General features: G+C 43.9%; 5 protein-coding genes across 10 annotated transcripts in view; 3 read left to right on the top strand and 2 right to left on the bottom strand.

The window, feature by feature from the left end:
• Positions 1–1091: 1091 nt before the first annotated feature.
• LOC115376717 (nectin-4-like) lies at positions 1092–24309 on the bottom strand. Of its 3 annotated transcripts, none has more exons than XR_003929831.1 (5): positions 24096–24268; positions 22101–22183; positions 18772–19131; positions 16761–17563; positions 1092–1130 (listed from the first exon to the last, which is right to left on the bottom strand). XR_003929831.1 is itself a non-coding variant. In XM_030076482.1 (5 exons), the coding sequence occupies exons 3-5, from the start codon at positions 22165–22167 to the stop codon at positions 17343–17345; spliced, it is 648 nt and encodes a 215-aa protein (XP_029932342.1). In that variant the 5' UTR covers positions 22168–22183; positions 24096–24202; positions 24285–24309; the 3' UTR covers positions 16175–17342. The 3 variants fall into 3 exon arrangements, 2 of the variants coding, with proteins under 2 accessions (XP_029932342.1, XP_029932343.1); XM_030076482.1 differs by lacking the exon at positions 1092–1130 and adding an exon at positions 24285–24309 and having other exon boundaries at positions 16175–17563; positions 24096–24202; XM_030076483.1 differs by lacking the exon at positions 1092–1130 and having other exon boundaries at positions 16175–17563; positions 22101–22180.
• On the top strand, positions 2726–7388 carry LOC115376666 (zinc finger protein 239-like). Its single transcript, XM_030076402.1, has 3 exons — positions 2726–3029; positions 5144–5227; positions 6076–7388. Exons 2-3 carry the CDS (start codon positions 5210–5212, stop codon positions 7048–7050), a joined length of 993 nt encoding a protein of 330 aa, XP_029932262.1. The 5' UTR covers positions 2726–3029; positions 5144–5209; the 3' UTR covers positions 7051–7388.
• Positions 24310–28230: 3921 nt separating the features above from the next.
• Positions 28231–36010, top strand: LOC115376662 (low affinity immunoglobulin gamma Fc region receptor II-c-like). The gene is made up of 8 exons (XM_030076399.1): positions 28231–29002; positions 29603–29638; positions 31106–31363; positions 31515–31757; positions 32101–32256; positions 32767–32853; positions 35015–35095; positions 35521–36010. The coding sequence occupies exons 1-8, from the start codon at positions 28915–28917 to the stop codon at positions 35595–35597; spliced, it is 1026 nt and encodes a 341-aa protein (XP_029932259.1). The 5' UTR covers positions 28231–28914; the 3' UTR covers positions 35598–36010.
• Positions 36011–52964: 16954 nt separating this feature from the next.
• Positions 52965–58810, bottom strand: LOC115376721 (selection and upkeep of intraepithelial T-cells protein 7-like). Of its 4 annotated transcripts, XM_030076491.1 has the most exons (4): positions 58682–58810; positions 56984–57355; positions 53979–54046; positions 52965–53739 (listed from the first exon to the last, which is right to left on the bottom strand). In XM_030076491.1, the coding sequence occupies exons 1-4, from the start codon at positions 58779–58781 to the stop codon at positions 53719–53721; spliced, it is 561 nt and encodes a 186-aa protein (XP_029932351.1). In that variant the 5' UTR covers positions 58782–58810; the 3' UTR covers positions 52965–53718. The 4 variants fall into 4 exon arrangements, with proteins under 4 accessions (XP_029932351.1, XP_029932349.1, XP_029932352.1 ...); XM_030076489.1 differs by having other exon boundaries at positions 52965–54046; XM_030076492.1 differs by lacking the exons at positions 52965–53739; positions 53979–54046 and adding an exon at positions 54085–54682.
• Positions 58811–64572: 5762 nt separating this feature from the next.
• The window catches only part of LOC115376961 (high affinity immunoglobulin gamma Fc receptor I-like), a 54189-nt gene continuing 47856 nt past the window's right edge, over positions 64573–70905 (top strand). Inside the window, exons 1-3 of the mRNA XM_030076814.1 lie at positions 64573–64633; positions 65533–65790; positions 65891–66133. Coding sequence (XP_029932674.1) covers positions 64573–64633; positions 65533–65790; positions 65891–66133 — 562 coding nt within the window. The remainder of the gene's footprint in view (positions 64634–65532; positions 65791–65890; positions 66134–70905) is intronic.

Genomic DNA, 70905 nt, shown 5'->3' on the forward strand with positions numbered 1-70905 from the left:
TTTTTTTTTTTTTTTTTTTTTTTTGGGGGGGGCTGAGAAGCAAAAGTTTGGCAGGTTTTGAAATGTTGATTTGTTTGTGTGTTTGTGTGTGTCCAGCTCGTCTCTCTCTGTCCAGTCCTGAGCTGCTGTCCGAGCTGAAAGAGTCCAGGGCACACCCCCTGCGACACGTCCCCCCCCACAACGGAATGACCACCGTCTTCTCCGGCCGAGGGAGAGGAGGACAGGTGAGAGAAGATTTTGTTTCTAGATTGAAGGCTCTATCAGCGCAGAGAACATGCAGAGCTTCCCATCGAACCTCAGGACTGTAGAAAAACACCTCAAAGCTCCACTGATAATCTGATCTGTCCAATCAGAGGTGTGAGAACAGTCAGATCACATGACTCGGAGACCCTGTGAGCTGCATTCATTATCATGACAGCTGTCACAGACATCATGTGATTCATTTAATGTTCCTCATCTTTCTCTCTAGAGCGTCCGCCACGCCCCTTCCTCAGGACCAGCCAACCAGAGGACAGCGTCAGCCAGGACAGCCAACCGGGAAGTAGAGACGGGCCAGAGATTAACCAATGGGACGCATCGTTAGAATCATCTCCCAGTGCGTTCGATGTAACAGTTCCTAGTAAAAAACGGAAAAAAAATGGAAAAACTCAGGGAAGGAACGTCTTGCCTCCTTGTAGAGACACGGGACGCCACCTGGCCACACGAGGGCGCTCTCACCTGCTCACAGTGTAATTAATTTCTCAATGAATAAATAAACGTGTGCCCGCGCTCGTGGTTTGTGTTTGTGAAATCACAGCAGAGGTGATGAGGAGAAGAAAGACAGGAACGTAACAGCGCCCTCTACTGGCGCCAGCCGCTCATTAACAGTTCCCTAGACCATATCCACATGGCGGCCATCTTGCTCTGATGTCACGCTCAGGGCTGGAGGCTGTGAGCAAAATCATAAAACTGGTCATATTTCAAAGTAAAACAACATATTTGATCACCGGTCAGACAACAGCTAACGCTAGCATGCGGCCACTTCCTAGTCATTTAATTTTTAAATATCAATTAAACATCTTGGACACATTTGTGTCCAAGACTGGATGTGCCAGCCTTCATCACACACACACACACACACACACACACTGCTGAGCTTGGATCACTTCAGTGTTGATGTAATTTGTAGGAACGTCAAGTGGCTGAATGCTAATGTTAGCTGCTGTAGCTAACAGCAGATCAAATCTGTAGTTTTATTTTGAAATCTGAGTCCCTCTGGAGTTTCTCTCTCTGTTGTCTCTTCAGGTGTTCCTCAGTCAAAATCCAGACATTTTCTTTAATAAATAAAAAAATGCTTGTCTTTTCAGGAAAACCCTCCAAGATTCTTTGTAGTGAATACAGCAAAGCAAGTCAATTTCACTTTTTTAAAAATAATAATTTCTGTCAAATTCCTGTGCATACTAAAAGACATTTCTCTATATATTCATTTAGTTTGTGTGTGAAATTATTTAGTCGGATGTTTTTTTCTTCATTTTAATTTCCTCAGTGAACCTTTTATTATATATATATTTTTTTCCATTTTAGGATGTATGCTTTTGTTTTTGTCTGAACTGATGACATTCTGCGTCTTATCATATCCACAACATTGTGTTCCCAACTTTAGATTATTCCCAGTCAATGAGATTTTTTTTTTTTTTTATGAATTTTATCCCAGACTAAAGGTATTTTAAAAACAAAGTAATTGTCTTTCTTCATTTGGAATTCGTGCACACACACACACACACACACACACACACACATGTCTCTTGTGTAAAAAGTGCAGATTTGATAAATAAACAAAAAAACATAAAAAGTGGCGTTACATTTGAACACAGAATATTATAAAATGATTATGAACAAATCATAAATAAATGATAATGAGCATGCAGCAAGAAGATTTCCCATGTCATACTGGTCCTGTCCACTAGGAGTCGGATTTGAGTGCATTCTCCCAGGGGAGATCACTGCTGATCCGTGTGTGTGTGTGTGTGTGTGTGTGTGTGTGTGTGTGTGTGTGTGTGTGTGTGTGAGTGTAATGCTCAGGTTTGGTGTTTAGCCTAAATTTTAAGGTGCCAGGCTCGCTCGGAGGGATTGGTTGCCATGGTAACCACGGGGCTCAGGATTATCCGGTCAGCTGCCGTGGCTCGCCTTCCTCCGTCCTCCTTCCTCTTCCTCTTCATTTTTTCTAATATATCGGCTGAAAATAATCTTGCACGTTTTTAGATTTTTATTTTAACTATCATTTTAAATTTGCATTTTTAAAAACTGAGCTCGTGGTCACAGTAAAGGAGAAAAATAATAATAATAATAAAAAAACATACACACACACTTATATGATAACGATAAATATGTAAGTCATATAAATATAAATACATATAAAACGATGCAATGATTTTTATTTTTATTTTAAAACAGTCTTCTCAATGTGGAAAAAAATGAGTGATTAAAAACTCAGTGAATGAATAAAGTGTGTAAAGGAGAAAACACACACACACACACACACACACACACACACACACACACACGCACACACTTATATATTAAACAGATAAATATGTTTAAATGGATATAAAAATGATGCTCTTCCAAGTTTTAGATTTTTATTTTAATTTTTATTTTAAAATATCAGCTTGTGTAAGTGTGTAAAGGGTTAACAAGCATAACGGCTCAGGGAAGAGAGAGTCACGTGACGTTTTGGACCAATCAGAGGCCGTCACACAGCAGCTGGGCTCAAACTGCTGCTGCTTCACCGCGTCGCCTCTTTCCTGCTTTCAGCTCCGTCCTTCTCTGTTTCTGTGGACCAACCGGCTGCAGCTGGTCTCTGAAACAAGTCCAGGGCTGCCTCACCGAGAGGAAGAGGAGGAGGAAGAGGAAGGAGAAGAAGGAGAAGGAGGAGAAGGAGGAGGAGGAGAGGCCTGTCCGGAGCAACATGGCGGCTGAAACCGAACAAAAGCATCAGAGCTGACTCCAGACCCTCCTCTTCCTCTGATGAAGAGGCAGCTCAGCTTCAGGTAGGACACACACACACACACACACACACACACACACACACACACACACACACACACACACACACACACACACACACACACACACACACACACACACACACACACACACACACCGCTCTCTGCTCACGGTGCCTTCAAGTGCTCCTCGGACACGTCGGAGCTGATTCGCTGTGTTTACAAATGCACGCACGCGTGATCGCTACCTCGAACTCACAGTGACCAATAGGAAACTGAGCGGTGACGTTTCTATGACAACGGGAACGGCGGCTGCTCATGCGCAGTCTGTGCTCTTTTTTCTGGGTCAATCAATCAATCAATCAATCAATCAGTCAATAAAAATAAAAACAGGAAGTGAGGAAACTCGGTGTGAAATCTCATCAGGTTGCAGGAGGTTAACCAGACCAACAAGAAACAGATGGAACTCAAAATATCAAAATAAAAGTAGTAATAAAATGAATAATGTCTGAAAAAGGGAATAAACAGATAAAAACAGAAACTTCCAACTGCAGTTGAAAAAGAAATGAATCAATAAGTGTGCACAATAAAATGTTAAAATACTAAAATACTCTGTATGGAATGCGTAGAAGTGAGTAAAACCAGAAAATAAAAAGGTAGGGTGTTAAAACAAAAATAATTGAGAAAATAAAACCGTGACCAAAACAAACAAACAAACAAACAAAAAAAACAACAGAGGGCCTTATTCATGTGGCTTCCTGGAATAACCCCAGTATACACAATTTAAAACAAGAGAAAACCATTAAAAATACAAATATGCATAAATATATGTACACATCTAAATAAATTAATTAATGATAAAGTTTTGTTCTGTTTGTTTAAAACAGTTAATATTAAATATTTAATATTTTATTAAAAAAAAGAAAATTAAAAATTTAACAAAACTAGACTGTTGTGGTTAGAAAAGTAACAGTAGGTTTTTTTTGGACAGATGAATGAGGCGGGTACGATGCTTGACTGTGTGAAGTTGATTCTTGTGTTGTCAGTCGCCATGGTAACCACTCGCTGAAACAAAATAACCTTTAAAACTTAGCAACTCATTTTAAGAATGTGATTAATTTATCAAATAAAAATTTAAAAGTCAGTCACTTGACCTGCATTCTTCTTCTGTTTTTTATGTGCACGTCTGATTCTCTTGTGTACATTTTAAGATGATTTATTTATTAGAAATGAATGGGCCAAATTTTGCAACACAGCGCATCGCACAGATTTTGTGCTATGTAAACCATGTAGGCCCGTCTGTATCATCTAGCAAACGCTTAAAATCCCCCTAGCAACCACCTTGAACTCCCTAGCAACCACCTTGAACTCCCTAGCAACTGTCTTGCAACTCCCTAGCAACCATCAGGAACACCATAGCAGCTGACTTGCAACTCTCTAGCATCCCTCAGGAAATCCATAGCAACTGCTTAGCAACACCCCAGCAACCATCAGGAGCACCATAACAACTCCCTAGTGATGACCTGGAAACCACCCAGACACCCATAGCAACCACCTGAGACACCATAGCAACCTCCTAGCAACCCCTTAGCAACCACATGGAACACCATATCAGCCATCTAACAATGACATAGCAACCACCCAGCAACCACTCACAACACAATAGCAACTACCCAGCAACCACATGGAACATCATAGCAACCGTCTAGCAATGCCATAGCAACCACCCAGCAACCACTCAGAAAACAATAGCAACCACCCTGCAACCACTCACAACACAATAGCAACCACCCAGCAACCACACGGAACATCATAGCAACCGTCTAGCAATGCCATAGCAACCACTCACAAAACAATAGCAACCACCCAGCAACCACTCACAACACAATAGCAACAACCCAGCAACCACATGGAACATCATAGCAACCATCTAGCAATACCATAGCAACCACTCACAACACAATAGCAACCACCCAGCAACCACTCAGAACATCATAGCAACCATCTAGCAGAACCCTAGCAACCACCCAGAACCCCATAGCAACAATTTAGACTAGCACATTTTATGTTTCTTCAGTAACTCAAGCCAATTATAGTGATTAATATTGTTGTCATTGTTGATGCTACATCTTAGCGATTGTTTCTCTTTGATGTCACAGCTGTTTGGACGGAAGAGAAACATCTGGCGGAGGAGAGGAGCTGTGCTGAAGAGCTGATGCAGCAAAATGAGTTCTGCACAAGAGGTGAGAAGAAGATCCCTGTTGTGACGCTGCTGTTGATCTGTTGCTAACATTAGCCTGTTAGCCTGTGTATTTCTAACTAAGCGGTGTAATATCTGACGATATTCTGGACTGATGCTGATGTTTCAAAACAATTAGGCTGATATGCAACACCGATATGATATTTGTTGAAACTGAAGTCTTTTAGGTCTTCATTACACAGTCTTTGAATGAGCACAAATTCGGTTGTAGGGATTTCTGGAATTATATTTAATATAACATTATCTGATATGAATAAAATTCTTTTTATGAAAACTAAAGCTTTACAACCACCCAAAACACCATAGCAGCTGCTCGGCAAACACCTTGAAATCCCTAGAAACCACTCCGAACACTTCAGCAACAGCCTTGCAACGCCCTAGCAACCTACAGGAACACCATCGCAACCGCCTAGCAACACCATAGCAACCACCTGAAGCACCACAGCAACTCCCTAGCAACCACTCAGAACATCATAGTAACCGTCTAGCAACCAAGTCTCGAGCCCTGGACAAAAATGGATGGATAAATATTGGGCACTATCATCGGCGTATGTGATTTTATTTGCAGATCAGTAGATATTCTCTGATGCCGTTGTAAAGCACTTAGTGATGTATGTCTGTGAAAAGCCCTATACAAATAAGTTTTATTAGTAGTAGTAGTAGTATTACCTGTAAATCCGTGCATCACTACTGTTGTTGACTCTTCAGCCCAGATCATCAGCTCCTGCCATTGTCCAGGTCTCAATGAAATAATGTCATAATATCACAGACTACATGCTCTGTTGAATGACGTGGGACGTGTCTCCTGCTGTCTTCTTCTTTTTGTAACAGAAAAACAAAAGCCGGCCTCACCGCTGTCAGCAGTGTGACAAATCCTTCACAACAAAACAGCAGTTACAGCATCATGAGAGGATTCACACTGGGGAGAAACCTTACGTCTGTCAGGAGTGCGGGAACGCCTTCAGCGTGTTGTCCACCTTAAAGATCCACAAGCGCATCCATGACGACGAGAAGCCGTACTCCTGCGGCTACTGCGACATGAGCTTCAGGTCGTCGTCCGCCAAGACAACGCACGAGCGCATTCACACCGGAGAGAGACCGTACCGCTGCGACGACTGCGGCAAGAGCTTCATCCGGCGGAATTCGTTCCAGGTGCATCGGCGGATCCACACGGGAGAGAAACCACACCACTGCGAGGAGTGTGGAAAGAGCTTCAGAGACCCGCGGCTACTGCAGATACACAAGCGGGATCACACCGGAGAGAAACCGTACTACTGCGACCAGTGCGGCATGAGTTTCAAGTCTCTGCCGTCGAAATGGACTCATGAACGCATTCATACCGGGAAGAGACCGCACCACTGCGAGGAATGCGGGAAGAGTTTCTCCCGACCCTTCTCGCTACAGATTCACATGCGAATCCACACCGGGGAGAAAGCGCACTGCTGCGACTACTGCGGCAAGAGCTTCAGGCTGCTGACGTCAAAGCTGACGCACGAGCGCATTCACACGGGGGAGAGGCCGTACTGCTGCGAGGACTGTGGCAAGAGTTTCAACCAGAGATGCTCACTGCAGGCGCACAAGCGCGTCCACACCGGAGAGAAACCCTACTGGTGTGACCAGTGTAAGACGAACTTCACCTGGGCGTACCAGCTGAAGAAACACCGGTGTGTTCAAACTGTGCAGAGCTCCTCCATGGCCTGTGAGGAGGAAGAGGAAGAGGAAGAGGAAGAGGAAGAGGAAGGAGAAGAAGAAGAAGAAGAAGAAACCTCTGTCTGTCCAGCCACCCCAGGAAGCTCAAATGTGTAGCATTCATGGAGGTCATTTTATCTTGGCCTTCTCCACTCGCGTTCCAGCTGATAACATTACCCAGGACCTTTAAAGGGATATTTCACCTGTAATTTTGTATCAGATACTTGCCGTGTGCTGCCTTCAACTTAATTCATATTCCCAAAACACCAGCTGTCTCTGGTCTAGTGGAAAACTAAATTGGGTCTGCAGTTTTATGATTTTACAAAAGCAAAACTCTATCAAAAAGTCCAGTCTCATTGTGTATACTTATGTACACTACCAGTCAAAAATTTGGACACACCTTCTCATTCAGTGTTTTTTCTTTATTTTTACTACTTCCTACATTGTAGATACTGAAGACATCAAATACATGAAGCAAGACATATGGAATTATGTAGCAAAGAAAAACTTTAGAATAAGAATAAGAATAACTCTAAATATGTTTTATATTTCAGATTCCTCAAAGTAGCCACCCTTTGCTTTGTTGACAGCGCTGCAAACCCTTGGCCTTCTCTCAATGAGCTTCATGATGTAGTCACCTGAAATGGTTTTCACTTCACAGGTGTGCCTTGTCAGGGTTCATTTGTCATTTCTTGCCTTCTTAATGGGGTTTGGACCATCAGTTGTGTTGTGCAGAAGTCAGGGTGGTACACAGCTGACAGCCCTGTTTGACAACTGTTAGAATTCATATTATGGCAAGAACCAATCAGCTAAGTAAAGAGAAACGACAGTCCATCATTACTTTAAGAACTGAAGGTCAGACAGGCTGCAAAATTGCTAAAACTTTGAATGGTCAAATAGATGCTAAGAAACCACTACTAAGGAAAAGCAACAAGCAGAAGAGATTTGTTTGGGCCAAAAAACACAAGGAATGTCCTTTTCTTGTGTTTCTTGGCCCAACCAAAGTGCAAGTCTGTGCTTTGGTCTGATGAGTCCAAATTTGAGATCTTTGGTTCCACCTGTTTTGTGTCTTTGTGCGACGCAGAAAAGGTGAACGGATGGATTCCACATACCTGGTTCCCACTGTGAAGCATAGAGACACTGTTGGGGATTTATTCAAAATTGAAGGCACACTGAACCAGCATGGCTACCACAGCATCCTGCAGCGACATGCCATCCCATCCGGTTTGCGTTTAGTTGGACGATCATTTATTTTTCAACAGGACAATGAGCCCAAACACACCTCCAGGCTGTGTAAGGGCTATTTGACCAAGAAGGAGAGTGATGGAGTTTCTGCTCCAGATGACCTGGCCTCCACAGTTAGAAAACCATTTCAGGTGACGACCTCATGAAGCTCATCGAGAGAATGCCAAGAGTGTGCAAAGCAGTAATCAAAGCAAAGGGTGGCTATTTTGAAGAAACTCGAATATAAAACATGTTTTGAGTTATTTCACACTTTTTTGTTTACTACATGATTCCATATGTGGTCATTCATAGTTTTGATGCCTCCAGTGAGCATCTACAATGAAAATAAAGAAAAAACATTAAATGAGAAGGTGTGTCCAAACTTTTGACTGGTAGTTTATACACAATGAGAGTGTATAATTTAAATCTCTGGCATCCAGTCTTATGATCAGGACCTCACAAACACGCAGATTTTCACTCAAATCTTTGCTGAAAAGAAAACTTTAAAGACAGCTCATCCAGTCAAGCGGACATGTTGCTGCTGTTTTTAAAATTGTAAAACTATGGACTCAAATTTTTTTCCATGGTGTTTTTGGAATATGAGTAAGGCTTGTGAATAAAACCTGATTCATTGGGAACTGAAGGCAGCACATGGTGAGTGTGTTACACAAAAATTATATGTCATGGGTGAACTATCCCTTTAAGACTAAACCCATCCTGTGTCGCTAAAAGGCAACGTTCCTCAGGGTCCAAACGGTGTGGGACTTTCTGTCCAGCCTTTCCAGAAAGACTCAGAAAAGCATGAAAGAATGGAAATTGAATTGTGTATTAATCTGTTTGTCATGTTCAGCTGTAGAGGAACTGATGTGGAAACTGTGTGGAACAGATCTCACGCCTCATTGGATAAAGTGTTTGATTATCATCTGATATGATAAATTATAACTGTTTTAATAAAACCCCCTCCATCCTGTTACAGACGGGACTAGTCTGTCTAAATCCCCCCAGATTGGTGCCTTGTTGATGAGATGAGCCTGTTGGAGAACCTTTATCTGGTCTGGGACGAGGGTTACAAAGGGGCGGAAAATTTCTGGTGAATTTCTGGAAACTTTCCATGGGAAGTTCAGCTGGGGAATTTGGGAAATTTTGTTTCGTCATAAGCAGACATGCGGGCAAACTAATGGCATTTTTGACTTTGACTTATTTTGAGTAGATTTTTTTCTCAGTCCTTCAAGACTGATGGTGGATAAATGAATAGAAATAGGCTCAATGAACAGATGAACACTCGTCAGTCAGCAGCTGAATCAAACTATAACCTACATTCTTATATGAAAACCGGTCAGCAGAAGAACCAGCATCACAGTTGAGCTCGCTGGCACCATGACAGATTAAATAGCTACTAAACACAGTTTGACTTATTTTTTCCTGTTAAACTTTAATACCACAGGTCAAATATATTTACAGCAGTCATATAATCAAGACCTTCCTGACTGGACGTCGTCCGTGGGCTCAGACGGAGGCCGAGTTGTTTGGCCTCAGTCGTCCTGCTGCCGTGTGCAGGACTCTAGAAATGATCTGTGCAGACACTTAGCTGAATTTGCATTAAATCTGGTTGTTTTAATCAGGATTATGCTGCAAGATGGTTTTTTGTCAACTACATTAAGTTTCCTGCTTATAGGCTAACCTGTAATTTTGCAAATTTCCAAGTTATTCCTGTAAATTCCTGTTAATTCCCATATATTCCCATTAATTCACATGGCAAAGTTTCCAACTTTGAAAAATTCCCAGAATTGTGCAACCCTATCCGGGACCTCTCTCTGTTTACTAAACCACTTTGACTGGTTTTAGAAATGCAGTCCATTTACCATCTCAGCGTTCTTTCCATGACTGATGGCTGGGTTGATTGTGGCTGCTGAGTCAAATTTAAGGACTTTATTTTACTTTATTTTCAAGTCACCGCTGCTGCAGGCGCCTGCTTCAAAAGGCTTGTCTTGAGTCTCTTCATTAGTCATGGCTGTGTTTTGGGGCGTAACATGCAGGAAACCAATCAGAATGTAGGCCACCATCACTCTCTGGGTAATGAGCTTCAGACCTCAGAGCTGCTGTTTGCTGCTCAGTCACTTTCAGCAGCGCAGCAACACTGCAGCTGAGCCCACGGAGCTCAGAGGGACACAAGACACTGGACGGGGAAATGACAACTGAGCCGCTGGGAAAGACCCCTGCTTCATGCTTGGGTGAGAGAAACAGCCGTAAAACATTTCAATCAGCATCGCTTTTCTTTCGGTTAATCAAAATGGGTGTGTGCTGCACTGCAGGCCGGTCCATCAGAACAGCATCAGGGATTTATTTCAGTGAGTTTGATCAAAACACTGAATGACGAGGAGCATCCACAACAAGAGGAGAGCTTTAAAATGAACACAGAGAATAGATGAGCTGAGAATAGATGCTCTCACTGTGAATTTATGAGGAACTAAACATGTTTACAGAATTTCCCTTGTTGTTTTGGTCTTAACGGGTGAGCGGGTTTTTACAGGCCGGTGAGCACCAGGCTTTACAGAGATGTGTACATACAGTGGTGGAAAAACGTTTTGGGACACCCCATGCATTTGTGAAATATTGCATTAACAAATCACTCTTAGGTCTTCAAGTGCAATTTCTTTTAGTCCAGTCACAGCCAAAATACTAAACAAATCCTAAAAAAGCCATTCAAAACTTCAAATTGATTGGTTCCATAAAAATACAGAAGAAATTTAGAGTATTGGCTCATTTTGGTGCCAGTGATGAAGGCCGTTCTTTTTATTAAAAGACCCAATTTTTGTTGCCAAGCTTGGTGTCTATATAAAGCCAGCACATTTGAAAGTTTGGTTAGTTTTTCTTGTAAACAATAAACAAACAAATATCATTTGTATTTGTTTGTATCTGTCTAATGCAGCCACACCTTTTGAAACACAAGATTTTCCCACAAATATTTCATGATAATATTTGAGATTGTGTAAAATTTTAAGGGTGTCCCAAAACTTTTTTCCACTACTGTGTGTATACACACAAACACACACACACACACACACACACACACGGTGCATTATGATTGATTGAATGATTCTAACTCTAAATCCAGGAGAAAAGCTCTAACTGGGCCGTTCAGACGCCACACGACTGAGGTTTTTCACTGAGGTCACAGATTTGAGTCTCGGCTGCTCGTTTGGTTTATTTTAACGTTTGTTTGTTCCAGAAAATCAATTACTAGAGTAGGGGTGTACAGCCATTGCACTATTTGTATTCGGATTCGGATTCGGATTCGGGCTTCCGGGAAGAAACCGGAAGTGGGCGCACTAGAGACTTCCGCCAAGGTAGCCGGCTAACTTCCGGTTTAGCTCTCCGCTAACTAGAACGGGAATAAAATACCATATTCATCTGAATATAAGACGATATTTTTCCATTGAAAATGCCCTGAAAAAAAAAACGCCCTCGTCTAATATTGGGGGTCTAAGCAAACACACCTGTATTGTACTTGCATATGTAAACCAGTAGGTAGGCTCACCTGATGCCGCGATTACCGGCGAATGGCTGCATTGTGCAGTCAGTAATCAACCATGTTGTCTGTGTCATTGTGCTGCTGCAGCCGTGTATGAACAAAAGTTGATTTATAATGAAAGGTATATATGGCAGTCTGTGTGCGCCGCTCACCTGTCAGATCCGGCAGACCTGACCGGGTGGGTGTGGTACCGGCCGGTGGAGCGGCCGTCCCGCCTGATGCCGACCGCGGTGCCGGTCGGCAGTCGTTTTGCAGGGGTTGTGACACTCAAAAAAATGTATAGACCGTTTTATGGCCGCTTCTTTTCCCGTTATTGTCTATGACAAAATGCTTGTTGTGTTGCTGCAGTGCTGCCTGCTCATGTTCTGTGCTGCTGCTCCTCTGTGATGACGGACGGGACTGAGCACCAAAACCAAAGAGTGGCAGTGTCTCAGGTGGATGTGATTGACTGAAAACACGCACCAACATGTTTTTTGTTATGTTTTGTTTTAATCTCTTGTAACTGCCTCAAAATTATGCTCAAAACACGCATCCAAACTTTTTTTTTTCCTGAATAATGAGGAGAAACTTCGGACAGAAAAACTATTCGGGATCAAAGCATTATTTGTGTACTTCCGAATAACGTATTCGGGTTCGGGTACATCCCTATACTAGAGTTTATCACTTTAGCACTGAGCAAACCTGTCTGTCTGTCTAAATTTATCTATAATAGAAAATGAAGTCAGCCCAGTGTTTCAAAGAAATGAAATGAGCTGCTGTTTCTGTAATAACGAAAGTGATAGAGAGAACTTCCTGGAGGGGGAAGTTGTGGTGCAACACTTATAGATCCAGAGACAGACAGATGCTGCACGCTCTAGGCGAGGACTAATGAGAGTCACTCAGAGTGAAGAAGAGTCAGCTAATGAAGCAGCGTCCCATGCTCTGGGGTTTTGTGAAGAACTGTTCCTCTGTTGGTGTCGCACTTCTCAAATGAAAGACACACAGAGGGTGACTTGGAAAGTTAAAAAGAGCCAAGTGTCAGTGTGGTGGGCAGGAAAATGTGTCATTTAAACTTTACCTGTTTAAAGTGAAGCTGTCAGTGTCGTCATGGGATTTCTCTGCAACCCGGCGTGAAAACACTCTTCGCTTTGTGTGAGTGTGTGTGTGTGTGTTTCCATTGTGAGCATTGTGCCACAGGAAAGTCCCAGCTCAGGACATAATGTGAGCTGGTGATATGAGACGTGCCTCCCAGCAGCTCTCACCCACACGTCATGTGCATCGTGGGATTTGACCCAAAATGTTGCACTTTTCCTTTAACCCCGTTAGGCCTGAACCATCAAATAATTGACCGAAAATTCCAATTCTTTGAAACTGGAGTCGTTATTGGTCCAACTAAACAGCCAAAAAAAAAAAAAAAAAAAAAAAAAGTCAAATTCCCAACTATGAGTTTCAATTTGTGTCATATTTGGCACATCAGGCAATTGTGCTTGAATTTTTTTTTTTAAACAAACAAAAACATCATAAAACACAAACACTTTTCCTTCCAAACACAGAAAGTAACACTTTTTCCATTATTTAGTATTATCTTTTTATTATTTTGACCAATTTGGTGAAAATGACCTCAATATACCTGCTGAGGAGCAGTTTTACAAACACAGTTTTACAAACAAAAATGTTATGAAATGTTCAGTAATGTCACTTTGCATCAACTCAGTCACTGTTATGATCCATGTTTCAGTGAAAAAATGCTGAAAACAGTCATAACTTTAATATGATACGTGCGTCTTTATGGGGTTAAAGTGGATCAAAAACCATCTGCAGACTTAAAGACTGTCATGTGCCGGGGTGGTGGAAACACACCACACACACACACACACACACACACACACACACACTGAAGCACTGAAGGTTAACCAGTTTGGTTAAAACTTCCTGGATTTGGTCGTTTTTTTTTGTTTTTTTTTTTGTCCTATGCGTCACGGTGGGCGGCGGCTTCGGAAAAAGCACGGAGTGTCTAACGGTCTGCTGTCGCTCTTTCGCCGTGTGGGAGTCGGAACGAGTTGATCGATACATGACCCCAGCAGGGGGGTCAAGCTGAACCCCCTCACTGATCGGCGAGCAGGCAAAGTGGTTTCTGTTTGTTTTAATTTGTTGTTGAGTTGAAGTCACATTTTGTTTCGTGGACGATGTGATGTAGACAAACGTTTCATTTTAGTTTTATTCATAATTATTAGAATATTGTTGTAATTTAGAAGGATATCAAACATCAGCAGAAGGAACCGGAGTCTGGCATGTGGTCAGCGGTTTCTGGATGGAACTGAAAACCCTCGTTGGCTTTTCGCTCACACGGCAGCCGGGATTTCGGGGCCTGAAACCGTGCGGTTGGAAACCGGGTTCCAGAGGGGAACCGGTAGGGAGCTTTCCACAGCAGGTGAGACTGAAACACTTATGCACCTTGCACCTCTCGCTCTCTCACACTCTCACACATACTCACAAGCTGAAGGTGGTAAATGACGAGGAGCATTTCTCTTAAATGTCTAAGGACTGACATGAACTGTGGCGTGAAATGTGCAGCGGTGGTTTTCACACTCTTTTCACAGCAGCCTCTGCATTTTCGGCTGATCTCTGGTGTTGGTGCCCCTCAAACCCCCCGTGTGGTTTTCACAGTCCATTTTGAGAGCAGTGGTCTCACGTTAGTCACAAAGTAAAAATAACCGAGCGCGACCCGCTGAGGAGGCGCCAGGTTACGAGAAACAAACTGTATTCTTTTAGAGTAAAGTGGTAACTATGAGGGGGAAAAAAAAAAAAAAACTTAAAAATTCTGAGATTCTTATAGAGTCACAAATTTGTAAGAAAAAACCTGTGGAAACTAGTTTTTCTTCTCGTGTGGGACTCAGTGTTGGGCTTCAAACAGATGGTGTCGGAACTCAGGCTCATTCAGAGGAAAACAATGGAGAAAAATTCCCAGCTCTGTTTCCACATGATCCACATGTTTATATGAACCCAACAGGCTTCCTCTTGTCTGGCCTTGACTCACTTCTCCAGAACAAGGAGTGGTATGTCTGTCTGTGTGTGTGTGTGTGTGGGTGTGTGGGTGGGGGGGTGCAGACATATTACCTAATCCCAGAGGTGGCAAAAGTACTGACATTCTGTACTTAAGTAGAAGTAAAGATACTTGTGTGAGAAAAGACTCTGGTAAAAGTAGAAGTACCAATTCAACTTCTTTACTCAAGTAAAAGTAAGAAAGTACAGGCTCTGAAATGTACTTAAGTACAAAAGTAAAAAGAAAAAATGATTTTTTTTTTTTTGTTTGTTTGTTTTTTTTTGTTTTACCATTAATGATACATATACCTTTTTGATAACTTTTTGATGAAAAAAAAGTTCAGGGCACACAAAACAGGAACATTTCCTCTTTTATTAACAACCTGCAAAGTGCTGGTACAGAGAGAATGAAAATCACACAACATTCTAGTTTTGCTGCCAGCCCAGTTTCACACAATAATCAAGACTGAACTGACCAGAGGTCTTGAATGAGTACCTTGATAACAGCTTTGGTACTCTCAATACTTAATATACTTAACGTATATGACTTTTAACAGATTTTTTCTTGCTTCTCCGACTCTGTTTTGTTGTCGGCTAACGTTATCTTCCCTGGCAACTGTCTTCCTCCATGTCTCCTGATTTCTCTTTATGGTTTTCTTTTTCTTAACTGCTCTCACGCCCCGCGCCCTCTCTCCCTTTCCCTCTCTGTGCAGGGTTTCCTCCAGGATTTTTTGAAACTGTGGGGGAGGGCTTCAGCATTAATGTTAATAATTTTTACCACGGATCTTTTGTAGCACAGAGGAGATATGCTGCTCAAACACTCAGTATGTAGTGTTGGTGTATGTTTATGAGTTGTAGAACATAATAAATTATCTTGAAGGAGTAGATGTTGACTCCAATAATTTAAAAATATGTTAAATTATTATTTGTTTTAAAAATGTAAATTACTTATCAAACAGACCTAACAATTCAACTACCAATGAATGAGCAGTAGTATGCATGTGATAACATAGCATGAAAAATAAGCCGAAGTGATACCTCTTCTCTAAATAGACAAGCTAAGCCAGTGTGCTGCTGTTAGCCAGTGAAAATACAGCAGAGTGGCAACTCTTCGCTTTGTTTCACAATCTATGTCAGTGCGCTACTGTAGCCTGGAAAGTTTGTTTGCCTTTTGTTCTCGCACGGTGCCGCTGCAGGTGTTGTAATTTTTTTCTTGGTGGTAACGAGCCCGCCCGCCCCCACCAAAAAGAGAGAGAGAGGGAGAGAGAAGTAACGAGCCTGCTTTGACAATGTAAGGAGTAGAAAGTACAGATATTTGTGTTCAAATGTAGGGAGTAAAAGTAAAAAGTCGGCAGAAAATTAAATACTCAAGTAAAGTACAGATACCTAAAAAAATCTACTTAAGTACGGTAACGAAGTATTTGTACTTTGTTACTTCCCACCTCTGCCTAATCCACACACACACACACTTTCATTTCTCGTCCTAAAGCAGGATCTGAGAGTTCTCTTTTCCTGACGTCCCGAGACTGAGACCAGATGTTGGACACCATCTTCACCTCTGGACGTCCACAGTTCAGTTCCTACGGGTAGCACCTCCTGTTAGCTTAGCATAAAGACTAGAAGTGTATGGGAGTCGTTAGCCTGGCTCTGTCAAAGTGATCAAATCAACCCTCCAGCGGCTGTGAAGCAGTCAGATTCATGTGGATCTGAAATACACATCTTAGGCCTGGCTAACAACTTCCATAGACTTCAAGTCTTTATGCTAAGCTAACAGGAAATTTTTGCCCAAAACATTGGAAAATTCCTTTAACTTCTCTAAACAGATGTTTAACAGTTAACAGTTTTTTGTATGTAACCACACTTAGACGGATACTGCTGCCAATAACAATAATGATGATCATCACTGTAACTATAATAACAACGTTTTTATTTTGTGGAAAAAACAGAGGTTGCAAAGAGTTTCACAGTATAAATGAATGACTAACCAGGAAGTCATGTGACAGGAACAAAAACAGGAAATTCAGCAGGTTTCACACACACACACATACACTTTTTTTCCTTCCTCCTAACAGTGACTCTATGCATCATGAGCCCCAGATATTTGCACAATACCAGAGTTCAATCTCTGCACATGAACTGGCACAAGCACAATATATAAATGATAAACAACAAATAAAAAACAAATAAAAAAACCTGCTGGGTGTCACGTGAGGCAGGTGGCCAAACACACTACAGATTTATATTTTCATGTATGAGACACAAGAGATGATCATTCTGTGGTCGTTCAGCTGCTCGTGACCTTCGGGTCAGTAAATATCACTTTAAAAAAAATAAATAAATAATATATATATATATATAATTATGATTGTTATGGCATCTTATCATCTTATTTTATTTTATTTATTAATTAATTCATTTATTTATTTATTGTGCTGGCTGGTGGATTTTGAAAATAACAGCGTCTGAATGTGCATCCTCCGTATCTTTTGTTTTTTTTCCTCCTGTTTGATTTTTTATTTTATTTACTGGATACTGAGCCTTTACCTCGTTGTTGTTGCAACAATAACACAAACAAAAAACTCGCTGTTACTTTCTCCTCATTTAAATGGTCACAGTCGTTTTCAGGCCAAACTCAGACTCTGCTTGGCGTCAGGTGAGGCGTGTCCGGGCTCGGCGACGCCTCACCTTGTCTTCGTCTCCTGTGCATCATGGCGACAAACACAGCAGAGACCACCAGCAGGGGAACAGCTGCCAGCGCGGCGTGACCCCGTCCCGCAGGCTGCACCGCCGCTGGCAGCTCCGCCTCCGGCTGCTCCGCCTCCTGCTCAGACCTGGCAGCTCCGTGTGTCTCAGCTGGAAAACAGAAAACAGGTTTTACAGGTCAATAATGAAAAGCTTCACAGAAAATCCTATGTTTTCTCGTCAGATGACGATGGTGTATCAGAGCCTTGGTATGAGGAAAACAATTTATGGAGCAGAGGGAGGAGAGGGTTAATCTTAAGGGAAAAAAAAACTCCTGAGATTGCTGAGATTAAAGTCATAAATTTATGAAAAAAAACCCCCAGGAAATTCTGAGATTACAAAGTCGAGAATTTGTGAATCTAGTTTGAGGACTCTGAGGAGACGTCTTCGTGACTCGGGACGATTCAGAAGGGAAACAGTCGCGAATTTACGAGTAAAAAAAATCAAAAATTTACAAGTAAAAAAAAAACAAAAACTCCGAAAAGAATTTTAGATTTTTTTTTCATGAATCTGTGATTTTTTTTCTTGTAAATTTACCACTTAATCTCAGAGAATATCTGAGTGTTCATTTCTCATAAATTTACCACTTTATTCTTTTTTCTGTTTTTTCCCCCTCAGAATATCACTACAAAATTGACAGCACGTCGGACGATGGGACCATCCTTGGTAGGGTTGGGTACCGAAACACGGTGCCAATAGGGCACCGGTTCCAATGTAAACGGAACCGGTGAGTTTTTTAACCAACTGGACCCTCTGACCACAGGAGGCTCAACTCGTCAGGACCAACTGGACTGACCCTCTGACCACAGGAGGCTCAACTGGACCAACTGGACCCTCTGACCACAGGAGGCTCAACTGGTCAGGACCAACTGGACTGACCCTCTGACCACAGGAGGCTCAACTGGACCAACTGGACCGACCCTCTGACCACAGGAGGCTCAACTGGACCAACTGGACCCTCTGACCACAGGAGGCTCAACTGGTCAGGACCAACTGGACTGACCCTCTGACCACAGGAGGCTCAACTGGACCAACTGGACTGACCCTCTGACCACAGGAGGCTCAACTGGACCAACTGGACCCTCTGACCACAGGAGGCTCAACTGGTCAGGACCAACTGGACTGACCCTCTGACCACAGGAGGCTCAACTGGTCAGGACCAACTGGACCGACCCTCTGACCACAGGAGGCTCAACTGGTCAGGAGGAAGTGGACTGGGACAGATTTTAAAAGGGGAACATCAGTGAAAAAAGTTTGAGAAGCCTTCAGAGTCAGCCAACATGAGGTGCAGCCCAGCAGAGCTCCCCTGTTCAGCTCACCTGGCTCTTGGACCATCAGGCTGACGGTGCTGCTGGGATCTTTCTTAACGTTGGCCCTCCTCCTGCGGTAGGCGGCACCCGAAAAGCGACACTCGTATGTTCCACTGTCGCTCCTCGTCACGTTCCTCAGGATCACAGACAGGTCGCCGTTCCTCATATGCCTGTCTTCCAGCTCCACGCGGTTCTCGAAAGACGGGTTCTGGTAGCTGGTGTCGAAGTGGCCGTCCCGGTAGAGGAAGACGTACTCCGGGGACTTCAGGTCAGTTCTGGTCCACTCCACCACAACGATCGTGACCCTGCCATCGCCCTGACACTTCAGACGGACATCGTCCCCCGGCATCACCGTTAAATTCTGCTGACCTACGAGACAACGACAACAAACATCAGCCAGCTGTTTTATCTTTTACACGACGGCGTATCAGCTGATCCCCTCAGCAGGTTCTGCTCTGACATGGGATTCAGGAACAAGGAGATCCTGTGGGTGGAGGACCAGCAAATTAAGAGTTTCTTTGTCAGGCGTTCCCATCTGTTTTCCTGTGCATGTGACGTCTCTCATCTCCCTCATACAAGACAAAACAAGCTGGAAATAGAAATAATGAGTGTTTATCTGTGTATTGAGCATCAGATCAACACTGTGATGGAAACACAAAGCAGGTGGTGACATGGCCTTATCGCTGCTGTTCACGCCAGGCCTGAGAGCGGCGACCTGGACAGGTGTGAACGTCTGGTGGGAACACGGCCATAAACACGAGTGGCTTAACAGGGTAATGAGAAATAATCAGTTCCCTTTTACTGGAACTGACTTGTGTTTCCTCATAGTGATTGTCATCCTGTTAAGCCTGTTATAATCCTTCATTCTGAAAGTAAAATTGTAAGATAAAATATGTGAGCAATGTAGAAGTTCAGGATCTGTAATCTCTACCCTGCAGAATGGGATTGTTGGGGGAAAATGTTGCATAATATGTTGGATTATGAACACCCTTGGATTAATATCATTGTGTTAGAAAGGTTTTCATCCCGACCAGGTGAGTTCACCGATCAGCTCAGGTTGGTGAACTCACCCGCCGGAGGTTCTGGTCGGGTTGAAGACCTCGGCACCAGTTTATCACCTGCGGTTTAACCCTCCTATTATGTTTGGGGTCAATTTGACCCCATTCAGTTTTTAACGTCTCTAAATAAATGCTTAACATCATTTTTTTTGCTTCATATTTTATGACTTTTCCTAATTTAATGGATACTACCGGGTAAACATGAAATTCACACAATGATATGTTTTCAGTGTCCTGTACGCATTTTGTACGCATCGGTGGTGTTTGGGGTCAATTTGACCCCAGTCTGTTTTAGCTGTAAAAACACCGTTTTACACACATTTTTGGGGTTTTTTTTTGGATGATATTGAGTTCACTATAACATGCAATTTGATAATCTTCAAAAAACTTCCCTCTGCTTTAGGGCCCTAAGCTAACATAACCATACCTGAAGTAGTATGGGAACCACTCATATGGGGGATATGGGGGGAGATATTGGGGAGGGGAAAACATAATACCTACAACAACTTCGATATTTCCCGCGCTGTGAGGGTGGGGAAATATGGTTCCCACAAGGACATTGATAGTTCCCACCACATGGGGCAGGAGCAAACATATAGAATCTTGCACAGCAGCCTTCTAAATAATTTCTCTTGTTGCTCTGTGTACTCTCACTTTATGCTCTCTCTCTTAGCTGAATATGAACGCGAAGCAAAGGTTTTCTGCCAGTGAGGTTTTGTCACAGCTCTTTGACAGTGAAGTGACACAGAGGAGAATGTGTCTGAGACAGAGGATCATGTTGAGGAGGACCCTGGTTATGAGGCATCCTCCTCTGATGAGAATGAAACCCTCAGTTCTGACCCTCCTGTTGTCTCTCAACCACCAGCAGACACGTTACCTTCCAAAAATGGAGAGGTATCATGGTCCCTCTCCCCACATGAACAACAGGGTAGACTCAGTGCTGCTAATGTCATCAAAATGGTTCCAGGCTCCAGCAGATAAGCTGTCAGCCATGTACAAGACATAAAATCAGCATTTGAGCCCTTTGTAACACCATCAGGTGGGGATATACTTGTGATGACAAACTTAGAGGGGAGGTGTGTGTATGGGGACAGCTGGAAAGACTTGGATGTGACCCATTTGCAGGCCTACATTGGGTTACTCACTCAGAAGTTGTGTTTCTTTTTCCTGTGGTCAAATTGACCCCGAACATAAGACATGTTACTATCCTTGATAATAGAAATTGTTTTTCTTTCCAAATATTATAGATAACAAAAATCTGTTCTTAGAAATAATATAAAACCATTAAAACACCAAAAATATATTTATTTCCAATTTTAGGTCAATCAGTGAGATTTTATGGTGATTTGCATATTTTTCCATAGTTGTGTAATAGGAAAACTGGATGTATAGGTGGGGGTGGGGGGGAGTTATGTTTTATTTAAAGGACTATTTAGGTAGTCAACAAAGAAACCTAAAGTACCTGACACAAAAATTTTGGTAACAATTTTAATTATAATAATTTTGTTGAGGTTTAAACTGCTGGGGTCAAATTGACCCCAAACATAAGGGGTGTTAGCCAAATTTGAACATAACAGGAGGGTTAAAGTAAGCACAATAAGGAAAAGTACACTTGTGATATGATTAAATTATATTTCTACTACACTAAAGTCAGCTACTTTTTGACCTGGCTGAAACCTCACAAGGCTCAGCACCTCAAATCCAAAAAATTCACACTATAACACACAATAATCAACAATATATTATGTTTCAGTCCCTTTGAAGTCCTCATGCCAAGGCAGCAGATCCAGGCTGAACCCTGGGGAGCATCACTCCTCAGGGTTCAGCTTCTAGGATGATTCACAAGCGAATCATCCATCTTGAGACACGTGGTCCCTCTCTGTTCTCATAGTCCAGTAATTTTAGGCCAAAGTTGGGGTTTTAATTCAAGGTTACTATATATTTTAATCAATTTGAACATTTGATCGTGATTGATTTCATGAGGTCAGAAATGTGTCAGCGTGCAGTCCCTCTCTCACATGAAGATCTGATTATTATATCTATATATTATTATGCCATTCATTTCCCCTCTATTATATTACATTACACTTAATGTTTATACTTGTTTATAGGAGTGTATATATACTTTCTATTTTATTTTTAATTCAGTTTGATTCTATTTGCACAGTAAAATAAAGTAAGGCATAGAATTTACAGATGAATGAAGACATGATAATAATCAGTGCTTAAGTTTTTAAAATAATAACACACACACACACACACACACACACACACACTCACCATCACAGGAGCCCATCAGATGCCAGAGCAGCAGAACCAGGAGGGGAGCAGGGTGGGGTGAAGCCATCAGAGCGGAGTTGCTGCTGTCGGAGGCAAAAAAGAAAGACAGAGAAACTAAGAGATTTCAAACCCTAACCGCAGCCTAGGGAAGGAAGTCATGCAATAGGCATGTGGGAGGCGACTCTTTACTGGAAGACAATCAGACAGTCATACATACATAGCCTACTTACATCAGCTTTCATTTTCAAAATTACAAAGCGTCAAAATCTCTACATTTGTTGTAAAGTTTCACTGATGCTTCTAGACAAAACATTACTGAAAAAACTGAAGTCCTTCTGATATCACTTCTGTTTACCGTCAAGCGGCACCACAGATACACCACTCAACCTCAAACTAGAGAGAGAGAGAGAGAGAGAGAGAGAGAGAGAGAGTCCCTACCCAGCTGGCATTCAACCGACATTCAACATTGAAATATAATTTAAAACATGTCAGTTGTTGTTTCTACATTGAAACAATGTTGAAATAATATATAAAGCTAACAATTGCGGAAACGTTGACAACCTATCAATAAATCAACGTTGAAATTTACACAAGATCTGTATGTTGATTCAACCTATTGGCCTCTTCCACCCAGCTGGCATTTTAACATTTATTCAACACTGAATCAACATCATAACTCATGGGTGAATCAATGTTGGATTTGGTGTTGATTTTGCCAAGCGAATCAGCGTTGATATTGTGATGTTGTTGATATTGTGATGTTGTTTCAATGTCTTAAGACATTGAAACTTGTGATGTTAATTCTTAATTCAATATTAATTCACTGTTGTGCCTTCAACATTAGTTCACTCATGTTGAAACGTAAGACATTGAAACAACATCACAATATCAACGTTGATTCGCTTTGCAAAATCTACACCAAATTCAACACTGATTCACCCATGAGTTATGATGTTGATTCAGTGTTGAATAAATGTTAAAATGCCAGCTGGGTAGTAACACGGAAGGCAGTAATTTCCCCTAGAGCTGCAACATAGGTAGAACCGCCACTGGCTGTGTGTGTGTGTGTGTGTGTGTGCGTGTGCGTCAATGGGCTCTGCAGTTTCCTGCTCACATGTGAGTTCCGTGTTGTGTGTTCGGCTCACTCACTGTGCCTCTATTCCGTGCACGTCACACACGCCTCTATATTACAATAGCCTACTAAAGGTATAAAAAAAATTTAAAAAAAAAAGTCGTTTTGTTAGCTCCCGATTCTTTTGTTGAAAGCCCAAGAACAAACCGGAGCCCATCTTCAGCTCTCAGATGCAATATTTATTATGGTCACATATAAAGCAAGGCAGCGCTGGTCTCGGTGTGACAGAGCTCCCGCAGGATCTCGGTCCGAAAGCGCCCCGATCTCAGGAAATGATGCACATTTATATTCTTGGGCTTGGGCCTGCCCCGTACAGAAGTTGGACTTAAACGCAACCGAGAACAATTGGCCAGTTAACCGGACATGGACAGGCCAACCACTGTCCATGCCTTGTTTCTATAATTTTCGATGCTATGTGTGTGAATGTTGACTGGGCGTGTATCTAATGCAACAGACCTAAATAACAAGATAGAGAAAGGACATCTGGCTCCTGCTTTATCTGCCCTCTGCTTAGCAGTCAAGCTGTTCTGATTGAACTATAAGGCCAATTGTAACAGTTTGGCTCGTTCCCGTTAACCCAGACACACATGCCCCAAATCCATCACCAAAATTGAGGTGTTAAAATGAATGATTTGGACTTGTCGTTTCAGTGTATGTCATGAATTAACGCGCAGTGAGGTCTGTGGCTGGGTAGGCACGGTCAGCCAGAGCATCGCATAGTACATGCATGCAAACATGAAGTAGAACTCAATATGAAAACCACTGCAAAGTCAATCAAGTTGCCGCTGTCAAAAATGTAGTCATTGACATCGGCGGATTATAGCGCGCACACAATTACTGCCGATTAATTTTCAGAGACATACCTTCACCTGCATTTCTGCAGGATTTACAGCCCAGGAGCTCCCAAAGACAAGATCACAATGAAATCAGCTGGATCTCAATAACACAGGTTTTCCAGCTCCAGTGCAGTCTGTAAGAGCAACAACAATACATTAGAAACACTCCAAGCACATCTAAGTCTGAAAAGCCTAAAAAGCTACTGAGTCACTCACATACGAGCACAACACAGGAAGATTTTATAACCAGAGAGAGAGAGAGAGAGAGAGAGAGAGAGAGAGAGAGAGAGAGAGAGAGAGAGAGAGAGTTATTGAGTGTTAGTGACTTCTTTTGACCACAAGGGGGCTCTCTAGTTCTGTTTATTTGGGTTAATTGGCAGCCGCCCAGATGCAGGTGTGTTAAATGAGGCTGATATCAGTTTGAGTTGAATGGTGGTGGGGAGCACGCAGTTTTTAAATCCACCGTCTTTTGGGATACAGCCAACATCTAATTTAACGGTAAAGGTTCTGTTTTTTGTAATTATTATTATTATTATTGTTATTATTATTATTATATTTCAATAAATGGGAACATCACCCAAAGGAGACCATGCCACGCCACGCCAGAGAGAGAGAGAGAGAGAGAGAGAGAGAGAGAGAGAGAGAGAGAGAGAGAGAGAGAGAGAGAGAGAGAGAGAGAGAGAGAGAGAGAGAGAGAGAGAGAGAGAGAGAGAGAGAGAGAGAGAGAGATGAGGTCCAGGCTTGGTGATGTGAATCACAGGTGTCAGGTGTGACTCGCCCGTTTAAACCAGCCGTCGTCGATCTGAAACCGAGACAGATCCAGCAGCTGCCTCAGAGACAGAGACGCATTTCTGTCTCCTGCTGTCGCTGTAGATCAGGGGTCACCAATCATGTGCCATGGAGGGCCGAGAGGCTGCAGGTTTTCATTCCAACCAAGACCTCCACCAGGTGATTTCACTGATCACCTCACCTTGTATCAGAAAGGAGGAGCTAATCAGTGAAATCACCTGGTGGATGTCTTGGTTGGAATGAAAACCTGCAGCCTCTCGGCCCTCCATGGCACATGATTGGTGACCCCTGCTGTAGATGATCTGCTCGTGAGCTTTCACTCCGTCTCGTCCTTCTTACCTGGAGAATCCTCCATTAGAACAGCAGCCCACCAAGGTGAGACTCACCTGGCTGTTAGGGAGTGTCAAACAATTGTTTTCCTGAAGCTAAACTCATCGTCCAACCAGAGCTGTGAGCTCTTTAACTCGACGTGTGTGTGTCATGTACTCTGTTTCCATTATAGTCCAGTCATTTTATGAAAAACCCTAGGACAAATTGCAAGAGAAGCAAACTCAACTGATTTTGTATCCTCAGTTTGTCCTGAGTGAGGGAAAAAAAGTCCCAAGGAAAGGTTACTATATATATGTGTGTGTGTGTGTGTGTGTGTGTGTGTGTGTGTGTGTGTGTGTGTATATATATATATATATATATATATATATATATATATATATATATATATATATATATATATATATATATATATATATATATAGTCACCTTTTAATTCACTGTTCAAAACTTTTAATTCACTGTTCAAAACTTTCCACCAATGGGATTTCTTGGGACTTTTTTCCCCTCACTCAGGACAAACTGAGGATACAGAATCAGTTGAGTTTGCTTCTCTTGCAATTTGTCCCAGGTTGACCCCAATTTTGGCCTAAAATGACTGGACTATTAGTGTATTTGTATATTTGTATTTGCATACTGTTACTTATATTATACTGAACTCTGTGTGTTGACGGCGCCCCCTGCTGGACGGAAACCGGATCAACAGCAGCAACAGGGTCAGGAAGACAAACCATGAAGGAGAGTTAAACAGCCAAAATATGACTTAAAATGTTAAACGAGTGGAAGTAAATCAGAGAGTTCCTGTATTCCTCCAGAGCAGCAACAACAGTTTCATAACCAATATGATGACATGACATTTTATAAATGTGATATTTAAGTAAAAATTGTCCAAATGGATTCATGTAAGAGAACAATATTGTAGTCCAGACGTTTTTGTGCATTAAGCAAAAACACCGAGCCCCGCCCCTTATCCTGTCTCTGTTCACTGGGATTGGCTGACAAGATGATTATTCTGGAATAATTTAAGTGTATAATTTTCAGTGTGGAGCAACTGGAGGACTGTGGCAATATTTTGACAGCCTGTGGGTTTTTTCCTGCCACATGGTGTTGACTCTACTGGTCTCAGCTTGATTTTTTTGGAGGGTTTTCAATGAGGTAAAAGTTTAGGATGTGGTGTCGAGACATGGGGTTTGACTACCCCTAGGGGTATGTTGCAGTACTGCAGGGGGTATGTTAGTTTTTTAAAAAAGTTAATTTTGGATAGTATCTGGTGTCAAGACATGGGGTTTGTGTACCTCTAGGGGTATGATGCAGTACTGCAGGGGGTATGTTAATTTAAAAAAAAAATGTTAATTTGAAAAATATGACTCATGCATGATTCATAAAATAATGAGCCTCTGCTATAATAAGTTCAATAAAACTGTAAATGTGAGTTTGATAAACCTCATGTTCTCTTCAGTTCTCCCTCTGGGTCCCTGAAGGTGTCAGATGTGTGTTTGTGGTTTCAATCTGCTGCCGTGGTCGTGGAGCGAGGACGTTTGTTCACTCTGAGCGGGAAGACGAGACCAAACAAATCCAGAAAGTGGATCAGTGGTTGAAGCTGGAAACAAGGAGGAAGAAGAGAAGAAGAAGCAGAAACACAAACAAGAGAATCTGCTCAGCATCAAGTTGTTCGTTCACACCGATGGAGCTGGACTGGACCTTTTTTTTATACTGTTTTTTTTTTTTTTTTTTTTTTTTTGCATTGTTCAGGGGGAATGTAGCTGAAAAAAAAAAGCTAAAAAACATCTTAACCTTTCATGAATCCTCCATACGTCACGTATAGTCACTTCCTGCCCTCTCCATTGCCCTACATCTTCATTCTATGCTGTTTCTTCATGATTTCAACCCCTATACATATAGATTTTTGATTATTCTGTACTCTATCTCCATATTTTGTTCATATAACATTGATTATGTGTGTATTGCATCTCCTTCTTTTTCAATGTTTATTTGTTAGCCTCATAAATCTGAATTGATTGTAATTATTGAAAGGGCCCATTGGGCTTCGTTCCCTCCTGGGAGAATTTGAGCTTTAATGTGTGCTAAATAAATAAACCTAACCCTTTGAGAACCACTGTCATCGCTGATAATCTATCCATGTAAGAAAAAAAATGAATCTCTTAGTCATGCTGATATTATTCATATGAAGAAGACATTTGGAGTTGGTGTAGTTTTTTTTTTTTTTTTAATCAGTCAATCAATCAAACTTTATGTATAGAGCACTTTTCATACCAAAGGAGCAGAGCAAGATTAAAATTCAGTAAATATCTAAAAATAAATAAATAAATAAATAAATAAATAAATAAATAAAAAATGAAATAAAAATAAAAGTAATAAAATAAATACAATTCAGTTAAAAGCAAGACTAAAATGGTAAAATAATCAAATAAATAAAATTCAATTGAAAACCAGTCTAAAAAAGGTAAAATAAATAAATAGACAAGTAAATAATAAAATAAATAAAATTCAGTTAAAAACCAGACTAAAAGGTTAAAAATAATAAACAAATAAAAGTTTCATAAAATAACATTTAATTAAAAGCCATACTAAAAAGGGAGGTCTTGAGTTTGCTTTTAAAAATGTCCACATTCTCTATTTTCCTCAGGTCCTCAGGCAAACTGTTCCACAAACGTTAAACAAAACTCTCGTGTGAGGCTCTGGTGGAGGAAGGAGGAGAACCTACACATCGTGCCCACATGCAATGACAGGGCTGTCCATGAGGGGGCGCTGTCTGCAAAGCAAAATCCAGAACAGCAGCCAAACGTAGAGTGGTGGCGAGGCGAGTGGAGAGGACGGCGTGGACGGCGTGTCGTGGAAAAGCAGCAGATGAAGGGGCTCCGTCAGAGCAGACACCAGGCAGCTCGCTGTGAGGGGAAACAGCCGCCGAGCCGCTTCCTGCTCACTTCCCAGCAGCAGAGACACAGTCAGCCTCCAGGAAGACGCTTTCTGAAGGGGGTCTTATCAGCCCCGTCGCCCCGTTACATCACATCAGGTGTCGAACAATCAGATGTGGTTTTCCTGTGCCAGAAACACGCCCACCCAGACCGGCTGCAGAAGCGTGCACACGGCAGGATGTGACACGCCGAGTCGATGGAAATGTGTCTGTTTGATCTGTTCAGCGTTTAAAACCAGATCAACACTTGCTTCCTTAACCCTGACCGTTTCCGAACCTAAACCGTCACAACCAACCTTTCCCTGACCTTAACAACAACCTTCTCTGAACCTCAACCACGGATTTGTTTGATGCCTCCAGTGCCTCCTGCTTGGAATGAACTCAAACTTCCAACAAGTCCTCTAATCCATGCAACCACATCATTTGTTCATTGTAGTTTGTTCCCAGCTTTTAATACAACCCAAAGGACCATTTCCCTTTGTTTGGGTATTTTGGGTTGCAGAAGACCTAAACAAATTAGAGGACTGGGACAAGCAACACAAACAAACAAAGTGAATTTTGTCTTTATTCTGTGCCGACAGGACTGAAGACATCCGTTCCTCCGTTGTTCTTCCTCGTCTTCCTCCATGAATTTGTCCTCTGTCGCTTGTTCGCTTTGGTCTTCTGGCTGCATTTCCACTTTTCATGGTGCAGATGGACTAAACTAAAGTGAAGGGAAACAAATCTCTCTCCCGAGAAGGCGCTGGAGAGGAAACAGAGCACAGAGTCCTCCTGCACAGGCAGGAAGGGGGCGGGATGTCCTCGGTTTATCTGACAGAATCTGGTTTGTTTGTCACATCAGCGAGCCGGAGGATGGAGGGCACATCTCTACACTTGCCACTGTGTAAGTACAGTGTGTGTGTGTGTGTGTGTGTGTGTGTGTGTGTGTGTGTTTATTTAGACAATACCACGAGCTCATGCAAAGACAGCTTGAACTTTATTGATCTCCTTGAGGAAGCAGATTAGAGTGAAGATTTGTCATGACACCAGAGAACGACAGCCCAGTTTCTTGAGATGTCGATCGGAATCTCCAAGAACATGAAGGAGTGAACGTTCTCCTCCTCCTCCTCCTCCTCTTCTTCTTCTTCTTCTTCTTCTTCTTCTTCTTCTTCTCCTTCTTCTTCTTCTCATAGTTGAATCTGAAGTTTGCTGCAACGGACACAAACAGGGCTGCATCTTAACTTGTCTTAGCCTGAGTTAAGGGCTGATGATGGAGCTGCAGCTGAGGCTATTATGAAAAACAATCCTCCTTCATGTATTTATCCAGCAGTATTTATAGCAGATAGTTCATTCTGGATTTTATTTAGCAGAGTGTGCCTTAAAATACAGCTACTTTGAAAGATCTGAGGAGCCAGGGTTTTTTTTGTGTGTGCTCTCAGTTTTCTTTGGTAGAACTGTCTTCTGTGTGAAACCTCAAACCAACCTGAGTTTCGTTTCCCCTCAGTGCTGACCACGCTGCTGTGCTGCCGACCCACCAAAGGTTAGTGCGCTTCCCTGTGACACCGACAGGAACCCAGTCAGCTGGGATGGGCGACACAGCATTTTGGATTTTTTGTTGACACCAATACTGCTAATTTCTTAAATGAGTGTGTTAATATATATATATATATATATATATATATATTTGCATATGAATGAGCAGAGGGTGGCGTTGGTGCTGGAAACTGTGTTGTTTTTACATGTTTGAAAAAGCTGCAAGTATCGATGATGACGTGTGACACTACATATACTGCATCTGAGTATATTTTTATCCATGTAGGAAGTATGTGTGACGTAGCACCACGTAATTGACACTAAATGAGTGACACTTCATTAAAGTCTGAATCCGCCCGGCCCAACCGACCAGGGTCTGTTTTCTCTGCAGCATTTGGTTTTGATGTTTGCCTTTTGTTTGCCTGCCCTGCTTGTCTTGTCTGCTCTGCTTGTCAGCGTCCAGATCCCAAACATCCTGCCCCTCGTCTACCTGCTCATCAGCCAGCAGCACGCCAAGTTCACAGCTGCTGTGTGTCGCTCAGCCTTTTACCTGTTACCTGTAAGTCCGTTCCTGCGTTCTGACCCTGGCTTGCCCTGTGGTTTGATCTCCACGTAGGGTTTCCTACCTCTGCCTGTCCTGGTTTTTGATTGCAGTGTTTTTTTGTTTTGTTTTGTTTTGTTTTGGCGCCTTATCTGCCTCCTCTGTCCAAAACACAAACCTGACATTATGACTCGCCCAGCACTGTCCTGGTGGACCTCAAGCGGTGAAGACATTTCCTGGAGCGATGACGACGTGGACGTTCCAGATGAAACGACGATAGAAGTTGGCAAACCCCATGAAGCACTGCGGATACTTCCCGGAAGACGGAGCGGCACCACCTTGACCATGGCGAGATCCATCCTCATCTTCTCCAGCCTCGATGATGAGCTCCTGGGATGAGGCGGAGCTCCGGTGGACCTCGCTCCTCGCAGTCAGTACAAACAGCTGATTCTCCAGAAGCCACTGCAGCACCCGGTCTTTGGTAGAGTGGGAGAAGATTAGGATGTCATCCGCAAACACAAAGAAGCACTTGTTGACCATGTCCCGAAGGATGTCGCTGATTTGACCGTGATGTCGTTGGAGCCTGTAAGTCAAACACCTTTGGTCAGTCCGGTCTCCAACATGGACATGAAACGCTGTCAGCAGCTTCGTCATTTCTTTATTATTGCAGAGCTTAAATACCCAGAAGGCAATGTGTTTCCTGTTGCTCCATGTAGGCCCTCCTCTTTTGCCAGCCGCTAGCTGCTAACGCTGCACATCCCTAACGCTCACCTGAGCTTCAGGACCTGCTTCAGCCCAGATTGCACATCCCCTTCCTGTAGTCAGGTCCAAATTCACGGGGAAACGCACCAGAGATCCATTCAATCAGGCTAAAATAAGACAGGTGTGAAAACTCTCTTAGTAAACTGAACCTTCTGCCTCCTCCTCCTCCAGCCTCCCTCACTGTGACTCCCAGTGCATCTCAGTTATTTAATGGTGAGGCTCTCCATCTGAGCTGTGAGGAAGACTCTGCTGGATGGACGGTGAAGAGGAACACGACCATAGAAACCATGACAGAGTGTGGACGCAACTGGGGAAACCTAACAGCTTCCCCTTGCAGAATCAGGTTCACATTCTTCTGGGACACTGGAGTTTACTGGTGTGAGTCCAGAGAGGGAGCAACCAGCAACACCGTCACCATAACCATTACTGGTGAGTCCACACAGCAGCTACTCAGTATAAATAAAGTATTTATTCATTATTAACATCCATTTATCTACTTTTTCTCCGTGTTCAGATGATGTTAGTGTTGATGAAGTTGCTCCTCAGTGGATGAAATCCTGTGGTTTGTCTCTGTGTTCAGGTGGTGATGTGATCCTGCAGAGTCCTGTCCTTCCTGTGATGGAGGGAGCTGCTGTGACTCTGAACTGTACAACCAGGACTCCCTCCAACCTCCCAGCTGATTTCTATAAAGATGGCTCCCTCATCAGGACCGAGTCTACAGGACAGATGACCATCCACCCTGTTTCCAAGTCTGATGAAGGCCTCTACCACTGCAACATCTCTGGTTATGGACAGTCTCCACCCAGCTGGCTGGCTGTGGCAGGTGAGGACGTCAGCATTAATTCTTCCAGAGACTATTAGTTTCTTTGTTGTTGTCACATTATGTGTTCTCTGCCTCAGAGAGAGGGCACAAGATCAAGTGAAAACATTTTACTCACTTGGCAGACAGCAAGGTGCTTTAGGTTCAGCATTTAATCTACTGCCAAAGTGTCTTGCTTTTTTAAAAAAAAATTTAAAAAAATAAACACAGTCATTTCTTTGCCACTTGCTGACAGTTCTGGTTTTCAGTGAAAAATCGGAGGAAAAAGTCAAATCACCTCCTGTGGAGTTGTAGAGTAAAAGTTTTTTTGTGGATGACTCCGCCCTTGACGGTCATTTCTTGTTAGTTTCAGAGAGACCCACGACACTCCTCTGTGCTCCTTCGCCTTCCTCTGACCCCCTGTCCTGCCTTCGGGCCCTGCTGTGGTCTCTGTCTGGCCTGGTTCTGCTGGTTCTGCTGGTTCTGCTGGTGGTGGTTCTGGCGCGACGGAGAAAACCTCAAGGTGAGACACTAGACCTTACACTATGGCAACAATACAACCCATTCACCCACAGATTGACTTTTCATTCATGTTTTCAGTTTTTACATTCTATATTTTACACTCGGGTTACTTTTGCGTATATGTTCATATTTATTGCCATTCATTTGCTTTGGCAGTGTACATTTACTCTGAGATTTTACGCCCAATTTTCAATTTAGTTTTCAAGTTTCTGTTTTGCTTTTTTGTATTTACTTCTTAAAAATATCTAATTCCATTCTTTATAGGTTCACAACTATATGTTAGATTTTTAATGTTTTATATTTCATGACCACATCCATATTTACACTTTCAGTTATTTTTACATTTGTATTTACTTTTCACTATTATATTGAACCTTTGCAAACCAAATTATCTGCTTTAAATTGTCTGTGCATGACAGTTTTCATTATTATCATGGTGCTGGTGCATGGTGTGTGTGTGTGTGTGTGTGTGTGTGTGTGTGTGTGTGCAATGTGTGTGATTGCATTTTAGCTGACGATGTAAACCCAGCAGATGATGACATCACGTACGTTGACATCAGGTGTGATGACTCGCAGCGGCCAGTCACACACAGGAAAGGTACCGATTTTGTTGTGCTCTTTTATTCATCTGATAAAATTCTTCACTCTTGTTGTTGTTTTTATCCTCACTTCGGCATTTAACATTAATATTTTAAACCTATTTTTCAATGTAGTTTGTCATTTCAAATCCAGATCTTACATTTACAGTCGTGTGTATGTAAGACGTTGATATTTGTTGTCTGGGTTCGTCAAACAGACCCCAGTGAAACGCTGCCGGCTTCCAAATGTGTCCAGGACATTTGACACATATCTTATGTTTCACACCTTGGTTGAGCGCTGGCTGGTGTGAACACGAGCTGATGTCAGCTGTTGTCAGCCGGGTTTCACTTGAGCTTCCTCTTTCATGTGAACTCGCACAACTTTCTGTAAATCTGCCCACCAGCATCTTCAGTTCACACCAGAGACCTGGAGGAAAAAAAAAAACCTGTCAATGTTCCTCTGCTGCATGCTGGACACATTTCTGTAGACATTTACTGGTTTTGATTGTCCCATTAGTCATCATAATCATCACTACCATCTGTATTGTTATTATTATTTGTAGCAGTAGTAGAAAGGGCAGACGCAGTATTTGTAGAAGTTATGGTAATAGCCTTAGCAGCAGCAGCAAAGTAGCAGCACAAGTTGTTGTAGTAACGATGTAGTAAAAATGTAGGAGTGGTAACGGGGCTAATTATTGCAGTAGCAGTGCCAGCCATGGTTAGGGTTGGGGTTAGGGTTAGGGTGTTTTATTACATTTATTACTGTCCACACAGAGGTGAGTGGAGGTCAGCTGCACTGTTTGTAGGTTCCTGAAGACGTTTCACTTCCTCGGCTCTGACAGACTGCTGATGTCGCTGCTGTTTCATGGAGTTGCAGCTGTTTGACCTGTTGGCTCGTTCTGCAGGTCGTCGGCTGGTTAGTGCTCCTTCCTGTTGGACCTGGCCATCGTTAGTGTCGCTAGGGTCACATGACGGTAACCCTAACCCGAACACCTGATGGTCATCGGGGTCACCTGACTCCTGGAGTGAATGACAAGGTCAAGGTCGCCTGGCTTCAGGAGTACACGACAGTCATTAGGGTCACCTGATGGTTGTTGGGGTCACCTGACAGTCATTGGGGTCACCTGACTGTCGTTAGAGTCACCTGACTGTCGTTAGGGTCAACTGATGGTCATTAGGGTCACTTTGCGGTTGTAGGGGTCACCTGACTGTTGTTAGGGTCACCTGAGGGTCATTAGGGTCACCTGGCGGTCATTGGGATCACCTGAGGGTCATTAGGGTCACCTGACTGTCGTTAGAGTCACCTGACAGTCGTTACGGTCACCTGAGGGTCATTAGGGTCACCTGGCGGTCGTTGGGGTCCCTTGACTGTCGTTAGGGTCACCTGACTCCAGGAATGAACGACAGTCGTTGGGGTCACCTGGTGGTCGTTAGGGTCAACCGGCGGTCGTATGGGTCACCTGACTCTAGGAATGAACGACCGTCGTTAGGGTCACCTGGTGGTCGTTGGGGTCACCTGACTGTCATTAGTGTCACCTGAGGGTCTTCAGGGTCACCTGAGTGTCGCTAGGGTCACCTGACTCCATGAATGAACGACAGTCGTTGGGGTCACCTGACTGTTTTTAGTGTCACCTGGCGGTCGTTGGGGTCACCTGACTGTCATTAGGGTCACCTGAGGGTCATTAGGGTCACCTGGAGGTCGTTGGGGTCACCTGACTGTCGTTGGGGTCATCAGAGGGTCATTAGGGTCACCTGGAGTGAATGGTGGTGCTGGGGTCACGAGGGGTCAGCAGTGGGAGGTTGAACTGACAGGAAAGTGGGTTGGAGACAGGTGGTGTGTGAAATCGGTTTCTTCATTCCTCTGTCCAGCCGTCTGTCCTCCCCCTCCAACATCTGAACCTGATGGTCCTGGAAGGAGGGTCCCTTTTCTTTCAGGTGCAGGTAAACTGCTGAGTCATGACCTGAGGATCTGGCCCTAGTGGTCCAGTGTCCCCTCACAGGTTAAACAGCTGGGACGTCCCACCAGTCAGTCAGAACTGAAGAAGCGTCTTGGAGGGGAAGTGAAACGTCTACGAGAGGCTAAAAACAGTCCAGTTGATCTCGATTCCCCTCGACGTGGGTAACCACGACCTAGATGACTGAGAATCTCCACAGACGTGTTTTATCACTGTTGTTTTCCAGAGTGTGTTCCTGCTTCAGTTTACTCAGAAGTGAAAGCACCTGGACACGTCACCTCTGGACAAGATGTCATCAGACCACACAGTAAGAAAGATACGGTTCCTTTTCCCTTAGAGAGGAACTAAACACCAAACTCAAATCTGTGTAAACCTAACCTGTAAAGGTGAAAAGTAGCATTTGACCAGTAGGGATACAGGGATTCAACAAGATTCACAGTCTAATCAGATGACCAGATGTTGCAGGACATCTGGCAGCAGAATCTTGACAAACTTTAGGACGAGGCGACATGAGTTTGCACGTCACAAAACCACAAAACGAGCGAGCCGACTGCAAACAAAGCTGCCAAGACGCTGCAGGCTCGTAGGTCTGAGAGCCGGCGAGATGATAAGAGCCGCATGCGTCATTAGTGTAGATCTTAATGAAGACAACAGCAACAACTCAACACTGTACGTGATGTCATATCCTGCTCTAATATCGCTCTCCTTCTGTGTGTGTGTGTGTGTTTTCAGACTCTCCATCAGATCCAGAGGGTTTCTACTCCTTGTTGATGCTGCCGTCAGCTGCAACTGTCCCCGTAGAGCCTTAAATTCTTCACTTTGCACATCTATTAATTTATTTTACTATGTTCTGCATGCACATTAGAAGTTCCATCCGTCTTTTTGAGCTTCTTATCACTCGACTGAAGTCTAGCAGTTTGCTGTCGTGGGCTGAACACCTTCAAATGTGAAGCTTGGTCCTCCACATTCCTCAGGTGCATCTGCTTCTGTGTTTTCAGTGGACAGTGTGAGTGAATAAGAGACCAAAGTTCATTATGGCTGCTGGAGGAAAAAGGTTTATGCTATTATATGTGAACTTTTCTGGGTCCTTTTGCTATTTATTGCCGTGGCGACCCACAGGATCAGTAAAGTTTATACTTGCCATTTGTTTTTGTGTCTGTGGTTTCTATAAAACTGTGAGATGGAAGGTTTCACTTCCTCCGGCTCTGTTTGTGGCTAACCGACCTGCAGCTCCCCTATGTGTGTGTACGTCACTGCTTTTTTTTTTTTTTTTTTTTTTAAATGTTTTATATCAGGTACCTGAGAAACCGCCACCGCACTTACCATAACAGCCCCCAGTTTTTCCATCAGACAAAAAGGGCTCATTTAAACGTTTCAGAATCAACATGCATAATGAGGACAGGAAGAGGCCAAATTCTCAGGAATAATCCGATGGCCACAACTCAAATTCTATGAAGATAAAGAAGATAAGATAAAGACTAAGATAAAGAAGAGCCCAGTAGCAGTAAAGACCAACCTTGACTGTTTCAAATGCATCAATCACTACATATTCACTCAGGCAGTTATTCATTGATTTTTTCCCCCTCATTTTTCATATTGCCTGACAAAATGGACCCAAGCATCACAATCTATAATTTAGAAACATAACCTTGAATTCATCAGGCACTGAAAGTACTGGGCAAGAAAAAAAAAATCTGTGACATACTGAAAGCCTAGCTAACATTAGTTTGCTATGATGGCTACAGCTTGTCATCTTCACCGCCAGTGTCAGATCTGTTCATCACTGCTGTAAATATATACCATCATAAAAAAAAAAATTACTGCAGAGAATGCTGAATTGAAGTCAAACGTGTAAAATAAAAATTCAGTCACAAAATTTTGACTGTGTTGTCTGCCATGTTGCTGTGATGTGCTATATGTGGATTTTCTGAACGTGGAAAAAATGACCTCTGACACTGTCTGTCACTCAGAGCTCAACTCTACATATGCTCACCAGTTGCACCACTGGCTCTTTGGGTCTGGTTTCTCTCCGCTGCTGTCTCTGGACCTGAACCTCAAATTCACCATTTTTGGAAAATGGGGGAAATTGATGCCCCCTGAGTTTCCCAGTTGTGATTTGTGAAAGGTTTGCAACAGCTTCCAGTGTTTATAGGTTGTCAAGGTTACCCAATATCTCAAGTAAAAGCACATTTAACAACGTCAGTCAGTTTTAAGCAGGAGCTCCAATGTTGGAGACCCGAGCTTCCGACGTTGTTCTCGAATGCAGGGAAGCTCCTCCTGTTCTGTTGACAGTGGTCCGGTTTCTCTGAGTGTCTCCTGAGATGTTCTTTAACTTTTATGTGTAACAGTGAGTCCATAAATCTGACGAGGACATTAATGCAAATTATCACTGGACAGTGGTACGGTTTCTCTCCAGTGTGGATCCTCTGGTGCAGTTAGAGGCTGAGTGATGGTGGAGGCTTTCATTTCAGAGTGTTCCCACAGTGCTGCCAGGTGTGTGGTTTCTCCCCGATCTGTTTGATTTTTGGACTTTGTTTTGAACTATATCTATGGTGAGAGATTGTTACTGATGAGTTTGTAGCATTCCTGAAATTGTGTACAGAGAATTTTCTTTTGTTTTGTTGCGTTTTATTTTCCATTTTTGCATTTTTTTTTTTGTTCTGTTTGCACCTTGAGAGGCCGGCATAATAAATCCCACCATCTTATTCTCCGGCTGCATTTTTCCCAGTTTTCTGAGGAGTTTGAAATAGAACCTGGGAACAATTAGTATACCTGTGCTATAAAAATTATTGGTTGCACTTAAATTATTCCAGAATAATCATCTTGTAAGCCAATGTCAGTGACGTGAGACAGAATAAGGGGCGGGGCTCAGTGTTTTTGCTTAATGCACAAAAACGTCTGCACTACAATATTGTTCTCTTACATGAATCCATTTGGGCGCTATTTAGTTTAATATCACATTTATAAAGTGTCATGTCATCATATTGGTGTTGCACTATGAAACTGTTGTTGCTGCTCTGGAGGAATTCAGGAACTGAATTTAACATTTAACATTTTAAGTCATATTTTGGTCGTTTAATTCCCCTTCATGGTTTGTCTTCCTGACTCTGTTGCTGCTGTGTTGATCCGGTTTCCCTCCTGACAGTTTCCGTCCAGCAGGGGGCGCCGTCACCACACAGAGTTCAGTTTCTCTGCAGGTTGAAGACAAAACAAACCCACAGAGGAGAGCGCTTGTTGTGTCAAGAACTTAATCTTTTAATCTTTTTCACACACACACAGACACACACACACACACACACACACACACTCACACACACACACACACACACACACACACACACACACACACACACACACACCCAGCCGGAGCAGCTATCCGGGACAGCAGGTGTGGCTCTGGTCTGACTGGTTGAGCGGCTCGGCCACTTTTAGACTCAGAAGAGAAAAACAAACCGTCACGTCTCTTTAGCACATTACAGCAGCCTGCCATCACTGCTGCGATTAATAACAATCAATCAATAAATACACAATAAATACACACACAAATAAACTTAAAACGGCCAGAAGAAAATTCTGGAGCTGGAGAAGTAATATTCCAGGAAAAAAACACCCTGAGATTAAATTTAAAAAATTACAAGAAAAAAAAATGGATATTTTCTGAGATTAAAGAGGTAAATTGACAAGGAAATACCCGCAAATTCATGAGGAAAAAAACTTGAAAATTTGGAAATTATAAAGTCACACAATTAAGAGAAAACAAACCTGTGAACACCAGTGATTTGAGCCCATCAAAGTGAAAAAATTCAACCTGGCAGCAGCTCCACATGATCCTCTGTGTGAATCAGAGCAGCTTCAGAGCCAGGCTAACAACTCCCATAGACCTCAAGTCTTTATGCTAAGCTAACAGGAAATGCTACCCATAGAAACTGAACCACTGGACGTCCAGAGGTGGAAATGGTGTCCAACATCTGGTCTCAGGCTGGGGAAGTTGGTAGAAGGGAAAAGGGTCTTTCACCAAAAATGTTGCCATATTCCTTTAAAGTTAGCAACCTCAGATTTGAGCTGAAATTTGATGGTTGATAATGAGCTCACAGTGAAAGATATTTCTGTGTCGTTAACGTACTCTTCGTTTTCTGATTATCACAAAAATGCCAACAAACATGACAGAAACAAGCGCCAGCTGCAGGGGAAGAACTTCTGCCACTTCCTCATGTCTGCCTCCCTTTACTTCATCCCCAGCAAGTGCATTCAGGTCACCTGAAAAACAGAAATGTCATGTTAGGGCTGCTCTGACACTCCTTCACAACACAACGTGTGGAGTCACAACACGTCTCACTCACTTGTATGATTATTATTCCATTGCATCTCAGCGTCTAACTCCACCTTCAGTTTTGGCGTTACCCTTATACACCAAACACAAAAAAATGTGTGGCCTGATTGTGAGAAGTGTGCTATTACTCTTCTAAGCATTCCCACTTACCGATTTTTCACAACTCAAGTTTATGAGCGATTTCTGGCCCATTACAAATGAATTGTGAAAGTTTTGCGAGGCTCTATATTGTACAGATTTTGTGACACGTACACACAAAAGAGCGATGCGACCAGTGGCAGCTCTCCCTATGTTGGCTCTGCCTATGCTGCGTATGTTACCACTGCCAGCGCCCCTCCGGCCGCTAGCTGCGCCCCTACCAGAGCCGGTTCTGCTGTGCACGTCACCTTTTCAGCAAGCAGGGGCGCCTAACCCTAGCAACCACCCTAAATGCCATAGCAACCCCATAACAACCACCCTAAATACATAGCAACCCCCTAACAACTACCTCAAACACCATAGCAACCCCACAGCAACCACCCCAAACACCATAGCAACCCCGTAGCAGCCACCCCAAACACCATAGCAACCCCATAACAACCACCCTAAATACATAGCAACCCCCTAACAACTACCTCAAACACCACAGCAACCACCCCAAACACCACAGCAACCCCCTAGCAACCACCCCAAACACTATAGCACCCCCATAGCAATCACCCTAAATACCATAGCAACTCCCTAGCAACCACCCCAAACACCATAGCAACAACCGCCAACAATACCATAGCAACTGCCTACAAACACCATAGCACCCTCTCCAAAGACCATAGCTATAACCTAGCAACCACCTGGAACACCACAGTAACCACCTGCCAATGTCATAGCAACCATTTAGCAAAACAACTACAACCCAAACACGCCACCATCTAAAAACGGCATCGCGAAGGGAGGCTGGTTTACCACGTGGCCACACATTCAGCAATGTAGGCGAGCACATTGAAAGTTTCTTCTGGAACTTTAGCCCATTCTAGCTCACATTAACATCCAGTGTCTGTTCAGAATCGGCCTCCAACATGAAATGAACCCCAGTCAGACTGTTCAGCCACTGAGCTCACCTGGAACTACAACCTCCAGCTTGATGATGCTGAAGGGATCCGTTGGAATAATGGCTCTCTTCATGCGTTTGGCCCCGGCAGCTTTAAAGCGACACTCGTAGGTTCCGCTGTCGCTCTTCGTCACGTTCTTCAGAATCACAGACAGGTCGCCGTTCCTCATGTTTTTTTCTCGCAGCTCCACCCGATTCTCAAAAAACGAATGCTGGTACATCGATTCAAAGCGCCCGTCTCGGTAGAAGAAGACGTGCTCTGCTGTCCCCAGGTCCGTTCTGGTCCACTCGAGTGCGGCGATGGTGACCTCAGCCGGACTCTGACACCACAGGGTGACGTCCTCCTCAGGGTGAGCTATCATGTGTAGGACTGAAGGACGACGGGAAAACAAAGAAAACTTAACAACTTGTTCCAGTTTTTGTCAGTTCAAACCTCAAACTGATCCCCAAACGCTCGGAACATCAGCCCCGTTCACAAATAAGCACAAGTCATTCGAAAGTGCAGAGAACAGAGGCCGTCACTGAGATGGAAAATAAATCCTTCATGGCCTCGGCTCCTGTGACCAAACTACAAAATGACCTGAAAATGAAGAGCCTCACTTCACAGACTCAGTTTAAAGCTGTTTTTAGAAATATGATCATACATTAGTTGAACTGAGCTCTTGTTTTTTAGTTGTTGTTGTGGTTTTGATGTCATTTGAGCCTCTTATGTTTTTTGTTTTTTATGTTTTGAGCTGCTCCGTGTTTGGTCAGAAAATCTCAAGTCACTGAATAAATAAACAAAAAGTCTTCATACTTACACATACTTCACCTTGTGGCCATGCAGTACATATCAATACAAACATACATGGAGCATGCGCTTTTAATACCAGATATTTATATCATCTAGAATCCCTCCCTCAACTTTTAACTTACACTTTATATTTTTGTTCTGGTCCTAATCTGCTCCTTTACTTTATTATTTGACTCCAAACTTTGTAATTTTTGCAACTTGAGTTTTTTTTTTTCCCCACCATGAGAGTTAAGTCAAAACCACAGAGACTGAAAACTGGGATTTGTGGCTCGAAATAAACCACAACTTCAACTTTAACCTCTGCCAAAAAGAAAAGTATTTTGCCAGCTGATGCAGCGCTGCCTCACAGAAAACAAGCAGGGCAGGAAAGCGTCTCTACCTGCTGAGTGCCCTTACACACACACACACACACACACCTGTCCAGTCACAAGAAGAGCTCACCTTTAGAGGGAGAAACCAGGTGGAGGATCAGGGAGCAGGTGAACAGGAGCAGAGACGATGAAAACTTCAGCTGAGCCATGAGAGCGGAGCTGATCTGCTGCTGTGTGTCTTCAGGCTGCCTGCCACCTCCTCCTGTCGCCTCTTGCCGCCTCCTCCTCCCTCCTCCTGCCACCTCCTCCCTCCTCCTGCCTCCTCCTGCCTCCTCCTGCCACCTCCTGCTTCATCCCTGCAGCTTCACCAGCAGGGAGGAGCTGCTCCACGTCTCGCTGTCCCACACAAACCAGAGACGTTCAGCTCAGGACGCTCACTCCGAGTCAGCAGCCTGTAGTGTTGTACCGCCTGAGTTCACACACTGTTTTTTAACAATTTAATCAAATCGAAGACACACACACACACACACACACACGTATACCAGCCATGATGAAGCTAAGAATATGAGGGTAAAAGACAAATTTTGTGATTAATGGGTTTTATTGCACTGAGAGAAAAATATTTCATCAAAACAGTGGAGTCATGGCACCACACAGTCACAGATGGTGTGAGGGCGCCCTCTGTGGTTTCACACTGGAACTGCAAGACTGAGGGAAAATTAAAAAAAAAAAAAGAAAAAGAAAAGAAAAGAAAGGAAAAGAAAAGTCCCAGCTCAGCCGGACGCCCTCCAGCCTCAGTGCTGCTCCATCCAGGAGGCGGTGCAGAAAAATAAAGGTGCCAACTGGAACCAAACATGGTTCTTCAGAGAGATGCCAGAGGGGAACCTTTGCAGGTTTCACCAAGAACCTTTCAGACTGTGGTTCTTTAAGGAACCATCTCTTTAAATGTGTCAGAGGTGCCTCAGAGAACCATAAAAGCAGTTCTCTGAGGAACCAGCGATGGTTCTTCAAAGAAGAGAGACGAGAAGAAGAACATGGAGACGGAAAAATAAAAAATGTTAACTGGAAGTGAAAATAGTTCTTCATGGTGATGCTATAGGACAGTGGTTCCCAACCCGGTCCTCAGGGTTAGGAGGCTCAAGGCTCCCCTGTCCTGCAGGTTTTTGTTTCAGCTCTACTCTTTCGCACCTGATCCATTTAAGGGCTTCATGCTGATTGGCTGAAACAGATCTACCTGAAGACGGCGTGCATGAAGATGCATGGGCCTTAACTGGGTCAGGTGTAGAGCTGGAACAAAAACCTGCAGGACAGGGGGGCCTTGAGGACTGGGTTGGGAACCACTGCTATAGGACAGTGATATTCAAAGTGGGTTGCAGCGACCCCCAGAGGTCCTTGAGGGTTCTCCAGGGGGTCGTCAGCAAAATAAGGAATGGTTTAAATGTTTGTGAAAGACATTTGAACACAGTAAATCTGGAAATAAGTATATTATTTAATGATTATGAGTAAAATTTCCTTGTAATTTTATTGAGTTTGAAATGCTTCAGATGTGTCCATCACTCACAGTCCAGTTTGGATATTCGGTTCAGTTGTAAATTTGAACCACTAGATGTCAGCAGAGAGCCACTCTAAAGGAGGAAAATCCAGGAGGAGAGGTTATTCAGTTTAAAAATCCTTTATTCAAAAGACCTGGGAGCCCCTGCAGCAACAAGACCAGAGATTAAAAGTGTGTCTGTCAGTTTTTATTTGCCAAAGTCACACACATCTCCACATCAACATCACAAACTACCCCACTCACCCCCCCAGGGTTTGGGCTAAGCATTGAATGTTTGCAACATCTGTTTTCCATTACCATCAATTATGATATTAATAAAAAAATATTTGAACAGGCCCGTCCTTGACATCTGCAGTGATTTCACACACACAAACCGTTAGTGTTAAGGGCAAATGACTGGCAGGTTGAAGGAGATGTGGACTTGGAGCACAGGAGGTAACAATTAGTTCAAAAACCTAACGCTAGGAAAAGTCTCACGAGAATAAACACTTTGAAGGCCGGAATGTATGTTACCACACTGGGAGACTGGACAATCTGGCGAGGAGTGACTGGAGAGCTGGCGTTGAAATACTGCACACTGATGAGATGATGAGAAGCAGGTGAGCTGGCTGGAGCCATCAGGAGTGGTGGGTGGAACTGTTGAGAGCCCAAGTGGATAGCCATGCTCAGAGACACACAAATAACAGGAGGAGAGAGAAAACACAGGAAACACTAGGAAGGGGAAAACATGAGAAACACAAGGGAAACAACGGGAAAAAACCTGGATACTAGCCCCAGATCATGAGAGTTAGTGATGGTGTTTAAGTCACCTGACCTGCTGGAAAACACACAGCTGAGCAGCTCACACAGCCTTGTGTTAACTTTTGATTTGTGCGTGTTTGTCCTCATGTGACCCTGATGCTGCGGTGGAGCAGGAGGTCCACACCACCATGTGTGTGCAGACGTAAGTCTTTCCTCTCAGTGAACTGAGAACGAGCTGAGGGACGCCTCCAGCAGATAAAGACCTGATCTTCTCACAGGTTTTATGAGCGTTCATAGAAATAAACTAAACACTACTGTTAGCAGGAGAAACCATATCAGTCTCCAGGATTTTCAAGGACATGTTCAGTGACTGATGTTCATGTTAGCCTGAAGAGGGCGACATCCTTCAAAGATGAACCCTTTCCCATGAGAGAAGTGAGAGTGTGTCCAAATGTCCCTGAGGAATGATTCAAATGTGATCCCAGCCCAACTTTGGACTTTTACAGGAACTCACTAATATTTTTAGGACATTTTGGGGTTTGAATTTTCCAGTATTTTCCATGCCAGGAAGAGGAGCCTGTAAATGTCCGGGTGTTCCAGGATGCCTGAGCTTTGAATATTTAACAAGTCATATCATGTTATCATGTTGATCATGTAAATACTGGCAGGCTCAACCAGTTTCTATCACAACACTTTTACTTTCCTTTTCAGTTGACCTCTCTCAGCAGGTACACTATATAGCACCAGGCATCAATAATAATAAGAACCATAATCTTTCCTTATCTTGTCTTTTAATTTATGAATTGAGGCGACCCTCCCTGTCTTCTGAAATGCAGGAGCATCAAAGGTCCAGGTGCAAAAATCTGCATTATTTGGAATCAGCAAAGTATCTGATGTGTAGTATTTCTCTAGTTTGTGATGCTGAATCTGTCACTTGGACAGTCTTCAGTGATATGAGCTGCACATCATAATTATTGATCAGGTTTGTTTTTGTAATCTGATCAAAATACCGTGAGGTGAAAATGACGGTACTTTAATTGAAGAAGAGTCGTCTGGTTCAAACTGAAACAATCTGAAGACGTTGATGTGCTTACAAGTAAATGGGCAGAAGGCCAGTAAAAACATTCCCTCCTGGTGTCAAAACAGAATTTTTTAACCGAGGCCAAGTTTGATTAAGTTAGAGCGGGAAAGTTATGATCTCAACCGTTAAAGACGAAGCGGGTGTGGCTGACCTCCTTTGGCTGCAGTTTTCAAATGTTAATATTATCAGTTTTAGCTCATGGAAAACAAAGTCTGTCCTCTGAGTCAGCTCATGCAGACGCCGTTAAAGAGCACAAACACACACCCGCACACAAGGTCACCTAAAATGAGAAGAACATACAGGAGCTCAACTGAGATTGTGCATGGGACAGAATTACATCTCCTCTACAGGTCCCTTGTGGAGGACTTTACCACCTGGAGTCACCTGAACCACCTGCAGCTCAACACCTCCAAGACCCAGGAGCTGGTACTGGACTTTAGGAGGTGCCGCCCGTCTCCTCTGCCTGTTAACATCAGCAGCAAAGAGATTGAGATGTTGCCTCCTAAAAGTATTTGGGGTTCCAGGTGGATGAGAAGCTGGACTGGCCGGTGAACACTGACTACATCTACCAGAGAGTGCAGAGCAGGCTGTACTTCTTAAGGAGACTGGCATCATTCAGTGTCTGGGTTAGGGTTAGGCTTAGAGTTGCAGATGCTCTATCAGGTGATGGTGTCCGGCGGCCTCTTCTACGGGGTGGTGTGTTGGGGGGGCAGCATCAAACAGAGGGACAACAGAGGGTTTGACGTCCAAAGAGGAATCCCAGCTTTCTGAAACCTTGTGATCTGAACGTGACGCCTTCGTCTGCGGGGACGCCACATTTACAGCCCAAGTTCGGGATAACCCCCAACAAGGGGATTATCTCCTTGTCGCAAAATAACACAGACCGAGTTCAGTTTGGGCGAAATGTGTAAAGCGTCATGACTCTCCTGTTGTCAAGGCAGGGTGTTCAGACTTTACACTGAGACATTAGATTTAGATTAGATTTAGATTTAGATTTATTGTCCCATAGGGGAAATTCCTTTTCACACTGTACATATATACACAACAGCAATACATCAAACTTAGACAACAGCATCCCATCACACCACACAGTAACACAGGACAGGTGTGTAAAGCTTGTGCTCTCAGCGTGGCCGGCTGTTTAAGGTAGCAATGGCTGCAGGGATCAGGCTTTTTCCAAGGCGAGCCTTTTTGCACTGTAATGTCCTGTACCTCCGCCCTGAAGGCAGTGGGATGAGGTACTGATTAAGTGGGTGAGTAATGTCCTGTTCTATTGTGTTTGCCATGCGTGAGATGGCCCTGTTGTTGAGTGCAGACACTGTCAGTGAGTCTATAGAAACATTTCCACTCATGGAAATGCTGGGCTGTGGGCTGCACTTTGTTGCATCAACCACAGATTCACCAACATCAAACTCAAAACCTCAAAAAAGTCTGGCTTCCTTCTACCTGTTAGTTCACTTGTTGTTTTTGTTCATTCTGAGCAACACGTTGTGGTTCATGTTTTTTTTTTTTTTTTTTCAGTATGTGGTGGTTTTAAACTCAGCAGGATCATGTTGAAGTGCTGCTGTATTGATCCGGCTTCCCATCACAGATCAATAAACCGATCAGAGACAGCAGGGGGCAGCATGTCTCCGCCTCTCGTCCAGATAACATGAGGAAGTTGTTTAACAGGAAGAAGGTCAGTATTATGAGCATTATATATACGACACCATTACAGTGGACTACAGTGTATGAGGGTTTTATTTGTCCAATTTCCTCTTCTTCTTTTTCTTCCTTCCTCGTTTTGAAGCCGTGAGTTAAAAGTTCACCCCCTGCCACACACACACACACACACACACACACACACACACACACCCCTCCCACTCGCACTACCACCCAAAGTACATGAAACTTCTGCTTCCACATTATGAGGAATAATCTGCACACAGAAGCATGCTGACCGCTGCAGAAACACACACCAACACATCTACAGGGGGAGAATGTTTCTGAGGTCGTGGTTCTGTAAGAATGTTCATGTTCTCTGAGGAACGACCTCTGAAACAACACGAGGCAGGAAGACCACGGCTCTTTGAACAGACATCATGACCACGTGGTGATACAGTCACATCAGAGCCCTGATTAGTGATCTGACCTCACACACACACACACACAGGTTTTGATTGGTAGGCAGTAGGTCAAAAGCTTTTAGCATCTGTTCCAAGCATAAGTCTGTGTTAACCAGCCAAACGTTAGGTGAGGAAAGGATCCTGGTGAAGGTTAGGAAAGGATCTCAGTGAAGATGAGGAAAGGATCCTGGTGAAGGTGAGGAAAGGATCCAGGTGAAGGTGAGGAAAGGATCCTGGTGAAGGTTAGGAAAGGATCTCAGTGAAGATGAGGAAAGGATCCTGGTGAAGGTGAGGAAAGGATCCAGGTGAAGGTGAGGAAAGGATCCTGGTGAAGGTTAGGAGGAGGATCCCGGTGAAGGTGAGGAAAGGATCCCAGTGAAGGTGAGGAAAGGATCTCGGTGAAGGTTAGGAAAGGATCCAGGTGAAGGTTAGGAAAGGATCCAGGTGAAGGTGAGGAAAGGATCCCGGTGAAGGTGAGGAAAGGATCCCGGTGAAGGTGAAGAAAGGATCCCGGTGAAGGTGAGGAAAGGATCCCGGTGAAGGTGAGGAAAGGATCCCGGTGAAGGTTAGGAAAGGATCCCGGTGAAGGTGAGGAAAGGATCTCGGTGAAGGTGAGGAAAGGATCTTGGTGAAGGTTAGGAAAGGATCCCGGTGAAGGTGAGGAAAGGATCCCGGTGAAGGTGAGGAAAGGATCCTGGTGAAGGTGAGGAAAGGATCTCGGTGAAGGTGAGGAAAGGATCCCGGTGAAGGTGAGGAAAGGATCCCGGTGAAGGTGAGGAAAGGATCCTGGTGAAGGTGAGGGAATGGTTTGTTAAGACAGTGAAGTTTAGGAAAAGTGTTTTCTGACTCCAAACGAACACGGTTCTTGTTTCAGACGGGACTGGATGGATCGCGGGTCTCTGGAGTGAAGGTCCGTGTGATCGGTCCAATCACACGGCACCTCTGGCTCCAGGGTCCCGTCTGATTGGCTGAGACAGACTGATGACAGGAACAGATGCTAACAGCCTCTGAGCCACTAGGAGGCGCAGCAGGGACCTGGGTGTTTTTTTATGCCCTGAATTGCAGGAACTTTCTGTTGCGTAGTTTGACTCAGTTTCCTTCCTGCAGTTTCGAGCGGGGGAGGGGCCGCTGCTCTGTTTAAACACTTCCTGTTGAAACCGCCTGCAGCAGAACAGAGATATCAAACTGAGTGCAGCCTGGACGCAGTGGATTCCCTGGTTAGGGTTAGGGTTCATTTCAGGGGAGTTTCCTTAGTGTCTCAGTGTGTTTCCTCCCAGTTTCCCCAGAAGAAGAGCTGGAGTCTCTGAGGAGAGGACAGCGAGCGTCTCCTGTCTCAGCTCAGCAGCCACAGTTTAACATTCAAAGTCACTGCAGACAGTCTGAGCCTGTTTACTGCCTGGGACAAAGTTAGAAAGAAAGAACCAAAAAAAAAACAAAAAAAAAACTGAGTATCCCCTCATTACACATGTTTGATCTGACTTGCATATAATCTATATAAAATAAAACGTGCTCCTTTATGCTCCTTTCACAGTAAAGTGTGTGGAAAAAAACATAGAAGGGACTTTTGCCTTTTTGCTTACATTTAAAATTCAAAACCCCCCTTATCAACTGCAAACACAACCCTGCCCTGTGGCTGTGAGTCTCCACCCACCCACCCAAACACACACACACACACACAAACATCACATGACTGAGGTTTTTTTTAGGTGACTCATCAGCAGCCTCAGTTGAACTTTTAGATTCACACTAAAGTTATGTTTTTAATCTTTAGCTGGAGGTGTGTCAGTTCCTGGTTATTCTCCCAGCCGGTGTGAAGGCTGATCTATAGGCAGCTCACTCAGCTTCCCCTGCTGATGACTGGGAGCTTCCCAGTACAGCCCCAGTCTTTACTGGTGGCCACTGAGGAGCAGTGAGGAACAAACGTCTAAAAATCTGCACTGCGACTTTTAGTTCTGTGATCATTTGAGCTGAAACCTGCAGGTCTGACAGTCATTCACACGTTTATTAAATTAAATTTTAATTATTCATATAGCCCAGAATCACAAGTTACAAATTTGGTGCAAAGGGCTTAAACAGGAAATACAACATCCTCTGTCCTTAGACCCTCACACTTTCTGCCAACGTGACTGACAGCAGCAGTTACATTTTTCTGGAAACCAGGAAGTGTCAAGGAAGTCCAAGTTTCTGTTCAACATGTGCATTACAGCGTACTGCTAAGTGCTTTACAGAATAAATGATAAATGAATAAACACACACACACACACACACACACACACACACACACACACACACACACTTACAAGCTGAAGGTGCTACTAAACCTCATGTGATGAATCTGCCTCGTTCTTTAAAACTGTTGAACTTAAAGCCAGAAAAAGTGAGGAAGTGAGGACAGAATTAAAATGTTTGCTCCCATAAACTCCACACCAGTTTCATGTTGTCTCCCATGTCCTTGTCTCCAGGTGGGTTCCTCCTCACAGCGAGCCGACTGCATGTGGCTCAGTCTCGTCTGTGTCAGCCCACAACAGCTTCAACAGAGCCACAAGGCAGGGGGCTTTTACTTTGGAGGAACACTTTGTATGTGCTGCTCTCTGAGTTAAAGCTGATCAAAACCTTTGGAGGAATTAAATAAACTCTAGGGTTTGGGCTGATGGAGACACTGAAGGGCTGGATGGTGGTTTTTGCTCTGAATTGCAGAAAATCTCCATTGCACAGTATAATTTAGTTTCCTTCCTTCAATTGTGAGCAGGGGAGGGGTCGCTGCTCTGTTTAAACACTTCCTGTTGACGAGAAAATGTCTGAAGCTGAACAGAGATATCAAACTGAGTGGAGCCTGGACGCAGTGTGGTACAGAGAGATAGAGAGAGATACATACACACACACACACACACACACACACACACACACACACACAGAGGGAGGGAGAGAGAGAGAGGGCCACCTAAAGTCCAGCTCCACATGACTGAGTGTGTGTGTGTGTGGTAGCTGGTGTGGTTCAGAAGAGCTGCTGTGAGGCCTTTTAACCCAATAAAGCCTGAACTATGAAAGAATTGGCAGAAAATTAAAATTTTTTGAAACTGAACCCTTTATTTAGTCCTATAACAAAAAAAAAAAAAAAAAAAAAAAAAAAAAAAAATATATATATATATATATATATATATATATATATATATATATATATATATATATATATATATATATATATATTATTACACAACCTTTCTGGTGTATGATATATGATATGTACTTGAAGTGCCAATGGCCACATTGTCCCACACAAACACGCTCCTTATCCCAAATGTGGCTTGTAAGCATCTGGTCAGCCTATCAACATGTACATTACAGCACACTGCTAAATGCTTTATAGAATAAATTATACATGACTCATAAAGAATCTTCTTTTATTAACATGCATGTACAAATAAAATGAATACAGGTTATATATACACACACACACACACACACCCTGCTGTCTGTTATGCTCACAGTCCCCTGCACACTGATACAACTTGTACTTTCTATTTTATTTTACACTTTATTGCTGCTGTATATGTACAATCATGTATGTGACAAATAAAAATCTTGAATAAAAATGTTACACACACACTAACAAGCTGAAGGTGCTACTAAAGCTCATGTGATGAATCTGCCTCGTTCTTTAACACTGTTGAACTTAAAGCCAGAAGAAAAGAGGAAGTGAGGACAGATTTCAAACCTGAAGTATCACCTGGTCAGCTCACACCTGTCCAGGTAGACGGTGTCAATAAAGTCTGTTCAAAGCAGAGGAATGAAGCAGAGAAGCTGCAGCTGGAAGTTCAGATGAACACAGAGTCAGAAGTCATTATCACATCATGCACTCTTAAAAGTGCTGGGTTATTTCTATAACCACATTGCTGGGTTGATTTTGCTGGGTCATAATTCTGGGTTATTTGGGTACTGTAAACACACTGATGGGTTGTTCATGCTGGGTCAAAGGGGTTATTGGGGCTTCAATTGCAGTTGAACACCTGCCTGGGTTATTTTTAACCCAGAGGTTGCTTTATTCATTTTCCTGCTTCTGAATCTTTCTGGAACCATCTTTTTTATCACCATCTTCAAACACATGGTATGTAAACATATATTTCATCGCTATATTTTACCTATATTTATATTAGGAGAGACTGGGATCGATTCGACCATTTCGACTTACTGCCTGAAAACGCGATGCTCCGCCCTGAACCCACCAATATAGTTAATTTCAATTTCTAGCTTGGGTCAAATGAATAACCCAGTGTATAGATTGTGGGCCCTATCTTGTGCCACCCGCTATCCGCTGCCACTACCCGCTACCCGCAAATTGCGGATTTAGGAACTTCCACTATCCCTAAACGGTATCTTGCGCCACCCGCTACCCGCTATCCGTTATGCCGACTCCGTCTTTTGCGCCTGGAGGTGTGTCAGTGGGTGTGTTTCATGCGCTATCCCTAAAGTTGCTATCTTGCGCACACACTTTAGGGATAGCGGATAGCGGGTGGTCCTGACCACCCGCTATCCGCTATCCCTAAAGTGTGTGCTGTTAGGAGAGCGGAGAGGCGGCTTCAATGCGCGCCCCGACGGAGCCTCGCCAAGCACACAGTCGGACTGATACCGGGACGCCGCCGGAATGGACTGAGTATATTACTCATATAGACTGTTTAGAGGAAAGACTGTTTTAATTGGACACTTACGCCAGCACGTTTTATTGTTTCATCATAAGCCAGCAGCTGTGCTATATTTTTATTTTTAATATTTTATTTGCCCAATCTACCCCGTCAATAAATTAGTTTACACATAGTTCCACCTCTGCCTCTTGTGTGTGTGTGGTGTGACCCGGGGATTTTACTCAATCAGTACAACCTTGTGACACGTCCACTTGGACACATGTGGCTCCACCTCCCGAATTAACTCGCCTATAATATAATATATAATATGTATATAAAGCCACCTTGCTTTAGCCTCAGTAGAAGCCCTGAGAAAATCTACCTCCCTCTCTCCATCGCGGGTTTAGGATTTAGGATTTAGGATAGCGCATCCTGCCCTTAAAGGCAATGGCACCTGGCACACTGATTGGTGTAACTAGCGTAACGCCCAAAACACACCTATACATAATATAGCGGGTAGCGCAGGTGTTTTGCGGATAGCGGGAGGTGCACAAGATAGCAACTTTTACGGGGGAACGCCTCTTCCTAAATCCTAAATCCGCAAATAGCGGGTTTAGGGAGTCTGGCGCAAGATAGGGCCCTGTATTTAACCCAGTGATGTAGTTAATTCCAATCAGTACATTGGGTCAAATGAACAACCCAGCACATGGGTTAAAATGATCCAACGTGTGTTCTGTCCTATACTGACTCAGGCACTGGGTTATAGTTGGGTTATTTTTTAACCCAGCAGTTTTTAGTGTGTGACTCAGCGTGTCTCTTCACCCAGCCACAGCTACAGTGCAGCTAGAGTTCTCATCGGGCCTGAAAATTAAGACCCGACCCGACCCGGGCCGGACTGGGCCAGCCCGAGGCCCGACCCGACCTGACTAATTAGCCGAACTTTAGGCCCGACAGCCCGATAAAGCCCGAAAAAAAAAAAAAAAAAAACGCCAAATTCGCCATTATTTAGCAGAGCCGGTCGGCCGCGGCACCGGGGCACCATCAGTTGGTATCAGGCGGGCCGGCCGCGGCACCGGCCAGCATGAGGCAGCTCACCTGTCAGATCCGGCAGACCTGACGGGTGGGCGCGGTATCAGACGGTGCCGCGGCTGGCCCGCCTGATGCCGACTGATGGTCCCGCGGCATGTGCGGGTCAATACGGTAGTCTAGAAAACTGGCGATTTTTTTTTTCCCGTGCGCCCCCAGTTGCACTGCCCATAGCAGAAAGCGTCCCTGCTGCCGAGTCTGCCAGCACAGCGGGATGCTGCTGCAACTCTCTCTCACTTGTTTGCGCTGCACTCGCACAGCTGGTTGTCTGTCTGTCACTGAAAGTTTAGCCTCCAAATCCAATCCAGTCTCTCACTCTCTCCACCAGTCACATAAAAATGAAACGTCATAATCAATAACACAACACATAATTCTATTTTTTTATTAAAAAAAAAAAAAATCCCCAACAGAACCCGAAGCCCGACCCAACCCGCCCAATTCACGTAAATTTTAGGCCCGACCCGACCCGAAAATGTCGGGTCGGGTCGGGTCGGGTCGGGCAGAATATGAGAACTCTAGCTGCCCCCTGCTGGGGAGAATGGATCAATACAGAAGCAACAGGACGAGGGAGAACAAACACTAAAAACAGGCATTAAACCAAGCAAAACAAATGAAGAAATGATGGATGAGGGATTATTTTGTAATGTCCTACATATCTTTACAGTCTGCTCTGTGTAGCTTTTGGCTCTTTTGGGGGCGAGTGGTTTTCCAAAGTCAGTGGCTACACGGCTTTTTCTCCAGCCAATAAGAGGCAGGCCTAACTGAGACCGTGACGGTGTGCATTTGTTTGGCACTAACAGAGCCGGGACTTCAGTTATGGAGCAGGGAGGGACTCACTGCCAGGCTTGGAGGCTAAGGACGAGCCAAGCCATCAGCCTGCAAACGACGAGCCAGTCAAGAAAGGTATCTCTGCAGACCGGAGGGTGGGGTAACCATCAGTCATTAGTTAATCTGACCAATCAGAGGCTCACAACCCTCTGTCAGTCAAAACTGAACCAGCTGTCGATCACCTTTTGCAGACGTTCTCGCTCGATTCAGCCAAAGAAGTGGAGATGGTCTGGCAGGCCAACAGTGAAACTGTGGCTCCTTCTTAAACCCATTTCCAAAGTCTGTGTGCAGCCACGGGGGAGTGGCCACACAGCACAGATTCAGTGTTTCACTGCTGCTGCCCTCACACCTCGGGGAGCAGACATGATGTGAAGAGAAAAACAGCTGCAGCAGCACGTCAGCTGGGAGGATGGTACATCTGTAAGGCACAGGACTTCTATGTGAGGAGACCTGGGTTCAGCTATGAGAACTCTAAGTGCAGCTGAGGCAGCGTCTTGATCCAGAACTACAACACACTCCTAACACACTCCTGACACACTCCTCTGCTTTCAGCTGAGGAGCTCCTGCAATCTCCCTGTTCTACTTCCTGTGTTCTACACTTGCTTTTTGTTTTCTGCACAACAGAACAGCCACAGCAGAAAGAACCAGAATAAGTACAGGAACCACAGCTGCTGCAGCTTGACTACTCCTAGCGGCTTCATCACGGTCACAGTCATTCACAGGGTCTGAAACAAAAAATCAAAGACAAAGACAGAGACAAAGACAAAGTCAGGTTGGTGAGTAAACAGATGAGGGTCAGAGGAAAAGGCTGCATGTCCTCCTCATCAGACTCATGTGGGAGTTTGTCTGGAAACATGTCAGTTTTCTCTCCTGACTCTCACTGACTGAACTGAGGGGAACATGTTTGGTACCAACAAGGGTTAGGACACATGTTCAAGACAACATGTCCATCTGTGAAGGGCTTCACTTGTGGAACAGCTGGGACAAGGCCTTTTGAAAAATGGAGCTCACTTTATACATTTAAAAATATAGATTTAACAATAAGGAAGGAAACAGAATTAATGATTCCTGCTGCTCACATCAGTCATTATCTACTGTAGTGCTATGAAATCATGATCAAAGTATAAAGTCAAGCTCTCATATTTCTGTCCTGTGTCTGTTCAGAATCCACCTCCAACATGAAATAAAACAGACCTCAGGTCAGATGTCATCCTGTACCAGTTAAACTCACCTGGACCTACAACCTCCAGCCTGATGATGCAGATTGGAGCATCAATTTCTCTCTCTGTTAGTCCTTCACCAGCAGCTCTAAAGTGACACTCGTATATTCCACTGTCCTGTGTTCAGTGGCTTGACCTCCTCTGTCAACTCAGAAACGCTGGTATCAAAACAGTAAATCCATAGGCCTAATGAGAGGCGCTCTTCCCAAAATAACACTCTGGGCTCTAGTTTCCCGGAGCAGCGCGGGGTGGCGCAGTGAGGCGAACCCCGCGCAGAGCTAGTTTCGACCGGCGAAGCGTCCGGCGAAGCGTCAGAGACAGTTTCGTGCCAAAAGGCTTCGCTGAGGTGCGCCAAAAGCTCGCCATCTGAAACCACGTCTACTTTCAGCGCAAGGCGGAGCGGAGCCGGCACAGTGGAAGTTTGGCTGGCTGGCGCACATCACCAAAACCTCACAATCAGCATAAACGGTGCCAATCTCCTTTGATCTGACATCAGCTGTGACGGGACAGTTGATATGGAGATATATGTATGTGCTGATTGTGATCGTAGCATTGAATAGTGTTTTTTTCGGTATTTATTGCATCGTTCATGTGCCTGACATTCCAGAAGCCTGCCTGTGAGGTTTTGGTGACGTGTCCGCACTGCTCGCCGGTCTCCGCTCCGCGCCTGTCTCCTGAGCTCCGCTCCGCCCGCGGCAATAGACCTCCATGTCAGCTGTGTAAACTTTCATTACGCCTTCACGCAGCGCATTTTAAAGGCAAGGACAGGGGCTCATTTGATTGGTTACATGTGAATCGGCTGTGTCAAACCCACTCCATGCCTTCTCTCCTCCCCTCCGCCGGTAGGAGGGACGGCGGAGTACTTGCGCCACCGAGCACGGCGTGCCAAACTTGGAAAATCCGCCTGGCCACACCCGGTTGGCGAAGCGCATCTGCGCTACGCCCCCGCCTCGCCAGGTCTGCGAAACTAGAGCCCATTTTGTTTGCAAAAGGCTCTCACCATGACAAAACATTTCAAACATGCAGCAAAAGCACATTTTGTCACCGCCCAATACAACTAATCCACTCACTCACTTCATACTCAACTCCAAAATGCAACACACCCTTTTCAGTCTGAGCAGGTTCAACCTTACTTTTTCCTGTTTGTATTGCAGTCATTTTTTTTTTTTTTTTTTTTGACAATTTCCATCGTCACATATTGTAAAGCAAGTAGCAAAGGTCAATATTTCCCTCAAACAACTCAACTTGTGCCCAAATGAGCAGATTCCTTCAGTCAGCTCTACTGTACTGTAACACAGCTGACAGCAGAATACAAAATACAGCTGTCAGTTTGAACAAGGTTCTCCTGTGAGCTGCACATTCAAATGTGAACTTACAGTAAAGAACTGCATCCAAACTCAGAAAGACTTTGAAGTGACATTTTACTGTATTGATGGAAAAACTGAAATACTGTAATTCACATACAGTATTACACAGAAAAACTTGTTGAAAAAAATACAGAATACAATTTATAGGCCCCTTTTTTGTAGGTGCATCCTGATTGATTGGTGAATGGTGATTGGTGGAAAGGGCAGTGATGCAGGTGCACTAGTGATCTCACAGAGATGCAGCTCATTTCTATCAGCTGTGAGCAGATGTTTTGCTTTTGACCTCCACAGTGAAGTCAATGGAGTCAGGGCCATGGAAATGACACATGTGAGAAGTGAAACATCGTGTGAATCCAATGAAAAGGCATGAACACATTTTCAAAAGAAAACTTCTGCTGGGGAGGTGGAGTTTCATTATACTGGAAAAAGCAATTGAACAAAACTGTAAAGAAGAATCGTCTGGTTCAAACTGAAAGAATCTGAGGACGTTGATGTGGTGACAGGCAAACGGGCACAAGGCCAGTAAACAGAACAGAATTTTTGAGCCGAGGCCAAGTTTGATGAAGTTAGAGTGGGAAAGTTATGATCTCAATCATTGCGGGTGTGGCTGAACTTGTCTGGCTGCAGTTTTCAAACATTAATATTATCAGTTTTATCTCATGGAAAACAAAGTCTGTCCTCTGAGTTCGCTCATGCAGACGCTGTTAAAGAGCACAAACACACACTCGCACACAAGGTCACCTAAAATGAGAAGAACGTACAGGAGCTCAAATCCACATCTCCATCCCAGTTTAATCCCAGTGAAGCAGTGAAGCATTAAAACTGCCATAATAATCATGTTTTATACACACAAATGCCAGGTGTGGCGCCTCTGAGGCTTAAGGCCATTTACCATGGAAATGACACATGTGAGAAGTGTTGTGCAAAAGAGTGAAAAATGTGTGAATCCAATGAAAAGGCATGAACACATTTGCAAAAGAAAACTTCTGCTGTGGTTTGGAGGTGAAGATGACGACAAAGTGGATCCCAGTTTCATTTTACTCGAAAAAGCGATTGAAAAAAACTGTAAACTCACCTGGATCTACAACCTCCAGCTGGATGGTGCTGATGGGCTTGGTTTTAATAATGGCTCTCTTCATGCGTTTGGCCCCAGCAGCTTTAATGCGACACTCGTATGTTCCGTTGTCGTATTCAGTCACGTTCTTCAGAATCACAGACAGGTTGCCGTTCTTCATCTCTCCATCTATCAGCTCCACCCGATTCTTAAAAGATGGATGCTGGTTCTCTGAGTCAATGTGTCCGTCTCGATAAAGGAAAACAGGTTCTAGTTCCTTCAGGTCAGTTCGTCTCCACTCTGCCACTGTGATGTCGACACCATCAGGAGCCTGACAGCTCAGAGTGATATTGTGTCCAGGTCGAGCTTTCAGGTTCTGGTTCAGGTTTGGGGCTAAAGGACGATGGAAAAACAAACCCAGAACAGAAAAGTTAACAACACAGACCTTCATAAATATTCCAGTTTTTGTCAGTTCAGACTTCAAATCGATCCCCAAACGCTCCCCAGATAGCAAAATACAGTGATTCAACGTTGAATTTTGGTCAAATTGGTTATTTTTGGTTGAGGTTGATAAATCTATGTTGATTCAATGTTTAATTACAGCTACCATTTCAACATTTGAAAAAATGTTGTTGAATCAGCATTGTATAGATGCTGGTTTTTCAATGTTGAAATGTCAACATTAAATAGACATGGTTTCAATGTATGGTATGCTGTGCGTCTGTGCCCCCGCCCCCCACCCCCGCAGGGGTAGGCGTGCCGTGGGAAGCTCGCGAGACCTGCTCTCTCCTGAGACTGCAGGAGACCCAAAAGAGTAAAGTGGGGCGGCACGGTGGTGCAGTGGTTAGCACTGTCGCCTCACAGTGTCCTGGGTTCGATTCCCACCCAAGGTCCTTTCTGTGTGGAGTTTGCATGTTCTCCCCGTGTCTGCGTGGGTTTCCTCCCACCGTCCAAAGACATGCAGGTCAGGTGAATTGGAGAAGCTAAATTGCCCCTAGGTGTGACTGTGTGTGGATGTCAGTGTTTGTCTGTCTGCTCTGCGATGGACTGGCGACCTGTCCAGGGTGTTTCACTGCCTTCGCCCTATGAGCGCTGGGATAGGCTCAAGCCCCCCCCGCGACCCTAGTGAGGATAAGCGGTTTAGAAGATGAATGAAGAGTAAAGTGATTATTTTGGGCTTGAATGAGGCGTATTTAAAACCTACAGATGAAGGTTGAAAAGTGATGTAATGGTCCTTTAATAATAACATTGTTGCAATGTAGAATCAATGTAATTTCAATGCATTTATAGATGAATCAATATTGATTCAATGTTCGGATTGATTGAAAATTCAACATTATTTCAATGTTGATCGTCTGACATCAACGTTGATTCAATCTTAAGCCATGACCATATCTCAATGTTGATTCAATGCATTTTTGCTTTCTGGGTCAGAAGCCGTCGGCTCATCAGTTTGAACATCAGCCCCGTTCACTAATAAGCACAAGTCATTTGTAAGTGCAGAGAACATCCATCATATCTACAGTCTGTACAGTAAAACCTGCAGCTGAACTCTCCTCTGTGCTGACCTGTGAACATAAACCCTCTGAGAATAATCATCCTGTCGTCAGACTCTCGACGCTGTGCACAGTTTTATTGTTTTTCTCATATATATCTGTATCTATATTATCTATATCTATCTATCTATATATACACTACCAGTCAAAAGTTTGGACACACCTTCTTCTCTCTCATCTCTTCTCTTCTCTTTACAGGAAGCAGCCAGGTGACAGATCAGGGAGCTCAGAGCCAGGAGGGACGCAGACCTGAGAGAAGCCATGAGAGCGGAGATCTGCCTCTGAGTGTGGGTGTGTGTGTGTGTGTGTGTGTCTTGCTGTTTCCAGAACCTTCTCTTATATGGAGGGGCTCCTCTGGGTCACGTGATCCACAGGAAGCAGCTCTGGTGGTGCGTTCAGGTGCTCTCAGAGTTTGCAGTTTAATTCAGTTCCAGTGTAAAGTTTGTCCACAGCTTCTCCTTCAGTGTTTTCTCTTTGTTTTGATTCTGTTCCACATTGAACTGCAGATTAACACTGAACACAGCAAACTGAGAGAGAACACAACTAAACACAAGGTTTTCACAATAAAACTGAAGAGGTGGGTCCAAACCTGACTGGTAACATCAAAAACACAAATGAACACACACACACACACACATGCACTGAATTACAGGGACTGTGTTCATGATTTTTATCGAGCTGAAAGAATCTCTTGATGAAAAATATTTTCCGGCTCAGTGGAGGCTCCACACAGCCACAGGTTTGTGAGGGCTCCCTCTGCAGGTTCAGAGGAGAACCTCAGACTCTAAACTGGGATCTGTGTGTGTGTGTGTGTGTGTGTGTGTGTGTGTGTGTGAGGAGTTGTGGCACAGCACAAAGGTAAGCACAGTGGTTTATCAAGAGGTTATTTCAGAATTATCTAATTTAGATTTATATGAATCTCTGAGGGATTTATTTACGCAATCTTTCATTTTTTTGGCTAGAGGTGAAGACGAACAGCAGCCTCTCACAGTGGACTCCCTCAACACACACCAGCAAACCCTACCTGACACTGAGGTAACCTGCGCACAGGACACTAATGACTTAAAGGAACACTCCAATGTTTTGGGCAAAATCCCCCTTTTCTTTTCCCAACGTCCCCAGACTGAGACCAGATGTTGGACACCATCTTTACCTCTGGACGTCCAGTGGTTCAGTTCCTATGCGTGCACACACACACACACACACACACACACACACACACACACACAAAAAGGGAAATAGAAATTGAGAATGATAAGAAAAGAAGTAGAAAAATAAAAGGCATCAATACAACAGGTAGTCCTTGGAGTGCGGGGGAGGCATAAATCAACAGTGTGTAGTTAAAAAGTTAAAAAGTACGGGCAATAAAAGAGGTAAGTATTTAATCCAAGAGTACGCTTCAGTGAACAAAAGTGTTTTTAGCCCTGATTTAAAGGAGCTGACAGTTTGAGCAGACCTCAGATCTACAGGAAGTTTGCTCCACAGGTGAGGAGCATAATAACTGAATGCTGCCTCACCTTGCTTGGTTCTTGTTCTTGGAACACACAACAAACCAGTTCCAGATAAGATAAGATAAGATAAGATAAGATAAGATAAGATATTCCTTTATTAGTCCCACGGTGGGGAAATTTCACGTATTACAGCAGCCAAAGTGGATAGCAAGATCTGAAGCATAATTTACACTATAAACAGTATATACAGATAATAAGTACCAGATGACCTTAGGGGTCTCGATGCTTCGTAGGGAACCAGTAGATCAAGCATGTATTTTGGTCCGAGACCATTCAGGGCTTTGTAGACCAGCAGCAGGATTTTAAAATCTATCCTTTGACTTAACAAATAAAGGTGAAATAACTGAAATCATGTTTTATATTCTAGTTTCTTCAAAATAGCCACCCTTTGCTCTGATTACTGCTTTGCACACTCTTGGCATTCTCTCCATGAGCTTCAAGAGGTAGTCACCTGAAATGGTTTTCCAACAGTCTTGAAGGAGTTCCCAGAGGTGTTTAGCACTTGTTGGCCCCTTTGCCTTCACTCTGCGGTCCAGCTCACCCCAAACCATCTGGATTGGGTTCAGGTCCGGTGAGGCTCATCATTACACATAGCACTTTTAAAGTTGATTTTATTCATTTTTACCAATCCAGTTTAGTAATCTCATAACAAAGCAATCTCATAAAAAAGTGACACAAAAACGAAACATTTCATGAACATATTGAACTTTTTGTGCACTGAATCTCGAGATAGAGTAAGCTTTGAACTTTAAATTAAAACAGACATCAGATTTTTTAAGACATTCCCACATGCAGTTATGGGCCAATAAAAATTTGACACAAAACCTTTTTTTTTGGATTTGGAGAGGCTGCCATCCAGAAACCGATGCATATATCTGACTAATCATTAATGCTTTGAACAGTCCATGTATGGATCTCAAAGCTCTGAAAAAATCAAGAAGCTGGGGCAAATACAAGGTCATCCTGACCTGTACTCAGTCATCCTGTCTCTTCTCAGCAGTGATGACTCTGATCACGGGCCAGTGGTCAGGGAATTCACTGAAAGTGTGAGTCCTCCTTTTTAAACATGAATGTCTCAAAAGACGAAGGAGATGCTCATTGACTTTAGAAAAGATAGTACGGTCACCTCACCTGCGGTAATCCTTGGAGAAAAGGTGGAGGCAGTGAACCAGTATAAATACTTGGGAACTGTAACTTGATGATAGGCTGACCTTTGATGCCCATGTTGACTCACTCTGTAAGAAGGCTCATCAGCGGATGTAGTTTTATCTCAAGCTCCGAAGTTTTAAAGTGGATGCCACTTTTATGAGAATGTTTTATTCTTGTTTTATTGATTCTTTACTAACTTTTAACTTCATCTGCTGGTTTGGTCTTTTAACATGTAAAAACAAGAACAGAATATTGGGAATTGTTAGGGTGTGCAGCAAAATTGCCGGCACAGCCCTAAATGACCTCTGTGACCTACACAAGGTGAGGTCAGTGACCAAAGCCAGACCCAGACCAGACCTTGCACGAGGAGTTCAGGCTGCTACCTTCCAGACGGAGATATCTACTTCCGAGATGCAAGACCAAAAGACTGAGAGCTTGATTTGTCCCTGACGTGATCAGGCTCTTAAATGACCTTGTTTGAATGTTTTTTGTGAGGTTGAATGTTTTTTTGGATATTGTCTTGGCATACATGTTTGTTTTGAGCTGATACCAGACAAGGTCCTGGATCACAGGTTGGTGTTTTCACACCACAGCACCAGACCAGCATCTTCAGTTTGACACACCTCGGCAGATGTTTTCCTAAACCCTGTTTCTGCAGGAGGAAAACATCAGGGCATCGTGGACAAACAAGATGGAGCCTCCACTGCTGCCCCAGCCGGCTTGGTGCATGTCACATTTTGGCCTGAGGGTGGCACTAGAGGAAAGGTCATGAGGTCACCAAAGGTCTAGAGAATAAATAAATAAAATGCAGACAGATTCAGGGCTGTACTGTCTCTTAGTGTGTCCCAGCTGACAGCGAGCCAGGCAGCTACCAACTCTGCTGTACCTATATACTCCTGCACTGCTCTGACCACCAGGGGGAGACGAGCTTCTTCTGGCTGTTTGTGTGGATTCACAGGTCAGAGTTGGACTGTGCAGTTCAACAAATGTGATTTTTTTCCATTCCTGGATGCAACTGATGCAGCTTTTTTCCATCATTCACATGTGTTTTAAATTGATGTGTATGGTAAATGCAATGAAATTCTGTATGTGTTGAGAGTTAATGTGATTTCCCCTTTACCTGGTGTAGTGTGCACAGTGCTGAACTTCCCCTGTGGGTAAGCATTATTCTAATTTAAAGCAGCTTTGCACGGCTGCTCTCTGATGTTGTGTTTCTGCCTGTTGCCTTGATTTCTTAATTCATTTTATTTTCTTTATTTTGTTCATTTTAAGGTGAGATGCTTCATGAGCCAGTTATTGTTTCATCTCATTTGCATAATTTCTTCATGTATTTAAAAAAAACAAAAAACAAAAAACAAAAAACGTTTTCACTGTGGTTACTCTATATCTACATTTTAAAACAGTGGAGCTCAGTCAAACCAAATAGAATAAAGTATAGCATACTACCTAGAAGTTACTGTTGAGGGGAAAAAACCCCTCACCCAGAGAGAGGAAGGGGGCGGGCTTTACTTGGTGCCTCAGATCAAATTCAAAGTGTTGATCTCAGTTCGCCAGACTGAAGCATGGAGGGCACAACTCTACCACGGCTGCTCCGTAAGTACACTCTGTGTGTGTGTGTGTGTGTGTGTGTGTGTTTTCCCAGTTTATCGGTGGTTATTTTAATGACCTTTCAGTTTTGTTGGGGCAGGGTAATGGGTAACAGGGTACAGGGTAACAGGGTAATGGGTAACAGGGTACTGGTAACAGGGTGCTGGGTAACAGGGTAATGCATAACAGGGTAATGGGTAACAGGGTACAAGGTAAAAGAGTAATGGGTAACAGGGTAATGGATAAAAGGGTAATGGGTAACAGGGGGCAGGGTAACAGAGTAATGGGTAACAGGGTACTGGGTAACAGGGTATTGGGTAACAGGGTACTGGGTAACAGGGTAATGGGTAACAGGGTAATGGGTAACAGGGTATTAGTAACAGGGTATTGGGTAACAGCGTATTGGGTAACAGGGTAATGGGTAACAGGGTACTGGCAAAAGGGTATTGGGTAACAGGCTAATGGTAACAGGGTAATGGGTAACAGAGTAATGGATAACAGGTTAATGGGTAACAGGGTACTGGGTAACAGGGTAATGGGTAACAGGGTACTGGGTAACAGGGTAATGGGTAACAGGGTACTGGGTAACAGGGTAATGGGTAACAGATTAATGGATACTGGGTAACAGAGGGGGTAATGTGCATGAAAAGTCACTTGGACGATGCTGTGAGAATGAGAACAGCCAAAAGGTCTGAAGACCAGATAAACTTCACTGTGGGGAAACTGGAACACACTGTAGAAAATAAAACATTAAAAATACTGAGGAATAATGACGAAACATCTTTGTAATGTTTCTATGGTACAACATGCATTTTGTTGTTGATATCTATAAGAACATGGAGGGAGACGTCCTCTCTGTCCAGGATCTTTGACTTTTGTCCTCCTCCTCCTCACGAGTGCGTCCCACATTAGCAGTGTGATGTCAGCCTTCATCATCCTGGTGAAGATGATCACTCTGATGATCAGTCAGAGCTTTGCTTTGGGCTCACCTCTGTCTCTCAGATCACAGGGGATTAGACAGGAAGTCATGAGAGGACAGCACCTCAGTACACTGACATCACACATTTGGTGTGGGGGTCTACAGACCCTGTTTTTTTTTAAAATTTTTATTAGTGTCTCTCTGTATTTGTGCTGCACACAGTTCACTCTCAAGTGTCTCAGTAGAACCAAATAACTGTCCAGCAGCATGAAAGCCCCTGCAGATGAGATCTCCCAGTGTTGTGTGTGCAGCACAGAGGCTGGTTGTCAGAACTGTCTTCTCTGATTGGTGGAAAACCTCAAACCAACTGGACTCTCATTTCTGTCCTCAGTGGTGACGGTGTGGCTGTGCTGCAGGCCCAGCAGAGGTTAGTGCACTTCTTCCATCACACTCACACTCTCATTTAACCCTGAGAGGTCATTAGGGGTCAAAGCAGAAAACTCGCTGGAGCCCAACGGTCTTTGTTATCACTCTCTTGTTTCCCTCCTCTTTATTATTTTTCTTTGCTCAAAGTGTTTGTGCAGAAAAAAACTGTAAGACCAAAAAACACGGCAACTGGCCGGTGGGTTGGAAACTCAACCCACTAACCAACCTACAAAAAATTACACTCACTTGGTACCAACAAGGAGGAGTTCTGTTTTATCACTGTTGAGTTTAAGGAAGTTAGAGGTGAACTAAGATTTAATTTCTGAGAGGCAGTGGGTGAGGGAGGAAGGTTGGAGACAGGAGTCGGGTTTACTGGACAGGTAGAGCTGGGTGTCATCCGCAAAGCAGTGAAAATGGATACCAGATTTACGGAAAATATTGCCAAGTGGGAGGAGTTAGATAATGAAGAGGAGGGGCCCCAGCACAGAGTCCTGGGGCCCACCTGAAGAGATGGGGGAGGGCTGTGAAGTGAAGGATTTGAGTTGGATGAACTGAGTGCGGTCTGTGAGGTAAGAGTGAAGCCAGAGCAGGCGGGTGTGAGTGATGCCTATGGAGGAGAGTCTATTGAGGAGGGTGGGGTGATAGAGCTGAAGGCTGCACTCAGTTGTGTTGAAGCTCCCACCCACTGTGCTGTGGCTTTGTGGAGTTAGGAAGTCTCTGCTGCTGCTGCTGCTGCTGCTCTATTGTTCACTGCAAATAGTTCTTTATTTAAAGTATTGATACAAATAATATAAAAACATTTATTTTATTTTATGTTTAAAATGTAGCCCTGAAAAATAATCCCCATTTTTACAATCTGTATATCCGCAGCTTAGCTTACAGCCAGCCCACTGATAATTAATAATAATAAAGTACAGTAGCTGTGTTGTAGATTCAAGTATAATATAAAAAGTTGATGAGATAACTAACGTGCTTGGTAAGCAGAACACTTGAGAACTGACTTGTGAAGTTAAACTGTGAAAACTTGTAAACAGCAGCAGCAGCAGTGTGAATGGTGTTGACAGCTGCAGGTGTAGAAATAGGTGTACAAATTTCACCAAAGAACAAAGTGAAGTCCAGTTCACTGGAGCACACAGCTACATCCACATCTAACAAGTCAGTGTGACGGTCAGCTGACTCTGAGCAACACAACCTGATGGATCAGTGATGAAATGATCAGTTCATAAATGATTCAGGTCTTTTCCCTTCTGCTGAGATGTGAGCAAACACCCAGCTGTCCACAGAGCTGCAGACCTTCAGACCAGCTGCCAGACGGCAGTGATGTCACATGATTAACCTCTGATACGAGGGATCTTGTAGTCTCCAAAACTCGACAGGTCATCACTGATTTGTCCTTTGTCCCTCCTCTCCACCCCCACCCAGCCTCCCTGACTGTCAGGCCCAACACAGCTCAGCTGTTTGTTCATGAGTCTCTTCATCTGAGCTGTGAGGAAGACTCTGCTGGATGGACGGTGAAGAGGAACACGACCACAAAAACCATGACAGAGTGTGGAGACACCTGGGGAAAACTAACAAACTCCTCCTGTAGTATCAGTTACACATTCCCAAAAGACAGTGGAGTTTACTGGTGTGAGTCCAGAGAGGGAGCAACCAGCAACACCATCAACATCACCGTCACTGGTAACTAATTAAATAATTATTCAGTATCAACATCTATCTGCATTAAATCATGAATATTTTCCTCAGTGGTTGAAATCCTGTGGTTTGTGTCTGTGTTCAGGTGGTGATGTGATCCTGCAGAGTCCTGTCCTTCCTGTGATGGAGGGAGCTGCTGTGACTCTGAACTGTACAACCAGGACTCCCTCCAACCTCCCAGCTGATTTCTATAAAGATGGCTCCCTCATCAGGACTGAGTCTACAGGACAGATGACCATCCACCATGTTTCCAAGTCTGATGAAGGCCTCTACCACTGCAACATCTCTGGTGAAGGACAGTCTCCACCCAGCCGGCTGGCTGTGGCAGGTGAGGAAGTCGGTCTGACTTTGGTTTCTTTCCTGTCTTCACCTTCCAGAGTGTCTGCACTCAGGAGGACGGCAGAGGTTCATGTGAAAACTCTGTCTTACTTTGCAAAGAGGGTTAGGGTTAGAGTGTCACCATTCAGCCCACTAGTGTCTCCTCTCTACATGAAACTGGAAGGAGGTCGTGCACTCGCCTCCGTCTGCTGGCCAGAAATCTCACAAAGAAACAGATTTGACTGACAGAGAAATGTTTGTAAAAGACAAGAAATCAATCCAGTTTGTTTGCTTTCAGTGCAACCCACGACTACAACTTCTCCTCCCATCTCCACTACTCAAGCTTCAACTACACGCTCCAACTCCCCTCCTCAAGCTTCATCTCCTCAACACTCCTCCTCCCCTCGTCTGCCCCTCTGGTGGATCCTTGGATCTGCCTGTGGGCTGGTTCTCCTGGTTCTCCTGGTGGTTTTGGTGCGGTACGTCCGCAACAGATCCAAAGGTGAGACACCAACTGTCCACGTTATACTGAGTATTTCCCAACATTTTTACACATTACCATTTGCTTTTGCTCTGACATTGCCTCATAAATTTCCATCTAAAAATTTCATGTATTTAATTTTGCAATTTATGTTTTACATTAAAGATTTCCTCCATTTTAATTTGACAGTTAAATTTCTACAACTTTACATCATTTTACATTTTGTTTGACACTGACTCAATCAGCTACTTTTCCCTTTACATTTAAATAAAACATACATTTTTACATCACCACTACAATTTACTTTGACATTTAAAAATCACATTCACATTTTACATGCTTAAATCTGAAGCTTCATTTTACATTCACTCTGACACTGGCTCTGCCATGTAACTAACATGTACAAGATGTTCATTTTTCTTGTTTTATAATGCACAATTTGTAATTAGATTGTCAATATATTCTACAATTCTAGACTGATATCACATCAGGTGTGACCGTGCGCTGCCTCTCAAGCCTTCATGGTGAACTCCCATTCCACAAACAGCAGCCGCCTCCCATCCAGAGGAAACAGCTGGGCCTGAAACGTTGACATTTTACTGAACTCAGTTTGAAAAGCTCACACACGTCATGCTGCCGAGCAGGGTTACTGCCAGGGATTTTGGGCCCCATGTAAAGAAATCCCTTGGAATTGTCCTAACTGTTCCCCCATATACGACGCCCCTGCTGCCAAGACCACCACCTCAAAACCCTCACACACACACACACACACACACACACACACACACACACACACACAGCATGACGAGTGTTAGCCTTCCTGTTAAATTACAGCCATTTTTTTTCCCATGAAGGCTTGTGAGTACAGCTGGGTCAGACAGCACACAGTGAGTACTTGCTGATCAAGATGTGTGTTTTTTAATATTCATTTTCACATTTTGCACTTGTTTGTTGTTTGGCCGTATCACCTTGAGATCTTCTGGTTAGTTGGTAGCAGCAGCTGTGACAGTGACAGCAGAAATCCTGGGATGTCATGTCTGTGATGTTTTGCAGACTGTGCTCCTGGTACAGTTTACTCAGAGGTGAGAGGAGCTGCAGACGTCACTTATGGACAAGTCGTCATCAAACCACACGGGAGGAAAGGTAAAGTTCCTCCTCCATTAAAGAGGAGCGAGCTGCACTCAGACTGCCTGTGTGTGTGTGTGTGTGTGTGTGTGTGTGTGTGATCAGCTCAAGGAAATTGAATCAGGTCAACTGGACTGAGTGTTCTGTCTGGAAGATGTTTCTCCTCTTATCCGAGCAGCTTCATCAGTTCATGCTGGTCACCAGTCCAGACTGCTAGTCTAACTAACTGGTGGGGAGCTCAGCTGTTCACCCTCAGTGGATGCGTCCCCCAAGGCCTCTGACGTTGATGGCCCATGGGGCCCCGGGTGTGGCTTGTTAGTGCTTCACTGAGTTGTAACAACAGTCGTTACAACTCAGTGAAGCCACCTGGTGGCGGCCATGGTCCCTGTAGGATCAGGATCACATGTCAAAGTGCTGCCATGGAGGCCGAGAGGCTGCAGGTTTTCTTTCCAACCAAAAACAAACCAGGTGAGTTCACTGATCAGCTGCAAGCAGAGAGGAGGAGCTGATCAGTGAAAACCTGCAGCCATCGGGCTTGGCCCCGCCCCTTCCTCTGAGCTGAAGAGGTTTCTACATTCCTCAGTAAAAGTTGGTCGAGCGCAGCGACAGGACGTTTGGACGTTAATTCAAATGAAAATAAAAAAAGAAAGGCAAGTTGAGGGTCAGTGGAAAATTTTACTCTCAACACCAAACCTAACAGCTCTTATCTCAACTTCAGCATGGTCCAGTGTGGTCGATGTGTGAGGGTGTGTAATGGTGTTTGTATGTGTGTTCTTCACACTGCAGTGAACATGCTGGCAGGTGTGATAGCAGGTAAACGCCTCAGTCACACTTCAGCTTCCTGTTTCCAGTGAAATGAGCTCACGACAGCTCAGTTTGTTCAGTCTGAAGCTGTTAGAGCAGGCAGACTGAAATCAGTCTGAATCACATTTCTTCTGCACAAGTAACAACAAACTGTTCATTTGTCACTAAAGACTCATATCGTATATGTGAAATTTCCCCACCGTGGGACTAATAAAGGAATATCTTATCTTATCTTATCTTATCTTATATCTGCCATCATGATGAGAACATTTTGTCGTCAGCTGGTTGGAGCAGCAACAATCATATTTCATGACTGTTATATTTTGCAGACTGTGTTCCTGGTTCAGTTTACTCAGAGGTGAGAGGACCTGGAGACGTCACTTATGGACAAGTCGTCATCAAACCCCACAGGAAGAAAGGTAAAGTTCCTCTTCCCTTGAAGAAGATTCAGTTTGTGTGTCTGCGTCCCGTCTTTCAGGTCACAAAGTGCCTCCACATGGTGAGCAGTGGGAGCTGTGCTGAAGGCCGGTTAGCTCTGCTGTTAGAAATAAAGCTAAATACATTTTGGCCCCGTCTGACTGACGACGTCTCCAAGGTCACGATGCTGTTAAATTAATGGTTTGTAACTCAGGAAACTCAGAGACTGCAGCCGCTCCGGAGGGTTTGGCTGCTGGGATCTGGTATCCGACTGGATACAAGAGCGTTCGTCAGAGTTGAAATATGAACTTTAGGCGCCCAGGGTAGCGCCGCCGCAGGGCTGGGTGACGTCACTGATCATTAGGGAGGGGAGGTTTGACTCTTTCTTCTGACTCGAGTTTGGATGAGTGTCGAACTAAAGAGTCGGGGTGTCGAGTCACTCCCCCCCTTATTTAGATGTTGCTGTTTCAGCTTCTTCCAAGAGCTCTTTGGTGAAGCATGTTTAAAATGTGTGTGTGTGTGTGTGTGTGTGTGTGTGTGTGTGTGTGTGTGTGTTCAGGCTCTCCATCAGAACCACAGGTTATTTACTCTTCGTTGAAGTAGACCTTCATCCCAGTTCAACCACTGATGTCCAACTGGTGGTCCACGGGCTGCAGCTGGACCCGCAGATCCTCAAAGTGACCTGCAGTACATCTGTTTATTGCACAATCACATGATGAGCTTTTTTGATACGTGGTTACATACATCCTATTGAATAGGATCTGGGGATAATTGTCAGTTTTATGTTTAATTTAATTTAAATGTTTAATTTATATTTTATTTATCTTTGTTGCTGCAGTGACCCAACTTCCCACATGGTCAAAGTTTAATCTCATTTGTCTTCTTGTTTGTTTGTTTCTGTGGTTTCGTCAAAGCTGTGATGGAAAATTCTGCCTGTTTCAGCTCAGTTGTGGTTAACCAACCTGCACGAGCCCCCCGACCCTTCTCTGTACGTGTGAATGAGTCAGAGGCTTTTTATATCAGGTGCAAGAGAACATTTCCACACAACCACATTCTACTAACAGCTTTCAAACTGGAGCTCTTTGTTCTGAGTGTATAAAGAGACTAATCTCCAAAAACCATGAGCTGGACTTAAAATGTAGTCCAGCAGGGGGCGCGCTCATATTTTAACTTGCATGTGATGTACTTTTGATTTAATGGAACTTAATTTTTGGTCCTTCACTAATCTTGACTCATTTCAAATGCTGTAAAGGTCCCACATTGTAGAGACATTTTTTTTTTTTTTACTGAATCAAACAGCTGAGAAAAGAATAAAGTGTGAAGCTGCTCCTTTGTCTCCTGGTGTAAAAGTCATGTGACTGTATGAGCTGTTTTGATTCGTCACTCAGGGCTGACAGACTTTAACTTTGACAACACTTTAAATGCCTGTCTTGAATCTCATGTTTTGAAATCAAATGTTCATAAAACCATAAACTTTGGAGTGAAGCACTCTTATATTTTGGGTTATGATGGGGTAAAAGTCTTCCTGAACTCCTGAGGCATTTCTAAATGTGATTTTTTTTGAGAACTGAGTGGCCAGTTGCCACCCAGTAACACACACACTCCCACACTGAGGGCAGAGTGGTGAGGTACTGACAGTGGTACGGTTTCTCTGAGTGTCTGCTGAGATGTTCTTTAACTTGAGTCCTATTCAGATGAATGAACGTCCTACACAGTTCTGCAATCAAGTTGGGCTCCACCTGCTCCCCCTGCTGGTCCTGCTTACTCCTGCACCTTCCGTAGCCGTTAGCTTTCAGGCCCAGCTGTTTCCTCTGGATGGGAGGCGGCTGCTGTTTGTGGAATGGGAGTTCACCATGAAGGCTTGAGAGGCAGCGCACGGTCACACCTGATGTGCTGAGGGTGAACTTTCCCTTTAAGAGCCCATGAACGGGCGCTCGCACTTCCTTGATTTTCTG

This window comes from Myripristis murdjan, chromosome 18, assembly GCF_902150065.1.
Source record: "Myripristis murdjan chromosome 18, fMyrMur1.1, whole genome shotgun sequence".
In the NCBI taxonomy this organism is placed as follows: Eukaryota; Metazoa; Chordata; class Actinopteri; order Holocentriformes; family Holocentridae; genus Myripristis; species Myripristis murdjan.

Coding starts and splice junctions, on each gene's coding strand:
- LOC115376717 (XM_030076482.1), bottom strand. CDS start 22,167: ATGGCTTCACCCCACCCTGCTCCCCTCCTGGTTCTGCTGCTCTGGCAT. Junction 19,132..22,100: donor TCTGATGGGCTCCTGTGATG/GTGAGTGTGTGT, acceptor GTTGTCTCGTAG/GTCAGCAGAATTTAACGGTG. Junction 17,564..18,771: donor CCTGATGGTCCAAGAGCCAG/GTGAGCTGAACA, acceptor TCTGTTTTCCAG/CTGAGACACACGGAGCTGCC.
- LOC115376662 (XM_030076399.1), top strand. CDS start 28,915: ATGTCCTCGGTTTATCTGACAGAATCTGGTTTGTTTGTCACATCAGCG. Junction 29,003..29,602: donor ATCTCTACACTTGCCACTGT/GTAAGTACAGTG, acceptor GTTTCCCCTCAG/TGCTGACCACGCTGCTGTGC. Junction 32,854..35,014: donor GCCAGTCACACACAGGAAAG/GTACCGATTTTG, acceptor GTTGTTTTCCAG/AGTGTGTTCCTGCTTCAGTT.
- LOC115376721 (XM_030076489.1), bottom strand. CDS start 58,781: ATGGCTTCTCTCAGGTCTGCGTCCCTCCTGGCTCTGAGCTCCCTGATC. Junction 57,356..58,681: donor AAGAGATGAGAGAGAAGAAG/GTGTGTCCAAAC, acceptor ATCGTCCTTTAG/CCCCAAACCTGAACCAGAAC. Junction 54,047..56,983: donor GCTGGAGGTTGTAGATCCAG/GTGAGTTTACAG, acceptor TTTTTGTTTCAG/ACCCTGTGAATGACTGTGAC.